This window comes from Musca autumnalis, unplaced genomic scaffold (assembly GCF_047663935.1).
Source record: "Musca autumnalis isolate F117 unplaced genomic scaffold, ASM4766393v1 scaffold_4, whole genome shotgun sequence".
Lineage (NCBI taxonomy): Eukaryota > Metazoa > Arthropoda > Insecta > Diptera > Muscidae > Musca > Musca autumnalis.
In genome coordinates this window covers 39,032,733-39,104,821 of record NW_027411977.1, presented here as the reverse complement: position 1 = coordinate 39,104,821, position 72,089 = coordinate 39,032,733, and the positions used below count along the sequence as shown (strand labels likewise).

Below are 72,089 nucleotides of genomic sequence, written 5' to 3'. Positions count from 1 at the left end.
TTTTATGTAATTTTATGACCACTAAATGGGCCTTCATTTTGAAAAAAAGTTGACTTATATTCAATAATGTATCAATTTTATGTACATTCCGCGAATTCTGTGTAACATTTTGTAGGTATTATGCAATCTACTCGTTGAAGTCACTTCGAGAGAGCTTTTTTGTAACAATTGTGCTCATTAAAATAATTAGCGTTTTTATAATATTTTCTTTCTTAGAAAACGAAATAAAAGCGCCATAACTATTGTCCGCAAAAACCAAAAATTGGCTCGCGACCAGATTCGTACTGCGAATTTTTTTCTTAACCTACATATCAAAAATCGTTGATGTAGCGCGAAAAAAAATTATCCTTTTTTTCTGAAATGGAATATGAAATAATTGACAATATTCGTGATATACAGTCAACCAAAAAAGTCTACATACACCCTATAAATCTCGGGTTTTAAGGGTAAGGAAGCATTTTTATGAAAATCCAAGTACATAGTTCTATTTCGTATCCCTAATAAACAATATATCATATAACAGAAATATATTCCATAATACGAATAACCGTAAATTCTATAAAAATTGAAAAAATAATAGGGAAAAAGTGTACATACACCCAATGAAATATTAAGATTACCGTAAATTTTATGGAATAAGCAATACAAATTTTACATTTTATTGCTTTATCGAATGTCTCTGGTTGTCTATGATATATTTTAGACAAAATATATAAAACATATTTGTGCTTTAATTGACGTTATTTAAGGTCAGACTTCGCGTATAGCTCGTTAAGGCGGACCCTTGCAGAAATCTTTGAGTTTTTCAGTCTGGTACTTTATAAAACCCCAGGAAATACAGTGGGACTAATTATTTTGAGATCCTAGAACGCTTTGAAGTTGTTCTTATGGATAATATACGCTCCCGAGCTTCGCTAAATATGCGAATTCCTGAGTTTTTTATAAATTTTATAGTTTTCACAGCATTCCAAGGGTCAAAGTACAAGCAAGAACCTTGGAATTACCTTATAATACATTTTTGGACCTTAACTCAATCAGAAATGTACAACATTATTATACAAACCCGTTCCTAAAGTTTCCAAATATCAAAATAAAAGCACCACCAAAAAATGCATGCAATTTGTATGAAATTTACACTGTTAACTAGTATGCTCTCGTATTATGATCGTTAGGGTCACTTGAAGCGCTATACATGTCGGATACTTTTACATTGCTTATTCAATGGATGCTCGAGGATTGTACCAGACCTTATTACAAGGTAATTCGAAGGCTTCTGTATGTAATTTTCCCCTTGGAATGCTGTGAAAACTATAAAATTTATGAAAATCTCAGTAATTTGCATATTTAGCGAAGCTCAGGAGCATATATTATCCATAACAACAACTTCAAAACGCTCTAGGATCTCAAAATAATTAGCCCTACTGCATTTCCTGGGGTTTCATAAACTACCAGACTGAAAAACTCAAAGATATCTGCAAGGGTCCGCCTTAACGAGCTATACGCGAAGTCTGACCTTAAATAACGTCAATTAAAGCACAAATATGTTCCTATTTTGTCTAAAATATATCATAGACAACCAGAGACATTCGATAAAGCAATAAAATGTAAAATTTGTATTGCTTATTCCCTAAATTTTACGGTAATCTTAATATTTCATTGGGTGTATGTACACTTTTTCCCTATTATTTTTTTAATTTTTATAGAATTTACCGTTATTCGTATTATGGAATATATTTCTGTTATATGTTATATTGTTTATTAGGGATATTAAATAGAACTGTGTACTTGGATTTTCATAAAAATGCTTCCTTACCTTTAAAACCCCAGATTTATAGGGTGTATGTAGACTTTTTTGGTTGAATGTACCTTTAGATGCGCACCTCTTGATTTTCGGTATTTTGAAGGTTTTAGTATTTAGTTTTGGTATTTAGTCTTCTTTGAGTCTAAAAACTTTCCACCAGAAATGTGTAGGTATAGATCGAAATTATATAACTCCCATAGAACGGTACCTCCCGAATTTCGAATTTTGAAGGTTAGCCACATCGTTTTACCGAAATTGCTGTAATTTTGTATTTAGTCTTCTTCGTAAAAAAAAGGAAACTAATTGTTCCATTTTACTTCCATACAACTCGTGGTCGAGGGTATAAAAAGTTCGGACCGTCCGAACTTAACGCCGTTCTTACTTGTTATAATTGCAGTGGATGAACAACTGAGTGAAGTCTGCTCTTAGAGAAGAAGCATAACATGGAGTCTCTCACAACAGCTCAAAGACTTAGATTATGCGGATGATATCTGTTTCCACTTTCACAGGAAATCCAAGATGCAGTCACAGACATGTGTCATGGGAAATAACTACACCAAGCAATTGAATGTGTCGATAACTTCTGGTATCTAGGAAGCACTTTAACAATGGTTGGACACAAAGGGACGTAATTAATGGGCTATGCTTAAAACTTAACAACCATTCTTAAAATATTCGAAGCATGCTTAACATCGGTACTTATATACGGAAGTAAAATCTGACGTGTATCTAACACCATCACGCAAAAGTTGCAGCTATTTATAAACAAATGCATCAGAATCATATGCAGGATATTCTAGTCCAACACCATAGGTGTCCGATTCTGGCTAAGAATAAATTTCCTCTTACATCTACCTTAGTAAATAATAATCTTAAACATCGAAATCTGTAGCTTTAAAAAATATATTTACAGCCGTACACTTATATTTATGCATTCCAAACTTGCTTCGCTTTTAAAGATAATAATTAAGATGTCTAACATAAAACGGAAGTTTTCCATTAGTGTTAAGATGTATTATCCAACATTGTCATCATCATCGTCATAAGCACTGTGTTTTTGCCACTCCCAATCAAATTGTTTGGTAGCAGAAACAAATCGTGGAAACATATAGAAATAAGTACGTATGTCATAAGTCGGCTTAATTTTTATTCACTATGCCAGTACTTTCATATTTGTTTCTGGTTGTCTAATGGCTACCTTGTTTTTTGGACTTATTATTGTGTAATTTTGTAACAATTTTGTAACTGCGTTTGTTTCTTTTTTTTTTGCTGCGATCTAATCTAGTTGTGAAAAATGTAGACATGGACACACTCCTCTGGTGCAATACAACAACGGGTACTCACACAATCTTGTAAATGTATTACAAATCAAATAGTCCGTCTGTCCATTCGTCCATCTGGGTAAATCATTTTTATGCTATACCTGAAAATCCTAGTGGCTGGGATGACGTTTGTTGTTTGCGACAACTATGAAGTTGACGTTGTGACAATCATCTAGCTAGCATCCAATAAAGTTACGAATACTAATAATATTATGTACTTATGTTAGTGTGTATATAATGAGCCCAAACGTTTTCGTGTGTATTAACTTGCTTCATTTTTACAAACATTTATGACAGCTAAATATGATTTACTGGGACCATAACATCTATGTATGTATGTGTGTACTTAACAGTATACCATAAATGAATAATACATATACCATCAAGTTATGGTTTAAACATTTATTTTAACACTCATGGATATAACATCAAATAAAACAATCTAAAATGTTCTATAAAACGTCAAGCAAAAATAATATCAGTACATAAAGCTAAGCCCTTAACAATCAATATACATATGGGGATATCTGAGTGAAATCGGACAATTTTTCAAAATGAGGTTTTTTATTTCCTGTTTTGGCTGTTCTGCTCATTGAATTTGCTGGATGTTGATCTGTATATCGATGCAGAGTCGGCGGCAAAGGGAACTGATGAAATTGTTTGTTGACAATTGAAACAATAGTCTTCCTTACCGCAACTAATCAATTGCATATCCTCTGTAAAACCTTTTTTTGTTATTCAAATGTATACAATAAAATATGGTCTCGAGCTGAAATAAACACAAAGATGTAAATTTGTCAATACAATTTTTCCTTTATATCAATGAGAAACATTTGTTATTTTACAAAAAAAAAATAAAAAAATTAGCTTTCTTAAAATTTGTTTTGTTGTTTTTTATTTAGGAATTTATCTTAAACATCGTAAAACAGGAGTTATTATTCGATTTTGAAAATGGATTAGCAATATTAAATGGCTAATCTTATCGCTGGCACAAAAAAACTCCATTAAGTAATACCCACTAATGCTGGTACTCTAATTGCTAAACCATTCTTAAAATCGCAATATTAAGATGTTTTTAACATGTTTAAGATAAATCCCTAAATAAAACAACAAAGCAAATGACAATAATTTTAAATAACGTATTATTTTTTGATAAAATAACATATTTTGCACAGTGGCATATAGGAGGAAAAACTTTATTTGCAAATTTTAAAATATTTAGAACAAAAAAAGTAATTATTAGAATACTACTACCAAACTGGACTGTTCGGTCACGGCGATAAACAGTAGGTCACATATGATGGAGCTAATATGAATCGGGGTGCACTCAATGATATGAGGGAAGTTTCTCTTGTCCCTTCCGGAATGTTTGTGGAACAATTATTAAAAATTTCAAAAAATCGGAGATATTGCATCTAAGCCCACTGTGCAAATTTTTTTCTATTTTTCATTAGATAGCTGATAAAAAAATAAAAAAAAACATTTTTTCTATTTGTACCAATATTAAAGAAGTTAGAAGTATTTCTTTCCATATGGTTTTAAAGAATTCGACTTTTTCAAGGCTCGATATTTCTGGAACCTTCTGTCAGAAAATCTAAAAATATACTAAACTGTTTTGCTGATGAACAATATCACCACAGCAAAAAACAAAGAATATCATAAACCTCATTTTGAAAAAGTGTCCGATTTCACTCAGAAATATGTACATATGTACATTAGGCCGGCGCGATTTGTGTGGAAGGAAAAAACCTTAGGAGGCCCTTCGCGTTTCTGATTCTTGGGATTGAACTGAGCAAAAAAGTCTACTGGACCATATGTCTACGATGAAAATCGAGCCTCCCGATTTTTACTTTAAGTTTTTTGTCTACGTTTTTTGACATCTTGGCATATAACTCCGTTGTGGAAAAAATAAGATATGCCCGTTTAAATTTGAAAATATAAGAAACCCAGATTTTCACTCTTTTACCGTTATAAAAAAATAAAACGAAGCGACCCAAACGAACTAAAGGCATTTCGTTCTCCATGGATCCCAACACGTTGGAATTTTGCATCAGAACGCTTGAATATTTTTCCGGCCAACCTTTGTAGCACAGTGTCATTTATCGACATTTTCCGAAAAATTTGCACTTTCTCAAGACCAAAACTGCCTGAAAAAGCGTTCCAATGCTTTTGCGATGTATTGAGACTTTTAATTACTGTCTTGGCTGCAAGACCCTATGGGCCATCTACTCGACACCAGACGACCCTATGGGCCATCTACTCTACAGTACACGACCCTATGGGCCATCTACTCTACAGTAGACGACTCTATGGGCCATCTACTCTACAGTAGACGACCCTATGGTCCATCTTTTCTACAGTAGACGATCTTATGGTCCATCTACTCTACAGGAGACGATCCTATGGGCCATTTACTCTACAGAAGACGATCTTATGGTCCATCTACTCTACAGTAGACGACCCTATGGGCCAACTTCTCTACTGTAGACGACCCTATGGGTCATCTACTTTACAGTATACTACCCAATGGGCCACCTACTCTACAGTACACAACCCAATGGGCCACCTACTCTACAGTAGACGACCCTATGGACCATCTACTCTACAGTAGACCACCCTATGGGCCATCTACTCTACAGTAGACTACCCTATGGGCCATCTACTCTACAGTAGACGACCCTATGGGCCATCTACTCTACAGTAGACGACCCTATGGGCCATCTACTCTACAGTAGACGACCCTACGGGCCATCTACTCGACAGTAGCCGACCCTATGGGCCATCTACTCGACAGTAGACGACCCTACGGGCAATCAACTGTACAGTAGACGACCCTACGGGCAATCAACTGTACAGCAGACGACACTATGGACCATCTACTTTAGAGTAGACAACCCTATGGACCATCTACTTTAGAGTAGACGACCCTATGGGCCATCTACTCTAGAGAAGAAGACCCTATGGGATATCTACTCTAGAGAAGACCACCCTATGGGCCATCTACTCTAGAGAAGACGACCCTATGAGCCATCTAAAGTAGACGACCCTATGAGTCATCTACAGTAGACGACCCATCTACTCTACAGTAGACGACCCTATGGGCCATCTACTCAACAGTAGACGACCCTATGGGCCATCTACTCTACAGTAGACGACCCTATGGGCCATCTACTCTACAGTAGACGACCCTATGGGCCATCTACTCTACAGTAGACGACCCTATGGGCCATCTACTCTATGGGTCATCTACTTTACAGTATACTACCCAATGGGCCACCTACTCTACAGTAGACAACCCAATGGGCCACCTACTCTACAGTAGACGACCCTATGGGCCATCTACTCTACAGTAGACCACCATATGGGCCATCTACTCTACAGTAGTCGACCATATGGGCCATCTACTCTACAGTAGACTACCCTATGGGCCATCTACTCTACAGTAGACGACCCTATGAGCCTACTACTCTACAGGAGACGACCCTATGGGCCAACTACTCTACAGGAGACGACCCTATGGGCCATCTACTCTACAGTAGACGACCGTATGGGCCATCTACTCTACAGTAGACGACCCTATGGGCCATCTACTCTACAGTAGACGACCGTATGGGCCATCTACTCTACAGTAGACGACCCTATGGGCCATCTACTCTACAGTAGACGACCCTATGGGCCATCTACTCTACAGTAGACGACCCTATGGGCCATCTACTCTACAGTAGACGACCCTATGGGCCATCTACTCTACAGTAGACGACCCTATGGGCCATCTACTCTACAGTAGACGACCCTATGGGCCATCTACTCTACAGTAGACGACCCTATGGGCCATCTACTCTACAGTATACGTCCCTATGGGCCATCTTCTCTACAGTAGACGACCCTATGAGCCATCTACTCTACAGTAGACGATATTATGGTCCATCTACTCTACAGTAGACGACCCTATGGGCCAACTTCTCTACTGTAGACGACCCTATGGGTCATCTACTTTACAGTATACTACCCAATGGGCCACCTACTCTACAGTAGACAACCCAATGGGCCACCTACTCTACAGTAGACGACCCTATGGGCCACCTACTCTACAGTAGACGATCTTATGGTCCATCTACTCCACAGGAGACGACCCTATGGGCCATCTACTCTAAAGTAGACGACCCTATGGGCCATCTACTCTACAGTAGACGACCATATGGGCCATATACTCTACAGTAGACGACCCTATGGGCCATCTACTCTACAGTAGACGACCCTATGGGCCATCTACTCTACAGTAGACGATTTTATGGTCCATCTACTCTACAGTATCCGACCCAATGGGCCACCTACTCTACAGTAGACGACCCTATGGGCCATCTACTCTACAGGAGACGACGCTATGGGCCATTTACTCTTCAGTAGACGACCCTATGGGCCATTTACTCTAGAGCAGATGACCGTAGGAGTCATCCATGGACCAGCTGACTACCCTATGGACCATCTACTATACAGTAGACGACCCTATAGGTCATCTACTCTACAGTAGACGACCCTATGAGCCATCTACTCTACAATAGACAACCCTATGGGCCATCTTCTCTACTGTAGACGACCCTATGGGCCATCTACTCTACAGTAGACAACCCTATGGGCCATCTACTCTACAGTAGACAACCCTATGGGCCATCTTCTCTACTGTAGACGACCCTATGGGCCATCTACAGTAGACGACTCTATGGGCCATCTACTCTACAGTAGACGACCTTATGGGCCATCTACTCTACAGTAGACGACCTTATGGGCCATCTACTCTACAGTAGACGATCCTATGGACCATCTACTCTACAGTAAACGACCCTGTGGGCCATCTACTCTACAGTAGACGATCCTATGGGCCATCTACTCTACAGTAGACGACCCTATGGGCCATCTACTCTACAGTAGACGACCTTATGGGCGATCTACTCTACAGTAGACGATCCTATGGGCCATCTACTCTACAGTAAACGACCCTATGGACCATCTACTCTACAGTAGACGATCCTATGGGCCATCTACTCTACAGTAGACGACCCTATGGGCCATCTACTCTTCAGTAGACGACCCTATGTGCCATCTACTCTACAGTGGCCGACCCTATTCAATAACATAGATGAACCTATGGGCCAACTACTCACTCAACAGTAGACGTCTCTATAGACCGTAGGCTATGCGCCCTGAGGCCATTTACCTATTTAGAGATCCCTTTAGAGTATTCAATGGAGTCTTCTGTGTATAGAAGACTTCTGAAGTGTCTGCTAAAGACGTGGATCGATCAAAATGTTCGCTTAAGAGCAGTTAAGGCCAGAACAGAATCAGTCAGTTAGGAAGCTCTGGCATTCCTTTATAATTTGACATTTGGGAAGCAAGCAAAGCAAGCGACGATTGATTCTGTTCTGGCATTTAAAGAGCTGTTTGAGAATCGTTTTTAAATTTTTACCGAAAGTACTCCTGGTTCTGTTTATAGCGATATAATATTTTTCGTGGGAAAGTCTACGTTAAAAACTCAATGAAATTCTGAGTCACGTAACTTCATTTTTTTAAAAAATGTTTTCCCACAGTTTTCCCAATCCACTTTCATAAATCTGTGTGTTTGTTTTAATTTGTCCACTTTAATAAAAAAATCTGCTTTGGTTCTATGCCAACTTCATGATAACATTAAAACTAACAACAAAATGAATTAGCGTCAAAAGAGTTATCAACGAATAAATAAATTGCAAATTTCTGTCAATTGATTTGGAAAATAAATGTCAATAATTGAGATAACATTAAATTGTGGTGAGCGAATTAAAACCGGATAAGTGGATGCAAATAACCAAAGGCCATGAGATATTGGAAATTAGGCGCCAAATAAAAAAATATCAGCCTCATACTTACAATAAACCATACAAGAGTAAAGACAAAACCCAGTATTTGCATAACTATGGTAGTGGAGATCAAGAAGACTAAGAAGAAGTTAAAAAACAAAAAGAATGATAATAAACTTGAACTTGGCCTATAGATTAAAGTTGTACCGGTAACTGGATATTAAGAAGAAAAAAACTTGTCTTACGAAGCCATTGAACCGAAGCGTTGCTATAAATTACAAAATTATACAAAGCCAATAATAATTACAATTATCAATAATTTAAATAATTTTTATTTGTTTTCTTTTTTTTTAAATCACAACAATAATATGATTGATGAATGGATTATAATTTAAAATTTGTGGATGTGATGAAAGGGCGTGAGTTGTGAATTTGATTTAGGCAAAATAAGGGTTGGGCAATTTGGCGGCTGGAATACCATAAGTGGCACCATAGGTTGGGGCAGGGATGGCATATTTGCCGGGAGCAGCAAAGGCAGTTTGGGGATAGGCGTAGTTGAAGGCAGGCAAAGCAGCAGGTGGGGCAGGGAAGGCGTATTTGCCGGCAGTGGCAAATGAGAAAGGAGCTGGAGCTGGAGCGGCAGGGAAAGCATTAACTGGGGCAGCAAATTGTGTGAATTGAGCTGGAGCAGCAAATGATTGACCCACAAAAGGTGTGCCATATGCTACAGGGGCGGCAAAGCCAACCTTGGCGGGGGCAGTCAAAGTGTTGACTGGGGCAACAGCAGGGGCGGGAGCAGCAAATTCAACTTTAGCAGCTTGGGCAGGAGCAGGGGCACTTAAGGTAGCAGTAGCAGGAGCAACGGCTGGGGCTGCCACAGTTGCAGTGGCTGGTGTAGCTGCAGGATAAGCTACAGCATGATTGATGGTGTGGGCATTGTAAGACGAAGCGAAGGTGGTTACACCAGCCTGGGCTGAAGCAGACATGGCCAAAACAGCAAGGATCTGGGTGAGATAAAAACATGTTGACTTTTTTTTGTCTCCCGCAAAAACCTAAAAGTGAAAAATTTACTCACCACAAATTTAGCTGCCATTTTATTGGTTAGTAAAGTGGAAATATTAAGGGTTAGGGGACTTCCAAACAAAAGGAAATGGTTGTGTTCAGTTTTAAATCCAAACAAGGTATGATGACAATTTTACCGAAACCGCAAGTTTTTATAAAAAAAAAGCCAAAAAATGTAGTTTAATGCAAGTAATCGATAAATCCAAATATGTAAGTGTTCAATAAATTCAACGCAATAAAATTGCGTCAAAATACCTAAAGACCCCGTAAATGATAGATGTTACCAAAGAAGCCAATTCACACTGAATTTTATTTTTGTGGCAACGCACTTTGCATATTAATTATTTTTTACTTTTCTTTGACGCTTGACCAGCCCCTCACCACACACCTTAACAAAGTATTTTGTCAACGATATTTTAAAATTGTCTTCAAACATTGTAATACTTTCATTTGTTTACTATTATTGTCTGTCCTATTGCAGCTCCATTGAATTGTCAATAATATTTCTGTCATTCAAGTTGAAGTTATGTTTTTGTTTTTTTATTGCAGAAATAAAATCGAGTTTTCAATAAAACGCACATAACCTGCCTCAACACAATGTGTGTGTGTACCGCAGCGTTTTATTTTCTATGAACTAAATCTAAATTTCATAATATGTACAACATGTACAATAGAGTGGGTAATTTTAATTTAAAATACAGTTGTCGTTGAAATATTCCGCCATAAAAAAGGTTATTTTATACAAAATATAAATGAGAAGAAACTTATAAAAGGAAGGAATGAACTTATAAACTTGAATGGGCCCACAGAGACTCGAGAACATAATGCCAAAGGGATCACATTGTCAGACTCATAGGCAATGTTGTAACTCTTGTCTTAGAGAAAAAAAAATTGTGAGCACATATTTTTTTTTTTGGTCTATAGATACCAAACCGATCAAAATGCATTGGAAGAACCGATTACAAAAGTGTACCTTAGATCTAAAAAAAACTTTCTAGAACATACTACGAACTCTGTAAAAACAGTTCTTAAAGTTCAAATACATGAAAACAATCAACTCCAATAATGGGGCAATGATTAAAAAAACTTTAAGGAACATACAAAATGTTTAGAAACGGTTATTAAAGCCCATAGATACCAACACCGTTAAAAAAATCAAGACTACAAACAAATGAACCGATTTGGTCCAAAATTGTGGCACACATAGTTTAAGTTCGAAGATGAGCTACATCGGACCGCCACAAAAGTTCTAAAGTTTTCGGACAAATTGAGCGCACGATAACCGTTGCAGGGAGTAACCGATATGGTCCAAACTTTGCACATCGTCAAATTTCTACCAGACATAGATGAATTTCCAATGCCCCTATTACTATTGTACAAGTTTTTTGGGGAAAATCTACACTTCCTGAGCAAATAGCCCGATAGGTGAAAAATACCCCTATGGCACCATGTGTAGTGGCTGGATAACGAGAACTTTCGAACTGATCAACCGATTTGGTACAAAACTTGACCTTCATAATATTTTGTCCAAACTTAGTAAAAGTTCGAATACGGGCCATATCGCTCCACTCCTTGGGGTACATCCCTCACTGAAGTTGAACATTTGTGTATAAGTCCAGTTAAAGGCCAGTTCGAGGATCTTTTCTACATTTTTTACCAAAGGTACTACTTGTGGTTCTGTCTACAGCAAAGTCATGTTTTTTGTGGATAGGTACACGCTTCCTGTGATGACGGTCCAAAAGGAATGATGACGAATGACTATTAAAATAAGATCCAATTCAAAAATGGACAACGGGGTTTATTTATTCAGGTTCATGATCGGCACCATTTTTGAGATTAAATCCAAATTCATATTTTTGACGGCAAAAGAAATAATTACGTGATTTTTTTGGGGAAAGGAGTTTGTTTGTGTAGTAGGTGAAAGTTTCAGTTCATACAGGCTCTTTTACTTGTTTTAATTACAAATAACTCAAAATAATAAAATTCCGTAAACAAGTGGAAAACCAGTAAGGAAAGGATCAAAATCGGGCGGGCCGACTATATGATACCCTACAACACTGTGAATAGGTAAAATATATATGGGAGCTAAAACCAAATGTGAACAGATTACGATATAATTTGACACATATATTTCTAGACCAAACACCATCACAAATTCCAAATTTCATCAAAATTAGACACACATAGCGTCTTTGGTGCATCAAATACCTTAAATCGGACGAAAATATATATGGGAGCTATATCCAAATCCGAACCGATTTCGATAAAATTTGGTACACTTATTTCTAGACCAAATTCCGTCACACATGCCATATTTCGTTGAGATAAGACATATATAGCATGTTTCGTGCACCCAATACCAAAAATCGGCCACAAATATATATGGGAGCTATATCCAAATCTTCAACGATTTTGATATAACTTGGCACACTTATTTCTACACTAAATTCCTTCACACATTCCAAATTTCATTGAGATCGGACATATAAAGCGTCTTTCGTGCACCAAATACCAAAAATCGGCCGAAAATTTATAGGGGGGCTATATCCAAATCTGAACCGATTTTGATATAATTTGGCACATATATCTATAGACCTAATTCCGTAACACATTCCAAATTTCATTCAAATTGGACAGATACAGCGTGTTTGGTGCATTAAATAATTCAAATCGGCCGGAAATATATATGGGAGCTATATCCAAATCTGAACCGATTTCGAGATAATTTGGCACATTTATCTATAGACTTAATTTCATCACAGATTCCAAATTTCATCAAAATTGGACAGATACAGTGTGTTTGGTGCATCAAATACCTCAAATCGGCCGAAAATATATATGGGAGCTATATCCAAATCTGAACCGATTTTCACCAAAAGCAATAGCGTTCTTCATTAGGCTAAAAAAATGATCCTCCCCAATTTTCAGCCAAATCGAACAATAAATGCGACCTGTACGTTGCGAACGGACGGACGGACGTGCATAAATCGTCTCAGAAAGTGATTCTATGCATATCCCTGGAAGGAACTATGGGTCTATCTCTTTTCCTTAGGCATGTTACATAAAAAAGCACTAACACATAATACCCTTACTACAGGGTGGTGTAGGGTATAAATATGACAACCTGGGCTCATACATATATTTTTTCGACAGAAAAAAAAGACTGAAAACCTTTAAAATGCCGTTGATATATGTATATACCCATATATATGTATAACCAAATCCCTTGGGAAGGGACCAATGTAAGGGAACTTTATCATAAAAGAAAAAAATTGGCGTGAGAATTGAAAGCCCGTTTGGGGTTTTGCTCTTTGTAACCTGGTTTTGTCGTCGGTTGGGGTAAGCTCAGTCGCAACCAGGGTCTACTTAGGGCCCACTAAACCTTAAATTAGAAGACTGATATTCTCCCTTTCCTGGGGGCAAAAATCTGATTCTTTATTAACAAAATACTAGTTTACAATCTTTACAATCTAGTTTGTGTTTAAATGTGATAAAAATATATTCAATTGTTATAGCTTAGGATTGAACGTTGGTGTGAAGATCGTTCAGGCAGACTGGAGGGGGGTTTTGCAGCTGGGGGGTTAGCGATCAGTCGGCGAGTTCTGCTCTAGACGATTCATTTGTGGTTAGTTTGCTCTAACGGCACGGGAAACTAAGCGGTTGCTGAACGATTTGTAGATAATGGGGATATATTGTGTGTGCAGATATAAGTAATCGGGAACACGATTAGGCGTTCGTGTGTGGACGATCGGGACACGATGTATTTGGTGTTTGGTTGTAGGTGATCAGTGATACAATGAATTCGATGTTCGGCTGTTAATGGTTGGGGACACGTTGCATTCGGCTGTGAAAGATAGGGGATACGATGGATTCGGTGTTTGGCTGTAGATGATCGAGGACACGATGTGTACGGCGTTCAGCATTTCATGCTCTGGAACACGATGTATTCGGTGTTCGGCTGTTGATGCTCGGTAACACGATGCACAGAGGGGTGAGATCTCAAAAAACGGAGATTAATTCAAAAAATTAAATTCGGGTTTTGGTATAACTGTCGTTACATGGTTATAGGGTATGAAATTGTACGTCTTTAACCAAAATGTCAAGATCATATGTTGTTTACTTTTACAGTTACACGTTGTTAAAGTTGAAGATTTTTTTTACAATTTCGAAAGTAACTTAAAAAAAATAAATTTTCTCGTGTTTAAAGTTTAATATCTTTTTTCGACGCATCAAAAGTGGCTATTGTAGAATGGAATCTTCAACTTCAGGTAGTTATCAGAATTTTAGAAAAATATAATTGCAGCAAAAGTGGTTTAGGAACATATTCAAAATTAATTTTAAATGTATCCATATTTTCACTATTTTTGAAAAGTATATAGAGTAATAAAAAAAGTGGCGCGATGTAGCGCGATAATGATAATTTTGTATTTTAGTCATGACTGTTGTCTTTCGAAATCAACTCAAAACTCGTGCCGTTTTTTGCCGTTATTTTTTTATTGAAGAAATGGTGAAAATAGTCTTTCATTAAAAATCTGGGAATTTTGAACTTAATATATTTTGTACTCGTTATTGGAGCTATGTTTGTTGATTTAAATTTTATTTGCTGTTTAGCGCTGTGTTATTTGTTTTTACACTACGTACGACAAACTATTTTGGATCATCAGGGTGACATTGTTCTTTTAAATTTAGTATAATTTCTTTTCCGAAAGTAGTCCCTTTTATGTACATAGAACTACTGAATATAATTTTCACATACTTAGAAATATATTTTGCTGTATACTTATTAGTGCACCACTATTATAAACTGTTTAACAATAATTTGTACGATATCTATTCAAAAATTTGTAAAAATTCTCCTGAAGGAATGGGTAAGATCTTCAAAATATGTCAAATTTGACTGATCCTATGTATGGAGGTTATTCCAAAATGAAAATATATTGGAACGATGTTTCGTAAAAATACTTTTAATCCCTTCAAAATGCACGATTTACACTTTAAGCAACTTTAGTTGCAATATATTCGTAAAATGTTCAAAAAACCCTAAATTTGACAGTACTTCTATATGGGGGCTATACGAAAACATTGACCTATGTATATTGAAAACTATTCCCACAGTGAATTCTTAGGCACTCAGAATTATAAATTCTAATTTGCAGGAAAATATACTAAAAAATGTGGTCAAGACCCTCGAAATACATAAAGTGGGCAGATACCCTTATATGAGAACTACATTTAAAGGCTGATCTAAATTTATAATTCATTGCTAAATATAAGCTTAACCAATAATTGAACATATTAGAAAATGTTAGCCTAATCAAATAAGAAATGTAGACAAAACCGTAAACACACTTTATATTTTTTATGGTACCCATTTATGAGGGCTTCGAAAATACATTTCTAATCCCTTAACATGCACCAAAACATTGTTCCGTTATATTGATTGGGGCGTAAACATTCCAAAAAAATTAACATTAGACCACCCAAATGCTTCCTTGAATTAATCTCCGTTTTTTTGGATCTCACCCCTCTGTGCGATGGTTTAGTTATTAGTTTAGTGTTATGGTCTAGTTTTCACCATGTGCTACTGATTTCTAACTACGGAACAGCTGACCCGAAGGCCAAGTGGAACAGCTGACCCGAAGGCCCAGTTGACAAAATCGGTTTGGAATATGGACTTGGAAGGTACCGTTATATGGGGCTATACCAAAATGTACATATGTACATATCCAAATCGATTGGAAAATGTGCCTGACACCCTCGAAATAGGTGAAAACAGGAGGTACCTTTATATGGCTGCTACGCAGAAACATGGACCTACTCTGTAAAAATTTCTATTAAAAGGTGTTCCTTTCCCTGGGAAACGAAGGTGCTTAATTATAGTCTAATAAATTAGAAAATATAGCCAAGACCTACGAAATAGCTAAAATCAGGCAGTGCCTACATACATATCGACGCCTCCAAACAATAGTATGCTAAGTCGACTTAGCATGTATTCAAGTTCTTTACATTTTTACATTTTACGTCCTTTAACTTAAATTCTGTCAAATTTTGGTAATGATCGGTCAATCCGAACAGAAGTTATAAACAAATGTTTACTCAGAATAGTAGTGAAGGTCAAAGAAAACTGTAAACTATGAGAGCTTCTCCTGCAAAACTCACTTTTCAGACTTAGCATACTATTATTTGGAGGTGTCGATATGAGGCCTACACCAAAAGATGAACCAATATTGATGTTTATTGCATAGAAGGTTTCTACGTATTTAAATCTCAAAATCTGTTGGCAAAATTAATTCGAAAATATGGGTAAAACGTAAAAATACTCAAAATCTGGATATACCCTTATATGGGTTATAGCAAAAAGTGGACCGACAAACAGAGGGGAAATTTGTGTTAAAAGTTGATCAAAAGCCCTAGAAAGCTCATTTATAGTCCGATTGATATACAATTTTGCACAAAGCATATCTTCTGTATAAGGATTAATCTTATAGAAAATAATGAAAATCGGTCCAGATTTGGATGCAGCTTCCATATATATTCCCATCTGATATGAGATAAAAATGCACAAAAATCACTGAAATTTGACACATGCAACCTGAACTAGCCTAAAAAAACATTGAGCCAATTTTCAAACAAATCGGTACAGATGTATATATAGTCCCATATACATATATTTCATTCCAAATTTTATTTTTTGAAACTTACTTAAATTAAATTTTTCTCAATTCACATGAGAAAAGTCGTGAATGTTTCTGAATCATGCAAACATATTTGATAGTTGTTGGTTTAGTCTGATAAATAAGAGCCCCGGTTATAAAGCGGAGCAAAATTTAGTGTGAGTAAACCTTGCAATTCCATATAAAAATATTTCATATTTTAGTTGAGAAAAATTAGATTTTTTCGGAATGGCGCAAATATGCGCAATTTTTTATGATTGAATCTGATATTTGAGACTCAAGCGCATAAAACATTAGAAGAAACTATGGTCGGGAAACGACGGGGAAATAGACTTTTTCACTATTGAAATTGTAGTAATCTTAAAAATTATCATAAACAAATTTCATAAAGAGGATATGTATCACCATTATTAAAGAGCAAAGATTTACAATCAATCTGAAAATTTTAAATGCTAATCTTGTTCTGGGACTGTACAAAAACAATAAATCTTGAAAAATATAAATTTTCGCGGAAATAATGTCATTTTAATGTTCACCTAATTTCTTAGTTTTCGAAAATTTACTTTTTGTTTTCTGTATGCCTGAGTTCAATCGACTGCTGCATTGCATTGGTTAATCTTACAAAGTCGAGGATGGTTATAGCAAATGTAGAAAATAGTCTGGTTGCCGTTTATCAACATTTTTTCATAAAAAAACGATTTTCATATTTTGAGTTTTGAGCAACTTTACGCCTATGTTTCCCCTCTGTGCGACATGACCAATTTTTTATATAATCCAAAGGTCTCTATCAAATTTCAAAGTTTTATCTTTAATTTTGCGATGAATAGTGCTTCATGTTAGGGATTCATTGCCTTTGGTTTAGGTTATATAATGGGCTACAAAAAACATTTGGTCTGAGAACGCAAATTCATTTGGGTTTACACAGTGTTATGGCTTCACATGGTGCTCCTTAACTAATATAAAATAAAGTTTTTTTTGAAAATTATTGCTGATTCTGAAACTCCAATGTTAATTGATGAGAAAAATCAAAAAACAAACAAAAAATCGTAGGAGGGATTTTCGAATAAATAGCGGTCAAAGTTAAAATTTTTAGGGGTTTTACTTGGAAACCGCAATGACACTAAAAAACTGTTGTAGCAGTGAAAAGTCTCTACAAGATTTGCCCTGGGTAGTTTTTGCGGATTCTGAAACAGCAATATTCATAGATAATAAAAATCCAAAAACAAGAAAAAATCGATGGAGAGATTTTTAAAAAAACGCGGTCAATATTCCCATTTTTATACCCTCCACCATAGGATGGGGGTATATTATGTTTGTCACTACGTTTGTAACTACTCGAAATAATCATTGTAGACCCCACAAGGTATATATATTCTTGATCAGCGTGCAATTCTACATCGATATAGCCATGTCCGTCCGTCTGTTCGTCTCTGGAAATCACTCTAGCGTCCGAACGGATTGACGTAGGTTGATGAAATTTTGGGAAAATATGTTATATTTACGTAGGACTTGTAACGTGACCGCTACATTGCAATCCGCCCACCTGATATTACATACAGTATCAATACAAAACTACCTTACAAGTGTATGCATAATCCCAACTTCATGCATAATTACAACTCCATTCATACATTATTTAAACTTCAGCGTATTTCCTGGTTGTCTCGCCTTACAAATAATTCTCATTCACTCCGTAAACCCAGATGGATAAGATGTTTAGTTTTCGTCGCTGAATTTGTCGAGTGCTGGCGTTAAACGAAGTACAAGATAAGACGTGTGGCATTGTCCGCAGTCACTTGAACCGAACCTAGCAACAGCCGTCGGCCCTGCGATTCGTTCGCTCCTGTCGATTTGTTCGCTCCTGGCGATTCGTTCGCCCCTTGCGATTTGTTCGCTCCTGCCGATTCGTTCGCTCCTGTCGATTCGTTCGCTCCTGCGATTCGTTCGCTCCTGTCGATTTGTTCGCTCCTGGCGATTCGTTCGCTCCTTGCGATTTGTTCGCTCCTGCCGATTCGTTCGCTCCTGTCGATTCGTTCGCTCCTGTCGATTTGTTCGCTCCTGGCGATTCGTTCGCTCCTTGCGATTTGTTCGCTCCTGCCGATTCGTTCGCTCCTGTCGATTCGTTCGCTCCTGGCGATTTGTTCGCTCCTGTCGATTCGTTCGCTCCTGCCGATTCGTTCGCTCCTGTCGATTCGTTCGCTCCTGTCGACTCATTCGCTCCTGCCGATTCGTTCGCTCCTTGCGATTTGTTCGCTCCTGTCGATTCGTTCGCTCCTTGCGATTTGTTCGCTCCTGCCGATTCGTTCGCTCCTGTCGATTCGTTCGCTCCTGGCGATTTGTTCGCTCCTGGCGATTCGTTCGCTCCTGTCGATTCGTTCGCTCCTTGCGATTTGTTCGCTCCTGCCGATTCGTTCGCTCCTGTCGATTCGTTCGCTCCTGCGATTCGTTCGCTCCTGTCGATTTGTTCGCTCCTGGCGATTCGTTCGCTCCTTGCGATTTGTTCGCTCCTGCCGATTCGTTCGCTCCTGTCGATTCGTTCGCTCCTGCCGATTCGTTCGCTCCTGTCGATTCGTTCGCTCCTGTCGATTCGTTCACCCCTGCCGATTCGTTCGCTCCTTGCGATTCGTTCGCTCCTGCCGATTCGTTCGCTCCTGTCGATTCGTTCGCTCCGTTACCTAACCATTTCCGACACTTCTCTTTGCAGAGTAGCAGAACCGACCGGCAACAGCCGAGTACGATCAATCACCCGAAAGCCGCTCAGCCGATTGTCGATCCAATACCGAGCCGAGTACTGCCGAGAAGAATATCGCCGACAACTACCAACAAGCCGACAGCATCCGAGCACCCCAGAACCGAGCAAACACACCCGAAGACTACCGAGTCGAACTCAACACCCGAAGACTACCGAACCGAACTCAACACCCGAAGACTACCGAGCCGAACTCAACACCCGAAGACTACCGAGCCGAACTCAACACCCGAACACCAATGAACCGAACTCACCACCCGAAGACTACCGAGCCGAACTCAACACACGAAGACTACCGATCCGACAGCAATCCGAATAACGCCGAGCCGTACGATACGCCAACAACGGGAACTACCGACCCATTGCCAAACCGAGTATTGCCGAGCGAGGGCTGACGATCAGAATATCGCCGATTTCACTATTTCCGAGCCGAGTGTTATCGACCGACTGTCAACTACCAAGCCCATCTTCTATCCGCCGATTACCACCTACTTCATACCGACAGCCCCCATATAAGGCCCCATATAAAGTACGCGCCATTTTAATATATTTTGAATGTATAAGACCCATTTGACCACCGAAATGGTTGTAACTTTATATTTTATGTTTCCAGAGGCTAGAAACATTTCTACCATAAAATGTTTATATAGGTCCACGTGTTGATATAGCCCCCATAATACAATATCTCCCGATTTTCGATATTTTGAACGTTTTAGCCTCATTATCACACCGAGATGGCTGAAATTTGGTATTTAGTCTTCTTTAGGCGTATAAAACTTTCCCCTAGAAATTTGTGGGTATAGGTCCATGCCATCATATAGCCCCCATAGAACGGTACCTTCCGAATTTCGGAAGTTCAATCGTGTCTCATCTTACTTAAGGTTTGTGGGTCCTTGAGTCGACCCTGGCAGCGGCTGAGCTAACCTCAGCCTTCGGTAAAACCACTCGTTATAGAATTTTGGTATTGAAAGCGGGCTATGTAGGTCCACGCTTTCTTATAGCCCCCATACAAAATGACGCGTCGTCGTTTTAAGGAATTTTTAAGATATTTGGCCCATTTAACCGCCGATTGGTTGTAATTTGGTACTTTGTGTCTCCAGAGGCCAACAAATATTCCTACCAAGTTTGGGTTATATAGGTCCACGTTTTGGTATAGCCCCCATATAAGGCCCCATATAAAGTACGCGCCATTTTAATATATTTTGAATGTATAAGACCCATTTGACCACCGAAATGGTTGTAACTTTATATTTTATGTTTCCAGAGGCTAGAAACATTTCTACCATAAAATGTTTATATAGGTCCACGTGTTGATATAGCCCCCATAATACAATATCTCCCGATTTTCGATATTTTGAACGTTTTAGCCTCATTATCACACCGAGATGGCTGAAATTTGGTATTTAGTCTTCTTTAGGCGTATAAAACTTTCCCCTAGAAATTTGTGGGTATAGGTCCATGCCATCATATAGCCCCCATAGAACGGTACCTTCCGAATTTCGGTATTTTGAAGGTTGTGGCCACATTAATCCACCGAAATGGCTGAAATTTGTGGTGGAGGGTATAAAAAGTTAGGCCCGACCGAACTTAACTTACTTGTTTGCTTTATTTTAGGTTTCCAGGATTTTGCTTGGAAACGTAAGCCCTGTCGAAAGGGGACTAAAGAAAATGTTGGAGAAAATTTTCACTGCTACAATATTTTCTGTAGTACCATTACGACAGAACTTGCGGTATCCAAGTAAAACCGTGAAAACATAAAAAACCCCTAAAAATGTGAACTTTGCATATGCAAAATGTATGCATTTTACATATTTTCTTATGCAACAAATATTTCAATAATAGGTACAAAAATGTTTGTATGTACAATTTTTCTCTTTAATATTCTTTTCAGACAAGTCAATAAAATACAGAAATGTATAACCACAGCCTCAACCTTCAAAATACCGAAAATCGGGAGGTATCGTTCTATGGGGGCTATATGAAGGCCTGAACATAAACCGAAAAATTTTAGGTGGAAAGTTGTTTACCCCCAAGGAAGACTTAATACCAAATTTTAGCCATTTTGGCGGGATATTGAGGCCACAACCTTCAAAATACTGGAAATCGGGAGGTACCGTACTAAGGGGGCTGTATGAAGACGTGGACCTATACCGACAAATTTAAGGTGGAAAGTTTTATGCTCCCAAGGAAGATTTAATACCAAATTTACCCATTTCTGAGAGATATTGAGACCACAACCTCGTAAATACCAGAAATCCGGAAGTACTGTGGGCTATATGAAGACGTGGACCTATGCCGACAAGTTTTAGGTGGAAAATTGTTTACCCCCAAGGAAGACTTAAAACAAAATTTCAGCCATTTTGGCGGGATATTGGGGCGACAACCTTCAAAATTTCGAAAATCGGGAGGTACCGTACTAAGGGGGCTGTATGAAGACGTGGAGAGATATTGAGGCCACAACCTTCTAAATACCAGAAATTTCAGGTGAAAAGTTTTATACCTCCAAGGAAGACTTAATACCAAGTTTCAGCCATTTAGGAGGGATATTGAGGCCACAACCTTCAAAATACCAGCAATCCCCAGGTACCGTTCTATGGGGGCTATATGAAGATGTGAACCTATACCGAGAAATTTCAAGTGGAAAGTTTTATACCCCCAACGAAGATTAAGTACCAAATTTCAGTCATTTCGGTGGGATATTGAGGCTACAACTTTCAAAATGCGGAAAATCGGGAGTTACCAAATTTCAGGTGGAAAGTTTTATACTCCCAACGAAAACTTTATACAAAATGTCGGCCATATAAGTGTGATGTTGAGGCCCTCAAAATATCGGAAATCGGAGGTACCGTTCTATGGGGGCTATATGAAGACATGGACCCATGCGGACAGATTTCAGGTGTAAAGTTTCATACCCCTAACGAAGACTTAGTACCACATTTCAGCCATTTCGGTGGGATTTTTAGACCACAGATTCTTGTATATATTTTTTCATTTGGTTTTAGGCAAATATGTAAAAATATGTCAAAATATGCACTATATGCAAAATTTTCTGGGCCTAATTCGTTTTATTTTGTGATAAAACGAGTTTCTGTCTAACCAGATTTTCTCTACGACCATCCAAACCATATATGCGTTTGCATAGGATTCCGCTGTCTAGTCATCACAATTATTCATCTGGCAATGGAATGAATAACATGGTAGTTTGCGGCACCATATTTAAGCATCTGACATTCATAAGGGCTCTCACAAGATAAAAGAACAAGAAACCAAATTGATCGTGTTGTGATAGATGACAGACATTCATCGATTAGGCAACAGATACAGCACAGAAGTTGGACATTTGTAATCTGTGATCACAACAAATAGCAAGGTTCATACGTATGTAAAACTCAGGCTATAGAAAAAATTGTTTTTCAAAACTGCTGGTACCTGATACCAACGAAGAAGGACAAATATACGACAGGCCATGGTGGAGGGTATAATCTAATGAGATAGAGGTGATGGAGTTGTTTCTAATGTTGTTTAGCCTTATTCCAAGTTTTAGTCGATCTTTTAGTTGGTTTAGATAAAACACATATTCCTTTCATGTCACACACTTTTGATGTTTGTGATCCCTTAATATGAATAGGTGGCAAACATGTATCCCATTTCGTGATGTATGAACTTGTCGACAAAAACTTAGGGATATTGGAATTTTTTGGGGCATTTACCATAACGTTTGCGACTTTTTGAATAAAAACAAACAGTTTGCTGACAAATTCGATTTGGAAGACATATTAAATTCGACATAATTTGGACCTAAACATTTACGCTATTCGAGAGTCACCGCGCGCACCCACTAGACAGAAGAACGTCTGGCAAATCGATTGCAAATTGTTTGAAACGTATTGACTGTTATCGTAAGTTATTTTGACTCTCTCTCTCTCTCTGTTTGGTTTTTAATTACATTAAATATATATACACTATTAGTGTATGTATAATATTTACATGTACCAATTTAAATCACTAAAATATAAGAGTGGTATAAATTGTCATAATATCCAACCAGGCTTTTGACAGACATTGGGACACCACTAAGAGTAGCATTAAAATGCATGTACGCATGTGACGGGCATGTTATTTTGAATTTTCAATTATCACATTGGACACTTTAATATATTTGGGCACACACATAAAATCGCCATGGTATTTGGACGGGTGAATTGTATGCGTTTTATTTATTTTCAAATGTTGCGTGCAATCGCCAGTCAGGCTACGCCGGCCGGCAGCTAAAGAAACAACAAACAAAGTAGCCAACTATCCAGGTTGTGCCGTCGACAGCGATTCTCGTTAGCTTCAAAACGTATTTTATTTATTGAATCACCTGGGACAACACAGCACAAATCGTTCAAAATTGTCGTCTACATCTATTTTGGATTTGTAACAAACAATAAAAAGTGCTTCGGTTTGATTTGTTAGTCCAACAAAAAAAGGTTTTTGCACTAACAAAACATGTTTCATTAATATTGCAGCTCCAAGATATTGCATAGTTTTACCCAAAAAAAAGTGATTGTTTGTTTGAAACACATAAAATATATTTGTAATAGAAAAATTTTACAATGGGCCTATAAATTTAGTTGTGTCCACTTTAACGTGTATAATAATGGGATTTTAATGTATCCTCGTGACCTGTTTCACAAATCAGATGAGCTCTCCATAAATGTCTGGAGTTTTAATTTATTGTTATCGATATTAAAGTGATATATGGTTGCCTGTTTTTGTGGGTCATTGTCACTGGGATTATTATTTGTGATGTTTAGTTTTTCAAGTGAAATAAGATTTTACCTAAAATTATAGGAAATGTACAGTACGCAAAGTTCATATTCGTACACCCCTAAAAATTAATAATATTCCATATTTTTTATGGAAATATAAAGCAATTGTTGAGAATTACAGCCTGTTTTGTAAAAAAATATTTTTCAAACGTGTAGTTCGTACTCAAACGAATCCGTTTAAAATTTAGTTTTTATAAAAAACTTAAAAGCATTCGTTTGATTCCGAAAAGCTTTGTATATCAGTGTTTCCATTATGTTAATTTAAAAAAAAAAAATTAATTTTTCTCATTGAAAAATACATGTATAAGTATCTAAAAATTTCTCTGGATAAATTTCCCATCATATAAAGGATCCGCCATATTCTACAGTGGTAAATATTTTCTGAAATGTATGGTAATGTCTTATGCGTAAAATATACGACTCTAGGAGACAGTACGCTTCCAAAAATAAACTTGTCGACAGAAAAAAGCAAGCTTTGTTAGGCATTACACACATATATATTATAAATATTATATTATAAATTATGAATAAACAAAACACATAGAATCGGGAGGCCTAAGCTTCGATGGAGCATAAAAGTGGATGAAGAAATGAAAAGGCGCGGTATACTAAATAGCGAAGCGAAAAACAGAGAGAATTGGAGATCTTTTCTTAGTTCGGTCTATGGAACAAATGTTCTGTAATGGTCCAGCTAAGTAAGTAAGACCTCAAAGTATATTTGCACGAAATCCGATTCAGACAATTTGGAGTCGATTTAACAATGTCCGTCCCTTGGTCTATCTGGCTTGAGCATGCGATAGATCTAGAACGGATTAACCGATTCGGTTCAAAATTTGGTCCTCAAACTTAAATCAGGTTCGAATATGGGCCATATCGGTCCACTTCTTCCGATGCCTCCACCACAAAAGTTCAAAACTGTTCGCTAAAATTGTGCGCACGATAACACTCGAAGGCAGTAACTGATTTCGTCCATACTTTGTACATCGTAATATTTCCATCAGATATTGATGACGTTCGAATATGGACTATATCGGTTCACTTCCACTCCAAATTTTGAAAAGTGCAGTTTAAGACCTGCTCTAATCATTTTGTTGTAAAAATTTTTAAGGGCAAATCCATTAATGGCCTGGAAGCTTTAAACCATTTTCTACGGCCACCATATGTAGTATTTTTCGTACTGTATACTGCATTGTTCCAAACTTTGCATATTGTAATATTGCTGCAAGTCTTAGATAAAATTCGAAGATGGTACTTACCGGAAGGGTCACTCCTTCCGGTACCTCTCCCCACTAAATTTCAGAAAATTTCGTTAATATGGTACGCGGTATCTCATAAACGGTGCAACCCTTTTGGTCCAAACTTTGTCCAAGCTCTATTGAAGCTTAAGAATGGGTCATATCGATCGACTTCCCAGGGTACCCCTTTCACAAAGAGCAGAATTGTTTACCGAACTTGTTGTTGTTGTAACAGTGTTTATTACTACGTTTGTATGTTCGTTCCTGTTCCTATGTTCAATCTGGCTCTGGGTCTATCTCCAGTTCCAGGAAAGTGGCTGCTTCGATGGGATGTAACCACAGATCCACCGGAGTTAGATGAGTAGGTTTGGCTGGGCAGTTGAAAAGGTGTTTTGTGTCGCACGGGCCCATGCCGCATAATTGACAGATGTCTTGCACGGCGCGGTCGATTTCCGCCCAATAAGAATTTAGGCGACTGCACTATCCCGAGCGTAGTTGAGCCAAAACTACTCTAGATTGTCGTGACGCTCCTCAGCTGCGATAGATGGGGGATGTATTTCAAGGACTTTATTCACACTATATTGGTTATGGTCTTAGCATCTGCATCCGTGTGAATTGGGATGACTCTCACGGTAACACCCAAGGAAGTACAGCAACGAAAGCATCTCATTGTGTTGCTTTACTGGAAGAATCTTAGCCTCCTCATGTAGATGGTCCACTGAAGACTTGAAGAGGCACCCTGTTGCTGTTCTCAGGGCGGCATTTCGGCAGGTTTGAATCTTTTTCCAATTCGTATCACTTAGTCCCGGGGACCAAACTGGCGCCGCATAGCTCACCACAGACCCACCTATCGCGTTATATGTGGTCAACAAGGTTTTTTTATCTGCACCCCAAGTGCTGCCGGCTAGGGACTTGAGGACCTTGTTCCTACTTTTTTTGTCGCAGATAGCTGTGGCGTGCGCGCACATTTTGAAAGTAGTGTCGCATGTGACCACTAAAATTTTAGGACAGTTTGTGGTCGGAATTCTGCTACCGTCGACCACGACATTCAATTCTCTTTCAACAGAACAGATTGGCTGTTGATTTTGTGGCGGTAATCTGCATATTCCTCCAATGGAAAAGGTGGTATGATCGGTTAAATAGCTGTTCAGTCTCTCACAGATGTCAGCGGGATAGGTATCTGACGCCAGGATCTTGCTATCATCCGCATACGTTACGATCTCGATGCCGTCTGGGGGGATGGGGGGGGGTGGAATACAGAAGAGGTAGAGGTTAAACAGTTCCGCAGATATCACCCCACCTTGGGAAATTTCCTGTTTCACTCTACGGGACTTGGACTTCTTGTTCCTGAATTCCACGTACGACTGGCGTCCACACATGTGATTCACTATCCAACGTTTCAAGCTTGGCCGGAGGGTTGTCTGCTCAATGTCCTAAAACAGCGTGGAGTGCCTGACTGTATCAAAGGTTTTTAATAAGTCAAGCGTCACCATCACTGTTCTATCGCACGGCCGTCTCTGGTTGAGTCCTTGACAAATATATGTGGTAATGGCGTGTAGCGAAGTTGTCGTGCTGAGCTGCTTACGGAATCCATGCTGATGATCGGCAACTTAGCTATTTCTGATACTGGGGAGGACTAAGGCCTCAAGTGTGTTTTCCTACGGGCGACAAAAGCGAAATCGGCCTGTACGATTCACTTTTGCTGGTATCCTTGCCGGGCTTCCGTAGTGAGACCACCCTGCCCATTTTCCAGACTTCGGGAACAATGAGGGTGGATAGCGACAAGTTGAGAACTTTAGTGAGATTCTCCACTCCCGGCTCATCTAGTTGTTTCAGCATTACCATTGAGATTCCATCAGGGCCCAACGCTTTGGATGATTTAGCGTTCCTGATGACATTGGCAACATCATCCATTGTAAACTGTGGTGGTTCCTCCTCGGCAGGAAGAGATCTGATGCGACATAATACTCTTCTCTTCGCCCTGTCACTCTCGGGGTGCTCGACAAACTGTCGATTGAAATAACTTGCGCACCTCTTTGGGTCAGTCAACGTAACGTCGCCAAAGAGATCTGATGCGACATAATACTCTTCTCTTCGCCCTGTCACTCTCGGGGTGCTCGAAAAACTGTCGATTGAAATAACTTGCGCACCTCTTCGAGTCAGTCAACGTAACGTCGCCAAACGTGACTGAGGTCCTATCATCCCTTCTTCCAGGGTTCGAGAGTGACTTAACCATTGCCCACAATTCACCTATACCGGCTCAAATGTTGCAACTCTTCAGATGATTTAACCACTTGTTCGCTTATGCCTGCCGACCAGCCTGTTAACTTCCAGTGTCAGCTCCCTGACTCTGGGGTCATTGGGGTTGGTTCCACGAAGCTCATCACGCTCATTTGCTAATCCCGTCGCCTCTGCTGGGAAGTTTGGTCTTACTTCGGGCATTCGACCAGCAGGGATATGCCGATCGGCTGCAGCAGTGATGATGTTTTGGAACTTCCTTACCGCTACCCGAACATCAGAAGAAGCGGTGACTGGTGAACTCTCTGAAACCCGGCCAATCAGCTTTCTGATGATTGACGAATGTGCGGCGTTCAGAGTTAATGAAATCGGGTGGTCTGCTAATGGAGACAATTATGGGGAGATGGTCTGATCCAAGGGAAATGACGGGTTGTCAGGTAACATCATTTGTCAGACCAGATGACACGAAATATTGGAAATTTTGCTTGGAAACCACAAGTCTTATCGACATGGGATTAGAGAAAATGTTGTAGCTGTGAAAATTCTCTACAAGATAGGCCTTTATGACTTTTTCCTAGCTTTTACACTTTTTGAGACTGTATCGTCTTCTTATAAAACAATGTCATGCACGGTGCGCCTTAACTAACTTTAAATGAAAACCACTTACACCTCGGAAGGTTTTGCGGATTCTGAATCTACAATTTTCATAGATGAGAAAAATCCGAAAACATGAAAAAGTATTTTTAAATAAAAAATGATTTTTAAATAAACCGCGAATTAAACGTCACATTTTTAGAGTTTTCTAGGTTTTCAGGATTTTGCTTGTAAAAATGTTCTAGCAGTGAAAATTCTCTAAAACCTTTTCATTGGTCCTAGTCGTGGTATTTGCATTGAGATAGCGATGTATCCTTGTCTGTAGTGTTTGCAACATGTGTAAACGTCTATGGTAAATCCATGCCTCTCTGTAAGTATATGATCTGCTAACAGCAGAACATCTGGCTTATGCTGATTACTTTGTAAGGTTCCGGCCAAATCGGATACTCAATTCGTGATTTATGATACCGCAGAGGTTTTAAAAGCTGTTGGTCATTATATCAGGAATTATGGTACTACTTGGATGTAATCAGAACCACAAAGACGAACTTTGGGACAAGGAGAGACTTCAATAATTTTAAACAGTCTTATCCAATTTTATTTGTAATCTCGGCAAGTGCAGCAATATTTATCGAAAAGCTTGCTGGAATTAAGTGCAGAGCAACTTCCGAACTCTTTGATAGTCCCACACACATCCTTTTCACGATTGTAACACTTTCATAATTATAAGTTAAATAATCTTTGGATTTGTTTATTAAATAATATCTAACAAAATATAAATTTAGAAATGTTAAATAAATTATAAATATTACAACAAAAATAATAATAAAATAACAATTCAATTTCTTTGGTATACACAATTTACAAAACACTTTGCATAAGTTACCGCACTTGGACTTGGTCACACACATTTGCCACAGATTTTCATAAAACTGTCCAAGAATGACCTTTTGCATGCTCGTGCTTGGGCATAACTAAAACAAAAGGGAACCTTTTAGAAAAGGGTGTGGTGATGATGAGCCAAGGTCAAGGGAGCGGCATGCAAATGAGCAGCATGATGGTGATGATGGTGTGGAGCAACTATGGCTTTGGCCAAATGGGCATGTCCATGGGCATGAATATGAGGGAAGGCATAACCAACGGAGACATGGGTGGTGGTGGTCTTGGGACCGGGAATGGCACGGTAGCTGGGTAAAGGAGCAGTGAAGGGGATAGCTTCGAGTACAGGGGGTAAGAACTTTGTAATATGGACTGGAGCGGGTAAGACTGGAGCTGGGGCAGGCAAAACATGGGTGTGGACTACTGGAGCTGGAGCGGGAACAAAGTGGGCATGGGCAGCTGGAAGAATGGGTGCGGGAGCGGGTAAAAGTGGAGCTGGGGCGGGTAAAAGAGGAGCTGGAGCTGGTACAAATTGGGCTGGAGCAGCTACTTCATGGAAGTGAGCAGGTGGCAATACTGGTGGTTCTTGGTGGAAGTGAGCAGGTGGCAACACAGGTGGAGATTGATGGAAATGGGTGGGAGCTGCAAACACTTCTTGATGGAAGTGGGCAGGTGGATCCTGGTGGATATGAGGGGGAGCAGCCAAAACCTGTTGATGGAAATGGGCGGGTGGGGCAAAGTCTATGTGATCAGGTACTCCATGAGGAAAACCATAGGGTAGTGATGGTTTAGCCTGAGCCAAGACCACAGCCAAGGCCAACAGCACAAATGTCTGCAAGGGAGGTAACAAATTAAAAATCATTTCTTGAGTGTTTTTCTTGTTTTGTTGCCTTCTTGACAGCTTACCAATTTAGCATGCATCATCCTGTGTGATTTGTTGTAAAAGTATCCCCGTTTAATTAACTGTTCAAATCCCAAGACAACTGTTTGTCTATGCAAATGTTGTGGAACTAATGCATAATTAATTTTCTGTCAACAATTTATACGAAATGACACTAAGCTTGCCCCCCGAGGTGACACATTGTCACATAATCATTACCTCTAAGGTGGCGGTTAATAATTTTTAATATTTTTGCCTTATTTTCTTTTTTTCATAAATTGCTACCTTTACTTTCAGTGGCCATGTTCCCCCTTTTGTTGGTTTGCTTGCAGTTCACAAGCATGTTCATTAATTTGCTGCAGTACTTTGGGCAATTGTTCACCATTTTTGGTAACGTTTGTTTTTTGTTTTGGGTGTGTATTACCAACAAAAAAACAACAACAACATCATTGAGATTACCTTTTGGCTAATGAAGCTTCTTTGCACTTTACACAACTGCCTTAGATTGGCAAACAAGCGTTTAACCATAGCTAACGGCATTCATGTACACCGTAAGTGGCCCGGGATGAGAAGGGAAGCAATTCCATTTCGATTCGATTGGTAAGTGCGTGGCGGCTATAATTTGCTTAAAAGCGACTGTGAAATAAGTCGTGACTGCCTGCCGCTAACGACCACCAACACCATTACCTACCTACCTCCCCATTTGTTTTGTGGTCTTAAAGAGAAAAACTCCATCCACAAGAATTGGTCATAGCCGACCGGCCGCATTAAACGCAGTGTGGCATTTAAGTTGTTTTGGCGGTGCCTTGCATTTATGGACTTTTAGGTTAATAACCCAATTAAATGTTCGACTTTTGTGTGTTTTTGTTTGCCCGTAGAGTCTTTTTAGTTTAATCCACAATCATGAAATTATGTAATTGAGACTTTCTATATATGTAATTATTACATAAACTCTAATACCGCAACACACACATACACACCCAGTACACATCCAATTAGAGATATGTATGTGTGCATTAAATCATAAAATTATTTATTATTGGCTGGCGGCCTTGAAAAATCAAAGTAGGTTCGCCAATAATAATTGTGACGATGATATTAGTACTCGTTAAGAACTTTACGAGCACATTAATTCTTAAACTATTAATTAGGACGCAGAGAAGCAGCTATTTATATAGATTGAAGAGAGAAGGTTTTATGTGTTGAAATAACGAATGAAATAAGCTGTCGGTGGCAGTTTAGCGGGTCCGGGAGAGATTCTGTGAATAAATGTACGAGTGGATGTGATCCCTGGATCAAAGAAGCGATTCTTTGGTACCCCTTAAATACCGTATATGATGTTATGTGCATAAGTTAGTAACCCTCCCATGAAAAACTAGGAAAACTGACTGATGAACCAAATGTTGACAGCACCCAAAATATGTTGGAGACCATGGGAATGTGCCATGGAAAGTGCAATGCATCACAGCAACGGCTTAACGTGACGCACTCTACATTACGCTATGAAACTTGACATGAGCTTGGTCAGACCTTGATGTTAGCTTTGGGCTAAAATGTCTTATTTGCAGTAAAATACTAGAAAGAATTCAAATGAAAACAAGCAAACAAATAATAGTTATGACGACTTTTCCGACAGTTAAATTACACAGTGAACCGAAATTTTGGGGGTGGAAAATTCCTATTGGAGATGAAAGCCCTTGGTGAGTATATACAGAACCCCTAAGGACAGATTCGCCATGAGTCGAACTTTCGCGATATGGCGTGATGAAGTTTTTGCTAGAGACCCTGTAAGCCATCAGGAATTAGCGTTATATTTTTGTTCACTGTTGCTTTAGCTTATTTTTGAGATGACATGTCTTCAGTTAAATCGAATGAGGATTATTTTCGTAGAACACTTTGACCTTCTAACTCGCTTCCTTCAATGTCCTTTTCGTTCTTTATTTTAAGAGCCGCTATAAAAGACGTTTTTCAGCTTCGTAATGTTCTGCAAAAATGTCTGCCAGAAAATTTTAGGTACGGCTCCCATTGACAACAAATCGATTTTGTCGAGTTTTCGTGGTCGTTTTGTGCATTTACCCTGTTTTTGTTCAGAAAAAGAATATATTTTGTTTTTTGTATATTCGTTACAGAACATACAAAAACACAAAACACAGTTTTTTTTCTGATCAAACAGGGGTAAGTGCACAAAACGACCACGAAAACTCGACAAAATCGATTTGTTGTCAATGAGAACCGTACCTAACATTTTCTGGCCGACATTTTTGCAGAATATTTCGAAGCTGAAAAACGTCATCTTGTGGTACTTTTATAGCGGCTCTTTAAATAAAGGACGAAAAGGACATTGAAGGAAGCGAGTTTGGAGGTCGAAGTGCTCTACGAAAAAAAAACCTCATTCGATTTAACTGAAGACATGTCATCTCAAAAATAAGCTAAAGCAACAGTGAACAAAGATATAACGCTAATTCCTGATGGCTTACAGGGTCTTTAGCAAAAATTTCATCACGCCATATCGCGAAAGTTCGACTCACGGCGAATCTGTCCTTCGGGGTTCTGTATATACTCACCAAGGGCTTTCATCTCCAATAGGAATTTTCCACCCCCCAGACTTTGAGCTCCATTTTGTTGCACAGTATTACTTAAAAAAAAAACAAGATGTAAAAAGTCGGTCGTTAAGTCGTTATACAGAGCCGAATTTTGTATACCATCCACCACAAACTATTCTTAACTTACTTACTTAGAGGTAGTTTACACCGGCCATCAATGTCATATGACCCGAAATTAAAACATTTCATATCTACCCACACAGACAATGTGTAACTTCCCAACGAGCCTAATGTCGGATGTCCGACATATTTAAACAATTTCGGAAGCAAACTCGTTCCGATTTCTTTACGATTTTCGGAGGGAATTTCGGGAGTACATTTCCCTTCTAATATACCAATGTTTTTCTTCCAATTTCGGTACGAATTCGAAAGAAAAAATTCACATTCCGAATTTCCCAAGTATTTTCTTCCGATTTCGTTCCGAATCGAAATCGATCCGATTTCGTTCCGAAATTATGTCAACCACTTCATACAACTTTCGTTGAGATATCGTTACGATTTCAGATCCGACATCGGACGTAGCGTCCGAAGTTTGTTTCGATTTCAGTACGATTGCTTTGCTAGGTTCCCAGCAAACGAAATGTCAGATGTCCGACACATCTGAACAACTTCGGAAACAAAATCGTTCAGATTTCGTTACGATTTTTCATAGCGGAATTCGTTCCGATTTCGGAGAGAATGTCGGAAATAAATTTCCCTTCGAATATTACTTACTTACTTACCTAGGCAATTACAGAACATTTGTTCCATAGACCGAACTAATAAAATATCTCCAATTCTTCGTTTTTTGGAATACCGCGCCTTGTTATCTCTTCATCCACTTGTTTGCGCCATCTATTCGTTGGCCTTCCAATTCTGCGTGCACCGTCATGTGGCTCGAATTTTTACGCCTTTTTAGCGGGTTCATCATCGCTCATTCTTATTATATGGCCTAGCCAACGCAATCGCTTTATCTCGATACGTTTAAATATATTGATGTCGTTGTACAGCAGATACTCGTGGTTCGTGGTTCATACGACGTCGATATTCACCGTCAACGCAGATTGGTCCGTAGATCTTTCGAAAAATTTTTCTCTCAAACTCACCAAGCACTGCCTTATCTGCTTTCGCAAGTACCATGGCTTCGGAACCATACATCAGCACGGGTAGTATCAGTGTATTGTAAAGCGTTATTTTTGTTTGACGAGATGTGGCTTTGTTTTTAAACTCCTTACTTAAGCCAAAGTAGCATCTGTTAGCCAATACAATTCTTCTTTTTATTTCACAATTGCTGTCGTTAGTTGTGTTTACGGCGGTGCCGAGGTAGACGAAGTCTTTTACTACCTCAAAATTATAGGAACCAACGTCAACAGTTGGACCGATCTTTATGGACGCATTGCGCGTCGACACCATCAACTTGGTCTTCTCGCCGTTTACCGCAAGACCCACTTTAGCAGATTCTACCTTCGACCTTCATAAAGGTATCGGTTACTTCTTTTACTGATCGCCTCATGATATCTATATCATCAGCATAAGCAAGTAACGTGTAGCTATTGGTGTAGATTGTGCCACTTCTTTTGAAGTTTGCCTCTCGTATAACCTTTTCTAGCAGGATGTTGAAAAGATCACACGAAAGGCTGTCTCCTTGCCTGAAACCTCTTTTGGTACAAAACTCTTCGGAGAGGTTCTCTCCTATTTTCACTGAAGATCTTGTGTCAGTAAGAGTCATTTTACAAAGCCGAATGAGCTTTGCGGGGATACCAAATTCAGACATTGCTTGGAATACCTTTGAACGTAGCGGATTGTCGAAGGCTGCTTTATAATCGACAAAAAGGTGGTAGGTGTCGATCTGCATCTCTTGGGTCTTCTCAAGGATTTGCCGCAGGGTAAATATCTGGTCAATGGTGGACTTGCCAGGTCTAAAGCCACATTGGTATGGTCCAATTATTTCGTTGACCATTGGCTTTAGTCGTTCGCACAATATCCCTGACACTATCTTGTAGGCGATAGGGAGAAGTCTTATGCCCCTATAGTTGGAGCAAAAAGTCTTATCTACTTTCTTATTGACGGGACACAGGATGTTCAGGTTCCAATCGTCAGGTACGCGTTCTTCCTGCCAGATGGAGCTAACTAGCTGATGCATACATCTTACAAGCGTGTCGCCTCCGGTTTTAAAGAGTTCGGCTGGTAGGCCATCAGCTCCTGCTGCCTTATTATTCTTCAGACGGTTTATTGCTGTCTTTACCTCATCTCGACCGGGTGCTATACATTCAATATCATCTTCTGGGATGGGATCTGTGGTATCTTCGTCGACTTCGCTACTATTGGATACCAGCAGATTGGAGAAATGTTCCTTCCATATCCTTAGCACAATGTCTGTATCAGTTACCAGATTATATTGCTGGTGCAAGTTCCAAAGCCATCAGTTTGATGTTTCAGTCTTTGGTAGAACTTTCGGACTTCATTCTGGCTCCTGTACTCCTGTCTTTCCATTTCTCTCTTTTCCGTCGGAAAATACGTTTCTCCTCTCTCCTTTTCTCTTGATACCTCTCCGGTGAGCTACGCGTTGCTACTGATTGTAAAGTAGTCCTACATGTCGCATTTTTCTCTTCGGTAGCAGCACGACACTGCTGGTCATACCATGGATTCCTTGGTGGAGGTGTCTGGTATCCAAGTACTGATTTTGCGGCTGTTTGCATGGAGTGGGCAATGTTTTGCCATTGTCCTGATTAGCTATCGGGACGAGAAGTGCTTTGATTAAGCAGTTGGGCCAGTTGAGTGGAATATGCTGTGGCTATCTGTTGTGGTTGCAGCTAACCGATGTCCAACTTACGTGTTGTGTCTGTTCGCACTTTGTTTGCTACGTTGAGTCTGGTACGTACCTTTGCTGCAACAAGGTAGTGGTCCGAGTCTATGTTTGCACCTGGGAACGATCGTACATCCAACACGCTTGATGCATGTTTTCCATCTATCACAACGTGATCAATTTGATGTCTTGTTCTTTGATCTGGCGACAGCCAGGTGCCCTTATGAATATCGAGATGCTTAAATCAGGCTCTGCTAACTACCATGTTTCTTGCAGCTGCAAAGTCTATCAGCCTCATACCATTGTCAGATGTTTCACTGTGGAGACTGAATTTCCCGACTGTTGGGCCAAAGATATTCTCCTTTCCAATTTTGAATTAAAATTGCCTAGAATGATTTTAATGTCATGGGCAGGGCAACGGTCATATGTTTCTTCTAAGCGGTCGTAAAATATGTCTTTGGTCTGTTCGTCCTTTTCTTCAGTGGGAGCATGAGCGCAAAAAAGTTTTTTCCTTTAATTGTTTTTTCCCTTTAATTGTTCCTGCACGGTGCTATTGAACCAACTTTAAATGGAAGCTCCTTATACCTGGGATGTTTTTGCGGATTCTGAAACTACAATGTTTATAGATGAGAAAAATAAAAAACAAACTAATCGCCGGAGCGCTTTTTAAATACATCGCGGTAAAAGTTCACATTTTTAAAGTTTTTTTTTAGATTTTCACATTTTGCAGGGAAACCGCAAGCCCTATCAAAATGGAACAAAAGAAAATGCGGATTTTAAAACAGCAATGTTCATAGATGAGAAAAATCCAAAAACAAGAAAAAATCGCTATAGGGATTTTTAAATAATTCGCGGTCAAAATTTATATTTTTTAGGTTTATTTTAGGTTTTCGCGATTTTGCTTAGAACTGTAAGTTCTATAGAAAAGTAAAGAAAATGTTGAAGCTGTGAAAATTCTCTAGAGGATTGATCGTAATGATTTATTCCCAGGCTTGAGATATAGAAGTTCTTGAGATATAGAAGTTCGCATTTTTAGCTGTGAAAATTCTCTACAAGATTACCTTTCGTAATTTTTTCCTGGGCTGTACCATTTTTGGGATATATAAGTTTAAGTTGGGAAATTGCAGGCAAAACATTGTTTTATAAGGAGACGGTGCAGTCAGTGTCCCAATTTGAACCTCTATATCTCATTTTCTGTAGTTCCATTTTGATAGAGCTTGCGGTTTCCCAGTAAAATCAAGAAAATCTAAAAATGTGAAGTTTTTACCGCCATTTATTTAAAAAGCGCTCCGGTGATTTTTTGTTTTTGACTTTTCTCATCTAAGAGAATTGTAGTTTCAGAATCTGCAAAAACTTCCCAGGTGTAAGCAACTTTCATTTAAAGCTGGTTCAAGAGCACCGTGCCTGTTGTTCTTTCTAATTTCTTATGGAAATGCGTAAATGCCATTCTTGCTTCAATTTTAAATTATATTATTTAAATATTTATTATGCATAATGAAAAAATAACAAGCAGGTCTAACTATTAAGAAAAAAATCTTAAATGATATGGTAAAGCTTAACCAAAGACTGGGGTTTGGGCAGCGGCGTAGGTAGCGTAAGGAGCAGCAAATGGAGCGGCGTATTGAGCACCATAGGGGGCTACAACACCAGCGGGAGCAGCATAGGTAGCTTGAGCGGCATAGGTGGCTGGGGCAACAAACTTGGCGGGAGCTGCGAAAGCAGTTGGAGTAGCATAAGTAGCTGGACCAGCTACATAACGGCTAGCGAAGGGACCGGAGTAAACGAAAGGAGTGGTGGTGTATGAAGACAAGGTACCATCGTAGTTGTGACGGACATCGACTTGGCTGCTACCACCGGCAGCATAGAGGGGAGCATTAGCATAACCAACGGCAGGAGCGGCAGCAAAGGCGGTGGGAGCCACAACACCGGCACTGGCGTAAGCCAAACAAGCAGCAAAAGCAATGACCTTCAAAATTGAGATTTAAATGTGAAGAGATTTTTTCGAAAAGTACTATTTCAATTTATTTCAACTTACGAATTTGAACATTTGTGTGTGTGTTTAGGAACTGTGTTTGCAATTAAATGTGCAAGAGTGTTATGTGTATATTTGGGTATGATTGTAGCTTTTATAGTAAACCATTTGTTTTACTAAAACTTATCTTGCAGTTACCCTATTGTTTGAGACGTGCTTTGAACTCCAAATCATTATGGTGGGAAAGATGTCACCAAAATGTCTACAAATAAAGTGTAAACACTCTATGAAACCGTAAATTAGTGTGAGATAATAAAATAAAAATATGCCCTCTATTTTTTGGGATGGACTACATAGTGTGTAATTTTTTGAGTCAAGGCTTAACCATATTCTTACACCACAGCGTGATGGAATATAAAAAAAAAGGCTCGCCAGACCAAGGTCGAAATTCTCTTAGTTAAAATTTTGTGGATTTTATACAGGAGTTCATAATTTCACATTTCAATGATATATAAAAGTGGGTGACGTAGGGGATGGAAGATGACAAGGAACGGTCCTGACCGGCTTAACATGGCAAAGCCCAGGCTTTATCTTGGTCCCTCTTTCGTCTCAAGTGGACACTGACCTCCCCGTGGTGTCAACTGGGGAACTGCCTTTAACACCCGTTAAAGGTAGTGAGCTAACATGTGCCGCGCGTTCACCCATAAGATCGTTAAAAACTTGGGTTTGGGCGTCGGGTTAGTAACCCTCCCCTAGAAAAAACAGCCTACTATGAAAAAACGAAAGAAAAGAAAAACAAATCCCTCTAAAGTTCACGAACCCCGCAAACGTTTTAAGGACTACACCTGGAATGTTCGCACTCTTTATAGAGAAGGTGCAGTTTACGCATTGGCAGATGTAATTCCATACAGGAAATGCGATGGAACGGGAAAAGCGTCACAACAACACCTAAAGGTGACGCACTGTATTATAGCTGCCATGACACAAAGCAGTTGGTCGGAGGTTAAAACATCTGGTCTCCAGCTTCACCCCAGTGAATGAAAGACTCGCTGCAATTCGATTAAAAGCAAAATTCTTCCACATCAGCTTTATTTGCGCTCATGCTCCCACTGAAGACAAGGACGAACAGACCAAAGATATATTTTACGAGCGCTTAGAAGAAACTTATGACTGAGAAACATCTGACAATGGTATAAGACTGATAGACTTCGCAGCTGCAGGAAACTTGGTAGTTAGCAGTACCAGATTTAAGCATCTCGATATTCATAAGGGCACCTGGCTGTCGCCAAATCAAAGAACAAGATATCAAATTGATCAAGTTGTGATAGAAGGAAGACATGCATCAAGCGTGTTGGATGTACGATCGTTCTGAGGTGCAAACATAGACTCGGACCACTACCTTGTTGCAGCAAAGGTACGTACCAGATTAAACGTAGCAAACAAATTGCTAACAGACACAACACGGAAGTTGGAATTCGGTAAGCTGATATCACAACAGATAGCCACTGCATATTCCACTCAACTGGCCCAACGGCTTAATCAAAGCACTGCTCGTTCCGATGACATATCAGGACAATGGAAAGAGCATTTTTCCTAACTGTTGATATCCAATAGTAGCGAAGTCGACGAAGATACCACATATCCAATCCCAGAAGATGGTATTGAATGTATACCACCCGGCCAAGATGAGGTAAAGACAGCAATACACCGGCTGAAGAATAATAAGGCAGCAGGAGCTGATGGCCTACCAGCCGAGCTGTTTAAAACCGGAGGCGACACGGTGATAAGGTGTATGCATCAGCTAATTAGCTCCATCTGGCAGGAAGAACTCGTACCCGACGATTGGAACCTAAGCATCATGTGTCCCGTCCATAAGAAAGGAGATAAGACTTTATGCTCCAAATATGGGGCGTAAGTCTTCTCCCTATCGCCTACAAGGTAGTGTCAGGGATATTGTGCGAACGACTAAAGCCCATGGTCAACGGAATAATTGGACCATAACAATGCGGCTTTAGACCTGGCAAGTCCACCATTGATCAGATATTTACCCTGCGGCAAATCCTGGAGAAGACCCAAGAGATGCACATCGATTATAAAGCAGCCTTCGACAGCCCGCTGCGTTCAAAGGTATTCGAAGCCATGTCTGAATTTGGTATCCCCTCAAAGCTCATCCGGCTTTGTAAAATGACTTTAACTGACACGAGATCCTCAGTTAAAATAGGAAAGAACCTCTCCGAAGAGTTTTGTACCAAAAGAGGTTTCAGACAAGGAGACAGCCTTTCGTGTGATCTCTTCAACATCCTGCTGGAAAAGGTTATACGAGAGGCAAACGTCAAATATGTGTTCACTCCTTCGGCTACCTCCCACACAAAATTTCTAATGATCATTTCAAGATCTGCTCTCGAATCACTTTTAATTAATTTTTTGTTAGAAACGAGCTTAATGACCAATGATGCGAATAAAAAAGGAAAGCCGACGATACGAACCCACACACACACTACTTTTATTTTTGTTGAAGCAACTTGTATTCGCTGCCTCAAATTCGACGATAAAAGTTTTTTCAGGGGCAAGTCCATACTTCTTGAGATAACAGTGGCTGAAGAGCACGATAACTTTCGAACTGATCAACCGATTTGGTCCAAAATTTCCGGTACTTCCCTTGAACGGGGCAACCAATTTGGTTTAAACTTTGGATCTCCTAATATGTTATCCAAATTTAATTTAACTTCTAAAATGGCCAACATCGGTCTTCTAGTTAGGGTATCTCCCCCTCAAAAGTTCAACATTTGTGTCTAAGTGCAGCTTAGGGTCTGTTGGAAGATCCTTTGGAAACGTATACATGCTTTTCGTTGTGGTCCCGTTTACAGCTATATTATGTTTTCCGTGGACAAGTCCATGCTTCCCGATTTACTGCAAGTTCAAATGTCCAATAAGGGCCACAAAATTCTGAAAAGACCTTAAATACATTCGATCTGTCCGTAGATGAATGTTTTATTTCACAAGACATATAGGTTCTAATTCTTTCTTTATTGAAAAATATAAATATGGGCCTGAAATCGGTATTAAACCCAACATGTAAATTTCGATGGAAAGCTTAAGTGTGAGAGTTCTCCATGAGACACACCCCCATTATTATAAGTATTCTTTTGTTATAGTTTGGATTTACCGAACAGATTTATAGCGTTCCGGTTAACTTAAAGTTAAAAGTGATGATTGAATTTCAAGAAGGAGCTTCTTGGAATTAACTTTCAATATAAAAATTATTTTTTTAATGCAAGGCTGTTCAAAGTGCGCACTTGGCCTGTCGGTGTATGTCAATTTGCTCACACACACAATTTAAAAAGAGAGCTTTTGTTTTTGTTTTGAATATTTTCAAAATTACCAATCAGTCTCTATTGAGGGCGAAACCTATAGCTATGCGTTTTGCGTGTGCGTTCAAAAATACAAAAACAAAATACATGTATTTGTTGTTGTTTTCAATTTGAAATACATGTATTTTGTTTTTGTATTTTCGAACGCACACGCAACACGCAGAGCTATAGGTTTCGCCCTGAACGTTCAATGAGGAAGGTTCTGTTTTCGATTTTGTCTATGAATTTATATGCGTACACTGAAAAAATGAATGAAGATACTGAAAACGAATTTTTATTTGCCGAAAATTATTACGGCAAATTAGAGTGTTTGGTTTGTCAGTGCACTTTGGCGCAAGAAATTATAACATCAACAGTCATATTTGGTCAAAATAAAATAATTCTTTTACTTTAAATTTTGAAACATAAAATAAAAAAACTTGTACAATATTTCTCATAAAAAATTAAAAAATTAATCTTAAAAAAAAAAAATGATCTTCGCCTAAAAAGGCAAAAAATTTTCAAATAAATAAAATCAGCTGAGCCAGGCTGGGGTTTGAACCCACGTCCTTGAAAAACACAGAAAAAAGTGTTGTCACGGCGTGTTAGCGTTCAGAGCCAAACTCATAACTTTCAAAGGCAGCGCTAAGCGTTTGTCATGAAAGCACAACTAAATGGGAAAATCCTCATTGTTGTTGTAAAATACAAAACAAAAATGCATTTGAAAGAAGAAAAGTTCGAGGACATCGAAGCCGCTCCACATCCGATATGTCTGAAGAGTCTTGACCGAAGACGAAACATGCATGTCACATAGTGGTGGGTGTGTGGGTTCGAATCGTCGGCTTTCCTTTTTCACTTGCATAATAGATCATAAAGCTCGATTAAAAAATTAAAAAAAAACAAAATGTATTTGTATGTGTGTGAGCAGGCCTATTTTAATGCCTCAAAATTGGATTATTTTGCGTTTTCAAATCCATCAGATAGTAAAAGAACACATGTAATAATGGCCCGTAGTGTGTTTTCACTTTATTCGAAAACGACTTTTTCACTTTTCTAGTATTCTAAGGTTTCTATCGGCTTTTTAATAAAGCCACAGGCAATGAAACTCTGTTAACATTACACTGTGTGTAATTTTTTGAGTCATGTTTTATTAACCATATTCTGACTTCACAGTGTGATAGAACACCAAAAATGAGAAGACACGTGTCTCGCCGTTTTGCCCTATCTCATCAACACTCGCGGTTATAGGCCTCCAAAGGTTTGAGGCTTTGATGTAAAAAGGGTAATTGAGTCAGGACTATATCTTCCAAACCGTTAGGAAATTTGAATTTATCTCAGAGGCAAAGTTGTAGCTCTTGTCTTAAAGAACAAACATTGTGAACACATATAACCCATCAAACTTCATCTGCAAGGTCAAAATCGCCAAGGTTAATTTTCTTTTAAAAATTTTCTCAAGTTTTGTTACACAGCTATCAAACCGATCAAATTTGAAGCAAACAACCAACTTCAAAAATCTCAGTAAACATCTTTCTAGAATATACGAACTCTGTAGAAACGGATCTTAATGGTCAAAATAGCAAAACAATTGCGATTTTTATCTTCTTATCTAGGATTATGCTCCATAGATATTAAACAGCTCAAAATTCAAGGATACAATCAACCACAATAACGTAGCAAAGTCATCAATAAACAACTTTCTGGAATATGCGAAATGTCTATGAACGGTTCTTAATAGTAAAGATAGCAAAAATCTTTTGAATATATCCAGTTTTTATACTTTTTTCTCCGACTCTGGTCCAAAGATACGCAACCGCCCAAAATTAAGGATACCGTCAACCACAAAAATGTACCTAAGATTTCAAGAAACAACTTTTTAGAAGAAAAATTCTAGGAAAAATTCTTAGGGCTGAAATTCACGAACAATTACATTTTTTTAACATTCCCCCTGCTCAGGTTTGGAAACAACAAACAAAAAAACTCAAGGAAATTAAAAAGGTTTGTTATTTACGGACCTGAACAGGAAAGAATAATCTAAAATAATGGAATTTTGAGCTTGAAGAATCGTTCCTAGAATCTTCACTTGTTCTAGAAACTTGTTTGTTGAAATCTAATCTAATCTAATCTACATTTTTGTAGTTGACTCTATCCTTAATTTTTGGGCGGTTGCGTATCATTGGACCAGAGTCGGAGAAAAAAGTATAAAAATTGTATATTTTCAAAAGATTTTTGCTATTTTTACCATTAAGAACTGTTCATAGACATTTCGCATATTCCAGAAAATTGTTTATTGAAGCCTTTGCTACAATATTGTGGTTGATTGTTTTCTTGAATTTTGAACGGCTTAATATCTATGGAGCAGAAGTCAAGAAAAGCGGATAAAAATCACAATTGTTTTGCTATTTTGGCCATTAAGATCCGTTTCTACAAAGTTCGAATATTCTAGAAAGATGTTTATTGAGATCTGAGGTACATTTTTGTAGTTGGTTGTTTGCTTCAAATTTGATCGGTTTGATAGCTGTGTAACAAAACTTGAGAAAATTTTTAAAAGAAAATTTACCTTGGCGATTTTGACCTTGCAGATGAAGCTTGATGGATTATATGTGTTCACAATTTTTGTTCTTTAAGACAAGAGCTACAACTTTGCCTCCGAGATAAATTCAAATTTCCTAACGGTTTGGAAGATATAGTCCTGACTAAATGACCCTTTCTACATCAAAGCCTCAAACCTTTGGAGGCCTATAACCGCGAAAGTTGATGAGATAGGGAAAAACGGCGAGACACGTGTCTTCTCATTTTTGGTGTTCTATCACACTGCGGGGTCAGAATATGGTTAATAATTTTCGTGTTGCACAGTGTTATTTGATTTGATTAGTTGGGACAGTTCCGCAGGCCTTGTGCTTAGAAGACTATCCCTTCTTTCGGCCTCAAGAAACGACACGATCTTATATACGCCAATATTAGAAAGTAAATTGTTTTCGGTTATATTAACAATATATATAACGTTTTTATTTAATAAAATAACAATATTTAAATAACTGAAAATTGTCTATTTACAAAAAGCATTGTCATTGGCAAGACTTAAGCTACAACTTGGGCAGGGGCGGCAACAGCTGGGGCAGCATATTGAGCAGCAAAACCAGCAGGGTAAGTGGCATAAGGAGCGGCGAAGGGAGCAGCATAGGGGGTAGCATAGGGAGCTACAACACCAGCGGGACCAACAAACTTAGCTGGAGCGGCATAAGTAGCGGGAGCAGCATAAGCAGCTGGACCAGCTACATAACGGCTAGCGAAGGGACCGGAGTAAGCGAAAGGGGTGGTGGTGTATGAAGACAAGGTACCATCGTAGTTGTGACGGACATCGACTTGGCTGCTACCACCGGCAGCATAGAGAGGAGCATTAGCATAACCAACAGCGGGAGCAGCAGCGAAAGTGGTGGGAGCTACAACACCAGCGCTGGCGTAAGCCAAACAAGCAGCAAAGGCAATGACCTTGAAATGAGGAAATAAAATAAATTTATTTTGGTTTAGGCGTATCTGTCTGACGAGCTATCTGAATGAAGTATTGAACTTACAAATTTGAACATTTTGATAAGGATTTGTTTTAGGGAACTGTTTACAGTTGTATGGATAAATGTGTTATGCCTATTTTAGTAATTGCTGTAAGCTTTTATAATAAAATCTATATTTGGATGTCATGTTTTACCATATCAATTCATTTGAAATGCTCACAAATACTCCAGTACGGACGTGCTGGGAATTCGAAACTGAATACCATTTGCCAAGCCCCCAAAACATTGTTTATGAATGAAGTATGTCTGTGGAGGTGCGTAAACTTGAAAAAACTCAAGTTTGTCAAGAATATATTTATGATAATATAAGCATAACATAGACAATGGTTATGTACTAAAGTCTGAAATACAAAAGACATATTATTCAGACCACATTGAGTAAACCTCTTATAAAATAATTAGAGTCGTTGTGGTTTAATTGTAAACTGGGATTCTTCTTAAAAAAAGCTATCATTTTTCCCTGCCTTCTCAAAAGTCAACTAAAGGGCAAAGAACTTTAAAAATGCATCATAAAAGAAAATGCGTAAAATACGTTTATAGTATTTTTTTTACACCCATAATATTTTTGGCAATTCCGAGCACGTCCACATCGGAGTAGTTGTGTGCATTTGTTTTATATATCATCAAATGACTTGATATGGCAAAGCATAACTTCCAAATTTAGACTGTGTTATAAAAGCTTACAACAGTCGCCAAAAAAGGCATAACACAATTAGCTAATCAACTATAAACAGTAGCACAAAAAATTCTTCATCAAAATGTTCAAATTTGTAAGTTCCACACATGTATACTTTAGATAGCTCGTCACAAATATTACATGCAACCCCAATTATAACTATTTTATTCCCTTTATTTCAAGGTCATTGTCTTTGCTGCTTGTTTGGCTTACGCCAGCGCTGGTGTTGTTGCTCCCACCACTTTCGCTGCTGCTCCCGCTGTTGGTTATGCTAATGCTCCACTTTATGCTGCCGGTGGTAGCAGCCAAGTCGATATCCGTCACAACTATGATGGTACCTTGTCTTCATACACCACCACTCCTTTCGCTTGTTCCGGTCTCTTCGCTAGCCGTTATGTAGCTGGCCCAGCTGCTTATGCTGCCCCAACTGCTTTCGCTGCTCCCGCCAAGGTTGTTGCTCCAGCTACCTATGCTGCTCCCGCTACTTATGCCGCTCCAGCTAAGTTTGTTGGTGCCGCCGGTGTTGTAGCTCCCTATGCTACCCCCTACGCTACTCTCTTCGCCGCTCCCCATGCCACCTACCCTGCTGGGTTCGCCGCTCAATATGCTGCCCCTGCTGTTGCCACCCCTGCCCAAGTTGTAGCTTAAATGTTCGCAAAGACAGTCCTTTTTTTGTACATAGACAATTTTGACTTATTTAAATGTTGTTATTTTATTTAATAAAAATGTTATATAATTCGTAGATTTTCAATTTTAAACGTGCACAATTTCTTTTTTTTTTCACAACGCTTTTCTGGAATTTTTCTTTTCTTTAAGGGGGCTACTAATATCTTTCGAGTAAGCGCTTAATTTTTTAATCGAGTAACGAATGACTTAGTTATAGTGGTTAAAGTGCGGAAAAAACGCGACTATGTAAAAATTGCATATTTTGTGCACCTTAAATAGAATTGCGTCATCAGGGCAAACCATGGAGATCTCATATTGTATGTCAAAATGCGTAGGACGTCTACGGTTACCTTTCAGAGAATATAAGGATGTGAAGAGAGGCGTAACATCCGATATTTTTTCGAGGGTTTTCATAATTACATGATATATTCAAGGGGTGCAATTGTATGCACACCCGCCTTGCACACAGAAGGTAGTGGGTGCGATTCCCCGGCTTGGCAATATAAAATTTTTAACGGTGGCAAAACACCCCTCAGTGATGTTGGCGACAATTCCTGAGTATTTCAGCCATGTAAATGTTCTCTACAAGTGGTGTCTTAGGACACGCCGTTCGGACTCGGCTATAAACTGTAGGTCCCATATCTTTGAGCTAATATGAATCGGGGTGCACTGATTGATATGCGAGAAGTCTCCTTGTCCCATCCGGGATGTTTGTGGAACAATTCTTATTATAATATTATTCTAGACCTGCGTTGAAAAATTTTACGCCTTTGTTGGCATCTTTTTTTACTAGAAAATACGAGGGCAGTTCGGAAACTTCTTAGCCTAGCACTAAAAGCGCGGTATAAACAGAAAAAAGTTAAGTGTTTTGGAAACTTCCATCTTTGTTATGAACACATGTTAAATTTTGTTTCGATATGGCAACTCCGTCATATAGAAACAGATGGAAAAATTAGAAATGCTTAATCGGGACAAGAAATTCATAATGATATGGTGAATGTGTAAGGTGAAAGTGCTCCTTCATATGCAACAGTAAAAAATTGGGTTGCTGAAATTAAACGTGGTCGTACAAGCATTGAAGATGAACCACGTAGTGGACGCGTGAACGTTCCACGCGTTTTGACATACAATATGAGATATCCATGGCTTGTATTTATAGTTTTTCCAAATTGAATGAAACCTTTATTTTTATTGAACGAAATAATCCAGACTATTAAAAAAAACAAGGAAGGAAATATGAGTCGGCTTTGCCGACAGATATATACCCTCAGCCTGTGTGGATTGAAATACTTTTTTTTCCAAAAAAAAACTTATGTATTTAGGGGGGTTTTCAAAATGTTGGGCGTATGAACCGACAAAAGTATAGATAGGATTAAAGCTCAAAAGTTTGTGGATATATCGATAGATAGATACATTTGGTAAAAATATCCAAAGGATCCTCGAACAGATCCTTAACCACACAAAAATGTTGCACATTTGTGTGGGATAGATAGGGCCCAAATTTTAAAATAAACTAAGTTTCGAAAATATTTAGATATCCAAAGTTTGGACCAAATCGGTTGCTACGTCTATGAGATATCGCGCGTACCATTTTAGCGAATATTTGCGAAATTTTGTGGGGTTGGTACTGGAAGGGGTGGACCTATTAGCACCACCTTCGAATTTAATCTAATATTCGAAGAAATATTACAATATCCAAAGTGTGGACGAACGCAGTATTTGGTTAGAGCTCTCCGTCCACTACATATGGTGCCATAAGGGTTTTTTACAACTTTCGGGCTGTTTTCTCAGCAAGTACGGACTTGCTCCTAAACAAACATTTACTGTCGTAATTGAGGCAGCGGTCACTCCCATCAAGAGTTATTGTGCGCACAATTTTTCCGAATATTTTTGAAGTTTTGTGGGGGAGGTACCTGAAGGAGTGGACCGATATGGCTTATCTTCGAACTTAAGCTAAGTTTGCACAAAATGTTACGAAGGCCACATTTTGCACTGAATCGGCAGATCCGTTCGAAAGTTAACTTGCGCTCCAACCACTATACACGGTGTCATAGGGGTTTTTTTGTACCTTTATGCTATTTTCTCAGGAAGTATGGACCTTTCCCAGATGAAACTTGCACCGTCGTCTGGGGGCAGTGAATACAAGTTGCTACAACAAAAATCAAAGCGATTCGATAGCAGGTCCAAAACTGAACTTTTCCGAAATTTTGGTGGGAAATTAAGTCTGGACCAAATCAGTTGCTTTCTTCAAAGGGTTATCGTGCGCACAAATTTTCCGAACATTTCCGAACTTTTGTGGGGACGTACCGGAAGGAGTGGACCGATATAACCCATCATCGAACTTAAACTAAGTTTGAACAAAATATTACGAAAGCCAAATTTTGGACCGAATCGGTTGATCCGTTCGAGAGTTATCGTGCGCTCCAGCCAGACAGACAGCCGGACATGGCTAAATCAACTCCAAATTGTCTGAAACACGTTTCGTCCAAACATACTTGGATTATTGGACAAATGTTCTGTATAGGGTTGATCAATATGTCACACATTAAGGAGGGGAAATACCGTGTTCGAAAATGAATTTTGGGTTCACCTTCTTACAGAAATAACGGGTGATTCTCCCAAGGAGATGTTAAGTCAAATAACTTGTACACACGATTGAACTGCATCTTTGGTATCGAACATTGGTACTAAATTTCGACAAATACATTAACAATTTGTATAACATATTTATTTAATTAAATAACAATATTTAAATAACTGAAAATTGTCTATTTTCAAAAAGAAGAACGATCTCTACGAACATTTAAGCTACTACTTGGGTAGGGGCAGAATATTGAGCGGCAAAACCGGCAGGGTAGGTGGCATAAGGAGCGGCAAAGGGAGAAGCATAGGGGGTAGCATAGGCAGCATAATTAGCGGGAGCAGCATATGCAGCTGGGGCAACAACTTTGTTGGGAGCAGCGAAAGCAGTTGGGGCGGCATAAGCAGCTGGGCCAGCTACATAACGGCTAGCAAAGGGACCGGAGTAAGCGAAAGGAGTGGTGGTGTATGAAGACAAGGTACCATCGTAATTGTGACGGACATCGACTTGGCTGCTACCACCGGCAGCATAGAGAGGAGCATTAGCATAACCAACAGCGGGAGCAGCAGCAAAGGTGGTGGGAGCCACAACACCGGCGCTAGCGTAAGCCAAACAAGCAGCAAAGGCAATGACCTTGAAATAAAGGAAATAAAATAGTTGTAATTGGGTTTGTTTTCAATATTTTTGACGAGCTATCTAAAGCATGAATGTGTGGAACTTACAAATTTGAACATTTTGATGATTGGGATTTTGTGTATAACTGTTTATAGTTGAGTGGGTAACTGTGTTATGTCCATTTTTGTCACTGATAAAAGCTTTTATAGTAAATTGTATACATATTTAGCAAGTACGTTTTACCATATAAAAGGGCAATTGCTCTGAGAAAGACGTGTTAGGAATACGAAATTAACTACTTAATAACTATGCAGTGATTTTCAAGCCCTGTAAAAGAGCGATTACGAGTATTAGTGCATTAATGTTGTGTGTTAGGTAGGTCATGATCATAGACAAACATAAATTAATTCAAAGTGAAATTATTTAGCAAATTTCTTCAGAGCTATGTGGTTGTAGTCCATTTGCATTTGAAATTCTTGTCGAACTTTTATTTCTATGGACATACAACAGAAATATTTTTACCCAAAAATAACAGTGGTCAACACGACTTTTGTTTCATTCGATTTCTATACAGTCTCTAATTCAAATTGGCGAATTGCTTTCAAATCCGGAAATAGTTTTTTCTCCATCAGCTCTTGTTTTTGTGATATGTATATGTATATGATGTACCGACAAAAATCGGTAAAATTCAAATGCATATCATTTCGGTAATTAACGATATTATTCTGCAAGTTTGCGACCAATAAAAAGTAGTCGTAAAGTTCTACCGATAATGTTTTAACGTTTCATTCATAATATTGCGTTTTAATGTTACCGATGTTTGTCGGTAACTCAAAAAATTTGTTAGAGAATCGCCCTACAGGGCCCTATTATATGATTTTTACCCAGATTTTCGTTATCCAAAAATACTTGTTGGTGTTTTTTTATTCCCTACACCACAATGTGGAAAGGGTATTATAAGTTTGTTTTGGTAAAAATTCATGTAACACCGCGAAATATTCGTCGGAGACCTGCAATGTGGTATACCAATCTTCATATCTCGACGAGATAAAGCGATTTTGGGATGTGTGTCTGTCCGTCTGTCCATTATAAATTGTAAACACGCTCCAGGCCGCAATTATGGACCGATCGTCACGAAATTTTGTATGGAGGTCGGGTTCAGGCCAGAATAGATCCCTATTCTTATTGGTGACGATCGAGAAATATGTAGCGGGTGAAATGGACCAAAAACAAAATTTTTATCCGATTTTGTAGCGGCTCTGTATGTCGCCTCGAAATTTTAAATAATGTAAGATTATATGACAAAGAAGAAGTTTGCAATTTGAGATGGTGATCGGATGATGTTTAGAGGGTTAAATGGACCACAACTTTTGTGTGAAATTTGTAAAAATTTTTAATATACCGGAATATCTTTTTTCCTTGACCACACATAAATAGTATTTGGAAGGACAACTCTTGCCCTTTCAATTAGTGCCAATTATGTTGATTTATGTGGTCAGATAACAGAGTTACAGCCTAATATATCCAGTGTTTTGCTTGTAATGTAATCAAAAGCATACTAGAGGTCGCAATTATAGATCAATAGTCACGAAGAAGATGCCTACAATTTTTGATGATGATCTGATATTATTTGGCGGGTTCAATGGACCATTACTTTGTATGCTATCCCTAGAGGCCATATACCGGCAAAGTCGCCTATATATGAAACATTAACTACCCATCTTTCCTCTGATGAAAATTGCAATAATATGTGTGCTTGGTAACGGAACTACTACCTAAGATATAATGAGTTTTGTGAAGAGAACCACATCTTCCTCCCATGCTACAAATTGTCTCTATCATGACAGACAAATTCGCAGTTCTTACAAATATGTTATGCAACACCTATTTTTTGTAAAATTTGCATATTTTTGGCTTCTAATTAAATTCCAATCGAAAATTATGCATATGCAAATATTATTTTTGCATAGGGAAAATTTCTGTATATCACATATTTTCGTATGCTACATATATTTCAATAATATCTTCTAAAATGTTTATATGTACATTTTTCTGTTTGAAATTCAATTCAGACAAGTCAACAAAATAGAGAACTCTGTAACCACAGCCACAATCTTCAAAATGTCGAAAATGGGGAGCTTTCGTTGTATGGGAGCTATATGAACGCCTAGACCTATACCGACAAATTTCAGATGGAAAGTTTAATACCCCCAATGAAGACTTAATACTAAATTTTAGCCAATTCGGAGGGATATTGAGACCATAACCTTCAAAGTACAGAAAATAGGTAGGTTCTGGTTATGGGAGCTATATGAAGACGTTTTTACCTCCAACGAAGTTTTTTACCTCCAACGAAGACTGAATACAAAATGTCAGCCATTTCAGTTTGATAATGAGGCCACAACCTTCAAAATACCGGATATCGAGAGGTACGGTTCTATGGGAGCTATATGAAGACCTGGACCTATACCGATAAATTTCAGGTCGAAAATTGTGATGAACGAATACTTAATACAAACTTTCAGCCAATTCGATGGGATATTAAGGACACAAAGTCTTGCATATGGTTTAGCAAATATGTCAAAATATGCAAAAAATTAGGTCCAGACTAAATGTCCGTTCTAAAATTACTTATTGGTGCCACCATGGTACAATTGTATGCACACCCGCCTTGCACGCTGAAGGTCGGGCGTTCGATTCCCGGCCAGCAAACATCAAATTTCCAACGATGGCAAAATGCCCCTCAGTAAAGTTGGCGACATTTTATGAGTATTTCCACCATGTACAACTTCTCTACAGATGGTGTTTTAAGACATGCCTTTCGGACTCGGCGATAAACAGTAGGCCCCACACTATAGCTGTAATATGAATCGTGGTGCACGCCCCGTCCCTTCTGTGATTATTTGTATTATTATTATATTGTTATTTAAACTTAATGTGATAAGGTTGCAGACTTCAAAAATTTATTTCTTACAATGAGTTTATTTGTCCAAAAGAAACTTTGATTTGCTGAAAGCTAACTCGCAGGGTAGTGGTGTAGGGTATCGTATGGTCGGCCCTGTCCGACTATAGCCTTTGCTTACTTGTTTTAACATTTCTTTTTTAAGGAGATGTCGTGCGTTCGGTCTAAAGAGTTTTTGCTATATTCATCGTGAATATATCTTAGAAAATATTGAAGACCTATACCAGACTTTATAAAAATTGCGTATTTTGTGTACTTTAAAGTAGATTTAGTTCATAAGGGCAAGACATGGATATTTCATATTGTATGACAAAATTCGTGGGACATGATAAGTTAAAAGTTTTTTATATAATTTGCTAAATTCCGAAATTCAAGTATATGGCCAAATCTTTTCCTTTTTTGTTGTGATCATTTACGAAATAGCCCGTAATTTCTGTTCCTAGTGTAAATCTTTATAAATAACAATTAAGAATGTATCAGTAGGCTTTGCCGACAGCCTAGGTGAATTTGAAACTTTAATCTACGGTCAGATTGAATGTATTTAGGTTCTCTTCAGTATTTTGTGGCCATTTTTGCTTTAAATTTCAAAAGGGGAGGAACCCCTACAAAAGTTCAACATTTGTGTCTAACTGCAGTTTAAGGTCTGTTCCATTCTGGAATTTAAACTAAATTTGGACAATACGTTTACTATCTAATCCCATAAAAACTAAAAATTGTTGGCAAAAAATTGGGGTTTTGGCCAGGAAAATGGATTCCTGAACCACTGTGTGTCGGAGGCAACGATTGCTGAAACTTTTTAAGAACTGTATGACTGAACTGTACTGTATGGTCTGAGGTACATTATCCTGTCAAGTGATATTACTTGTACGCACGATTGAACAGCATCTTCGGTATCTAACATTATTAGTGTCTATTCAGGTGTCCATGAAATCATTTAATTTAGTACTAAATTCCGAATAAAACAAGTAAAAAAGTATCAGTCGGCTTTGCCGACAGAGATATACCCTCAGCCTGTGAAAATTGAAACACTTTTTTCACAAAAAACTTATGTATTTAGGGGGTTTTAAAATTTTAGTCGCATGAACCGACAAAAATGTTGATTAGGATTAAAGTTCAAAAATTTTGCGGAAAAGGTACTTAAAGGAATGGACCCATTGGGGTGCCATAGGGGGTTTTTACACCCTTCGGGCTGTTTTCTCAAGAAGTATGGACTTGCCCCTGAAACAACTTTTACCATGGTAATTGAGGCAGCGAATGTAAGTTGCTTTTAAAAAATCAAAGTGATTTAATATCAGGTCTTAAAGTGAACCTATCCAAATTTTTGTGTGTTAGGTACCTGATCTATATTTGGTAGATATTATGAGAATGTGTAAAGTATGGACCAAATCGGTCACTCCCATCAAGAGTTATCGTGCGCACAATTTTTCCGAATATTTTTCAACTTTTGTGGGGTAGGTACCTGAAGGAGTGGACCGATATGGCTTATCTACAAACTTAAAGTAAGTTTGGAAACAATATTACGAAGGCCAAATTTTGGCCGGAATCGGCATATCCGTTCGAGAATTATCTTGCGCTTCTATCCATAATCATGGGGTGTCATAGGGTTTGTTTTTCAACTTTCAGGTTCTTTTTTCAGGAAGTATGGACTTGCCCGTGAGGAAACTTGTACCCTCGTATAGGGGACAGTGAATACAAGATGCTACAACCATGCTAAAAGATGCAAATTATGGACCAAATCGGTTGCTCCCTGCAAGAGTTATCGTACGCACAAATATTCCAAACATTTTCCAACTTTTGTGGGGGAGATACCGGAAGGAGTGGACCGATATAATCCATCTTTGAACTTGAACTAAGCTTGGGCAAAATATTACGAAAGCCAAATTTTGGACCGAATCGGAAGATCCGTTCGAGAGTTATCTTGCGCTCCAACCACTACCCACGGTGTCATAGGGTTTTTTGTAACTTTCAGGCTATTTTCTCAAGAAGTATGGACTTGCCCCTAATGAAACTTACAGCGTCGTATAGAGGACGGCGAATACAACTTGCGTAAACAAAAATCAAAGCGATTCGAGACCAGGTCCTAAACTGAACTTATCCGAAATTTTGTGTGGGAGGTACCCGAAGGAGTGGACCGCTTGAGTGCATATTGGAACCTCATCTAAGTTTGGTAGAAATTACACGATGTGCAAAGTATGGACCAAATCGGTTATTCCCTACAAGAGTTATCGTGCGCACAATTTTTGCGACAATTTTTGAACATTTGTGGGGGAGGTACCTGAAGGAGTGGAGCTATATGGCCCATCTTCGAACTTAAATCGAATCTGGACAAAATATTTCGATACTAAAAATTTTAACTGAATCGATTGATCCGTTCGAGAGTTATCGTGCGCACCAGCCAGCCAGAGAGACAGACGGACGGACATTGCTAGATCTACTCAAAATTGTCTGAAACGGATATCGTACAAACATACTTGGGGTCTAAAACCATTATTTCGATGAGGCACATTTTTGGTCGTATCAAAGTGTAAATAACCTCTTCAGCATAAATGCTGAAGGTATAAAAAATAAATAATGCGTGTGTTTACATTAACAACTTGTGTAACATGTCTATTTAATTAAATAACAATATTTAAATAACTGAAAATTATCTATTTACAAAAAAAAGAACGATCTCTGCAAACATTTAAGCTGCAACAGCTGGGGCAGCATATTGAGCGGCGAAACCAGCAGGGTAGGTGGCATAGGGAGCGGCGAAGGGAGCAGCATAGTGGGTAGCATAGGGAGCTACAACACCAGCGGGACCAACAAACTTAGCTGGAGCGGCATAAGTAGCGGGAGCAGCATAGGCAGCTGGTGCAACTACCTTGGCGGGAGCAGCGAAAGCAGTTGGGGCAGCATAAGCAGCTGGACCAGCTACATAACGGCTAGCGAAGGGACCGGAATAAGCGAAAGGAGTGGTGGTGTATGAAGACAAGGTACCATCATAGTTGTGACGGATATCGACTTGGCTGCTACCACCGGCAGCATAAAGTGGAGCATTAGCATAACCAACAGCGGGAGCAGCAGCGAAAGTGGTGGGAGCCACAACACCAGCGCTGGCGTAAGCCAAACAAGCAGCAAAGACAATGACCTTGAAAAGAGCAAATAAAATAATTTTATTTGGCTTTATTTGAATTACATCTCATTAGCTGACAAATGCAGTGAACTTACAAATTTGAACATTTTGATAATGGGGGTTTTGTGTATAACTGCTTATTGTTGAGTGGGTAACTGTGTTATGTCCATTTTTGTCACAGATTAAAGCTTTTATAATAAAACGTATACATATTTGGCTAGTATGTTTTACCGTATGAAGAGGCAATTGCTCTAATAAAGACGTGTTAAGAATATAAAATTGATTACTCCATAAGTACGCAGTGATTTTCAAGCCATGTAAAAGAGCGATTATTAGTGCATTAATATTATGATCAAAGACTAACATAAGTAAATTCAATGTAAAATTATTAAGCAAATTTCTTCAGGGCTGTGTGGTAGGTTGCAGTGCATTTGCATATTAAATGCTTGTCGAACTCTAATTTCTATGTTAATTTCTATGGATATATGCAATAACGACCTTACAACAGAAATCTTTTTTATCCAAAAATTACACTTGTCAACACCACTTTTGTTTCATTCGATTTTATTACAGTTTCTAACTCAAAATGGAGAATTACTTTCAAATCCGAAAAGAAATTTACCCAGATTTTCGTAATCCTTGGTCACCAAAAATATTTTGGGTGTTTTTTTCATTAAACACTACTTTGTTAAGGAGAGGACATGTGCTCGATGTAAACAACTTTTGTTATTTTCATATATCTTGGACTTTTTCCACAAAAAAAAAAAAAAACGTATGTATATATTGGGGTTTCCAAAATGTTGGGCGTATGAACCGACAAAAATATGGATTGAATTAAAACTCAAAAATTTCCGGGACATATCGCTAGATAGGGCTTTTGTAACATACTTGCCTACGAAAAACATAATATCGCTGTAAACAGGGCCACTAGAGAATCTTCGGTAAAAATTTCCAAAGAATCCTCGAACAGACCCTTAACCACACAAAAATGTTGAACATTTGTGTGGGTGGTACCCCAAGGATTGGACTGATAGGGCCCACATTTAAATATAAACTAAGTTTGTACAAAATATTTAGAGACCCAAAGTTTGGACCAAATCGGTTGGGGAGGTACCGAAAGGAGTGGACCTAAAAGCACCGCCTTCGAATTTCATCTAATATTCGAAGAACTATTACGATATCAAATGTGTGGACGAACGGAGTATTCGGTTCGAGCTCTCCAGCAACTACATATGGTGGTATAGGGGTTTTTACACGTTTCTGGCTGTTCTCTAAAGAAGTATGAACTTGCGGCTGAAGAAACTTTTACTGTCGTAATCGAGGCAGCGAATGCAAGTTGCTCAGCATTTATGCTAACGAAGGTATACACACTTTTATACGGGCAAAATGTGCCTCATCGAAATAATGGTTTTAGACCCCAAGTATGTTTGGACGAAATGTGTTTCAGACAATTTTGAGTTGATTTAGCAATGTCCGTCCGTCCGTATGTCTGTCTGTAGCGCACGATAACTCTCGAACGAATCAACAGATTCGGTCCAAAATTTGGCTTTCGTAATATTTGGTCCTAATTTAGTTTAAGTTCCAAGATGGGTACCTCCCACACAAAAGTTCGGAATTGTTCGGATAAATTGTGCGCACGACAACTCCTTAAGGAAGAAACCAATTTGGTCCATACTTTGCACATCGTGAAATTTCTACCAGACTTAGACGATGTTCCAATATGGACTCAATCGGTATACTCCTTGGTGTACCTTCCACACAAAATTTCGGAAAAGTTAAGTTTAGAACCTGCTCTCGAATCGATGTTATAGCAACTTGTATTCACTGCCCCCCATACGACGGTATAAGTTTTATCAGGGGCAAGTCTATACTTCCTGAGAAAATAACCTGAAAATTACAAAAAGTCCCTATCACACCGAGTGTAGTGGATGGAGCGCAAGATAATTCTCGAACGGACCTGCAGATTCGGTCCAAAATGTGGCCTTCGTAATATTTTGTGCAAACTTAGTTTAAGTTCGAAGATAAGCCATAGCGGTCAACATCTTCAGGTACCTCCCCCACAAGAGTTAGAAAATGTTCGGAAAAATTGTGCGCGCGAAAACTCTTGATGGGAGTGACCGATTTGGTCCATACTTTACACATCCTGTTATATCTACCAGATATAGATCAGGTTCGTATATGGACTATATTTGTCCACTTCTTCGGGTACCTCCCACAGAAAATTTTGGATAAATTAACTTTAAGACCCGCTCTCACTTATTTTTTGATGCAACTTGCATTCGCTGCCACAATTACGACAGTAAAAGTTTTTTTCAGGGGCAAGTCCATACTTCTTATGGCTGCATATGTAGTGGCTGTAGAACTCTAACCGAATACTGCGTTCGTCCACACTTTGGATATCGTACGATTTCTTCGAATATTAGATGAAATTCGGTGGTGCTCATAGGTCCACTCTTTCCGGTACCTCCCCCACAAAAGTTCGAAAATATTCGCTAAAATGGTTCTAGCGACTTCTCATAGACGTAGCAACCGATTTGGTCCAAACTTTTGTCGAAGCTTAGTTTATGTTCAAATTTGGGCCCTATCTGTCCAATCCTTGTGGTACCACCCACACAAATGTTCAGCACACAAAAATGCTTAAGGGTCTGTTCGAGGATCCTTTGGACATTTTTACCGAAGGTTTTCCTAGTGTCCCTGTTTACAGCGATATTATGTTTTTCGTAGGCTTGTGTGATAAAAAAGCTCTATATGTCGATATCCCCGCAATTGTTTGAGCTTTAATCCTATCCATACTTTTGTCGGTTCATTGGCCCAAAATTTTGAACACACGATTGAACAGCATCTTAGGTATAGCTAGTGTCTATTAGGGGGTACATGAATTCATTTCATTAGATAAGAAATTCGGACTAAGAAAGTAAATAATGCGTGTGTGTTTACATTAACAATTTATGTAACATGTTTATTTAATTATATAACAATATTTAAATAACTGAAATTTATCTATTTACAAAAAGAAGAACGATCTCTGAAAACATTTAAGCTACAACTTTGGCAGGGGCGGCAACAGCTGGGGCAGCATATTGAGCGGCGAAACCAGCAGGGTAGGTCGCATAGGGTGCGGCGAAGGGAGCAGCATAGGGGGTAGCATATGGAGCTACAACACCGGCGGGACCAACAAACTTAGCTGGAGCGGCATAAGTAGCGGGAGCAGCGAAAGCAGTTGGGGCAGCATAAGCAGCTGGGCCAGCTACATAACGGCTAGCGAAGGGACCGGAGTAAGCGAAAGGAGTGGTGGTGTATGAAGACAAGGTACCATCGTAGTTGTGACGGACATCGATTTGGCTGCTACCACCGGCAGCATAAAGAGGAGCATTAGCATAACCTACGGCAGGAGCAGCAGCAAAGGCGGTTGGAGCCACAACACCGGCACTGGCGTAAGCCAAGCAAGCAGCAAAGACAGCGACCTTCAAAATAAAAAAAACAATTGTTTTATTAAGTAATACAAACGATTGACGAAATGTGTTTTGTGATAAACTTACAAATTTGAACATATTGAATAGTGTTTTTGGGGATGTTTGCAGTCGTGGGTGTAACTGTGTTATGTCTATTTAGGGCCATGATTTAAGCTTTTATAGTAAACTATGTTTTGTGATTACCATTTGTGGTTAGACAATTGAACACAAAGTACCACGTACGATACGTGACAAGCAATGTAAATAGAAAGTGAACCATTTTTTCTCCATTAATTCAATGGGAACTATGTATACTGTTATGTATAGTGTGTTAAGGAAGGTTCATCTAATGAAGTTGTTGTCATTTGTTTAATGCACTCTTTTTATAATTTGGATCATTCAATGACCTCTAAATGCATAAAATGCAATGAAAAAATGTAAATAAAATGAAGTGGATAAATGTAACAGCACTCATGAATAATTCGATTTAATTTGAAATGTAGTTCAATGTCCCAATAAAAATCTATTGAAGAAATTTCGGCTACCGATATTAGTAAAATACATTATATTTTGTAATTGGAAACGACATTGTGATATATGTTATATGGTAATATTCAAAAATGTTTTACAATCGTTGAAGTTGAGGTTCACCATTTAATAAGTCGCGAACTGTCAATATATTTTATACAATAGGAATATGTTTATATTAATTGAAGTGTTTTAGCCGGGCTCGCATAAAATGAACCATATCAAATAATTTATGTGGAAGCTGTGTTGGTGGTAATATTAAAAAATGGGTAAAAATGTGTTGAAGTTTACAAGTTTTTTGTGTTCTTTCCTGATTTCTGGTCAATCCACGGAAAATTCAGACCTGAGCTCAAAGAAAGAATTGAAGAATACCCCTTGGGCAACATGGTTCTAATGTATGACTTTTCGATATATACACTGCATCCCCCTAAAATCGATGCTGACATTTTGAAGTTTTGAAATCTGAGTTTTTTGAATTTTTCTTATAATTGGAGGGCGCAACCAGATAATTACTCAAACTGTTTATTGGATTGTAGAACTCGTGATTCCACGTCGTTTGATGTATATCTCATGAGTGTGCTTCATACAGCTCCCTAGGAATAGGAGCCCAAAGTCGACATTTTGATGCGTAAATTTTCTTTAAAAACCTATTTTTTGGCTTCAAAAGTTACAACTGTGACTCAGGTACACTTGAACCCAGCGTGATTTTAGTTTTTTTACGCGCCGGATCTAATGAACCCTTCCGCTTTCAAATCCATCCACTCAAACGGCGGTTATAGATACCTAGAAAGTAGGTAATTCTGCAAAATTATATTTTGATGATTCCGCGCATTGAACCGCGATTTTCTTTGGTTATTTTTACATAAATGGAATCCTTTATACGCGATTATATTATTTTCCAAAACCGTGTGGCATAAATTACCGAGATTCTGGAGTAATATTCGTATTTTGTATAAAATAGAATTTGGTAGCACATCCGCGGTTCTTGACGAATTTGTTTAAAATTTGTTATAATGACGTATTTTTTATAGGCGGTCACTGAAATCGGATGCGCCTTATAATCTTATGTACATCGCGCAATTTTTCCCCACATAAAGGTTTTTTGAACAGTAAGATGCAGCTGACGGCACACTTTTGCCGCTGAATGAAAAGTGGAAAAATCGCTACATATTGATAGAGATGTACTCGCTGTATCTGAAAAGCTCATGCGCCTTAACTGATTTTAACGAATTCGCGAATTATACGTTTTTTAACTTTTATGTTTTTTTTTTTTGGTTGTAATTTCAATATTACTTTCTATTTTATAATCCTTTTGTTTATCAAAGTAAGCAAATACACTTTCGGGTTTGTCATCGCATTTTCCCTGAAGAAGTTTCAGCGAAGTCCGGCAGTCCTTGCTTCGATATTTAGCGAAATAGTAGAATAACTCCCAAAAATGTTTTTTCTATTTTTCATATTAAACAAAAAAATATATTTTTGAAATAATTTCCAACAATAAGTTTTCGTCTTTTGTTGTTGCTGTAATATGTCAGTAATAAATCCTATCGTTAAAATTTTGGTCTTATATTTTTCTACGCGTTGTCTAGAATCTGTATGTATTTTTAATTTATTTTTTCGAGTTTTATTTGGACTCTAAATTAGAATAAATTAAATTTACTCCAAGATTTTTTCATTATTTCTTGATTTTCCGCGAAAATAGAAATACATTTAGTAAATATTTACGGATAGATATTAAATGCAGTTAACGCTTTATATATACATTTTCTTATTACAGCAAAAATTGAATTTTTAAATATTTGTTCTTTATAAGGGAATAAAACCCCCCATAACTTTGGAGCGCAGCATCCAATTTTGTGAACGCGAATAGATTTGAAACCACGATTTTTTTCTTAATCTATGTTCCAATAATTGCGGATGTGCTCGCAAAAAATTTTTTAACATTTCTTCCAATGGAATTGCAAAAGAAATTTGAAATTTACCATATATACTTATTATAATATATATAATTGTTCCACAAACATCCCATAAGGGACAATGGAGACTTCTCTCATATCAATGAGTGCACCCCGATTCATTTTAGCTCAATGATATGGGACCTACAGTTTATTGCCGAGTCCGAACGGCGTGTCTAAGGCACCACTTTTGTAGAGAAGTTTTACATGGCTGAAATACTCAGAAATGTCGCCAACATTACTGAAGGGTATTTTGCCACCGTTGAAAAGTGTTTTGATGTTGCCTGGACGGGGAATCGAACCCACGACCTTATGTGTGCAAGGCGGGTGTGCATACCATTGCACCACTGTGGCACGCTATATATACTTATATAATAAATATAATTCGCGGACGCAAAAAAACTCAAAGAGAGGTGCAAAAAATGACACCCAATTTTTTCCAAAATTTGATTTTGTGTGTTTATTAATTAATTAATTATTAATATTATTCACGGTGCTCTTGAAATAATTTTAAATGGAAGGTGCTTACACCTCGGAAGTTTTTGCGGATTCTGAAACTACAATGTTTATAGATGAGAAAAATCAAAAAACAAAAAAAATCGCCGGAGCGCTTTTTAAATAAATCGCGATTTAAGTTGACATTTTTAGGGGTTGTTTAGGGTTTTGCGATTTTGCTTAGAAACCGCAAGTTCTATCAAAATGGGACTAAAGCAAATGTTGTAGCTATGAAAATTCTCTACAAGGTTGACCTTTATTGTATGCTCGTCGGTTTTACCGTTTTTGAGATATAGAAGTTCAAATTGGGACAATTCAAATTCAATTCAATTCTGTATCGCCCCCTTATAAAACAATGTCATGACTGCAAATTCCCAACTTAAACTTGTATATCTATAAAAATGTTACAACTTAGAATAAGTTACTTAAGCCAGTCTTGTAGAGAATTTTCACAGCTTTAAGATTTTTTCAGGTCCCACATCGATAAGACTTACCGTATTCAAGCAAAATCGCGAAACACTAACATCAAAACCTAAATATGTAAACTGAGCTTCTTTATCTCAAAAATGGTACAGGCTAGGAACAAATGATAAACGTCAATCCTCTAGAGAATTTTCACAGCTATAACATTTTCTTTAGCTCCATTTCGATTGGACTTGCGGTTTCCAAGCAAAATCGTGAAAATCTAAAAAACACCTAAAAATGTGAATTTTGACCGCGATTTATTTACGATCCCTACAGCGATTTTTTCTTGTTTTTGGATTTTTCTCATCTATGAACACAGCTGTTTCAGAGTTCACAAAAAACTTTCCCTGTGTAAAAGGTTTTCATCAAAAGTTAGTTAAGGCGCACCCTTCATGATATTGTTTTATAAGGGGGCGATACCGTTAGTGCATTGTCCCAATTTGAACTTCTATATCTCAAAAATGGTAAACACTACGAAAATACCGTAAAAGTCGATCTTGTAGTGAATTTTCATAGCTACAACATTTTCTTTAGTCTCATTTTGATAGGACTTGCGGTTTCTAAGCAAAATCGTGAAAACCTAAACAACCCCTAAAAATGTCAACTTAAATCGCGATTTATTTGAAAAGCGCTCCGGCGATTTTTTTTTTGTTTTTCGATTTTTCTCATCTACGAACATTGTAGTTTCAGAATCCGTAAAAACTTCCAAAGTGTAAGCACCTTCCATTTAAAATTGTTTCAAGAGCACCGTGTATTATATTTTTTTTATTTATTATATTATAGATATACATATATGAAATTAGTCGTATTATGCACAATAATCACAAGAACATGCGGCTGTATACAATTAAATGGTTAAAGATTGACTTTTCATGTAATGCTATAGCATTTACGTCATCCTACGTCACCATGAAAATGAATGCTATAGCATTCACGTCCGCGAACGTGTTAAAAACTATGAAGAAAAGTAAAAAGTACCAGTCGGCTTTGCCCACAGAGTTATACCCTCAGCACGTGGGAATTGAAACACTTTTTTCCCGAAAAAACTTATGTTTTAGGGAGTTTTCAGATTTTTTTGGCATATGAACTTGCCAACAAAAATATGGATTTGTATTAAGGGTTAAAAGTTTTAAGTGTGAGACACCTAAAGTTAAATGTACCAACATAGTCCATTTTGCAATTGGGTCTTATTTTGGGAGTCATTCCTTATATAATTTAATTTATAATTTATGGCTTTTGCATTAGGAAATATGGACTTGCCAACGGAAAACATAATATCGCTGTAAACAGGGACACTGGTAGTACTTTCGGTAAAAAATTCCGAAGGATCCTCGAACATAACCCTACCGCACTTAAACAAACATTTTGAACATTTGTGTGGGTGGTACCCCAAGAAGTGGACCGATAGGGATCACTTTTTAACATAAACTAAGTTTGGACAAAATATTTTGAGAGCCTACGTTTAGACAAAATGGCTCCGTTTATGAGATAATGCGCGTACAGTTTTAGCGAATATTTTGGAACTTTTGTGGGGGAGTTTAAGTTCGAAGATCGGTTATATCGGGCCACTCCTTCCGGTACCTCCCCCACAAAAGTTCGAAAATGTTCGGAAAAATTGTGCGCACGATAACTCTGGAAGGGAGTGACTGATTTGATCCATACTTTATACATCCTAATTATCTACCGGATATAGATAAGGTTCGAATATTGGCTATATTTGTTTAGTCCTTCGGGTACCCCCCACACAAAATTTCGGAAAAGTTCATTTTAAGACCTGCTATCGAATCATCAAAAACCCTAGGCACCATATGTAGTAGGTGGAGAGCACGATAACATTCGAACTAATGAACCGATTTGATCCAAAACTTGACTTTCGCCATATTTTGTCTAAACTTAGTTTCAGTTCGAAGATGGGTAATACCAGTCCACAACTTCCGGTATGGTCCAAACTTTGGATCTCCTAATATTTTGTCCAAATTTAATTTAACTTCAGTCCCCTCCTTAAGGTACCTCCTCCACAAAAGTTCACAATTTTTGTCTAATTCGAAGATCCTTTGGAAATGTATACCGATGCTGTTCGTTGTAGTCCTGTTTACAGCAATATTATGTTTTCCGAAGACAAGTCCATGCTTCCTGGCATTATGGTCCAAAAGTTATACGATGACCCACTGAAGTGACCAGTCGGCGCGATATCTATCGAAAAAATATGACTCCCAAAATAAGATCCACCTCCATAATGGACTATGTCGGTCCATTCCTTCAAGTATCTCTTCCGTAACACTTTGAACTTTAATCCTAATCCACATTTTTGTCGGCAAGTTCAAATGTCCAAAAAGGGCCACGAAATTCTGAAAATACCCTAAGCAGATTCGATCTGACAATAGATGAACGTTTCAATTCACATAGTCTGAGGGTTTATCTCTGTCGGCAAAGTCGACTGATACTTTTTTACTTGTTTTGTACTACATTCCAGTGAATATTTTTTTCAAAAGAAGCACTAAGAAAAATTTCACAGTTTTGGAGATATGGTGCGAAATGTATACAAATTGTGGGATTGTTAGATATATTATAAAATTTGAGGCAATGACTGTAGCTTTTCGAGTTCATTGTTTCTCCAAATACTTTATCCTTATATACAAATTTGCTTCAGATGTCAGAAGAAGATTCCCATTGGTTTCAAAGATATAGCCCCGATTTGTTTTAAAAGGTAAATATTTAAAAAAAAATTAGATATGGCCCTAAAATCCAACCTGGATCTGACACAACAAAACCTGACGAAGATTTTTGTGGGTTTGGGTAGCACACTAATTATATAATTCCAACTTCATTGCTACACTTAACAGCAAATTTAGTATCATTTTGTACTTTTCGTAGCTTTTTAACCACCTCACTCACACCTCCTCAATAACTCAGCCCTCAGCGAACACCATACATGATTTCAGAATTTGTATGCATTTCAAAAATTCCTTATCTAAACAGGTATTAGGGTGTTTAGGATACGTTTCTGGATCCGTTTACCAAATTTAGTACCACTTGGTACACATAAGTACGAGTTTCCAAAACTAATGGTACCATTTAATACTTTTGGTACACATAAGCACTACTTTTCGAAATCTCTTTCTTATCTCCATTCTACACACCCAACTAATTCCAGATCCGTTTACCTAACTCTAAAATCTACCAAACTTAGTACACAAAGGTACGAATTTCCAAAACTACCTCAAACTCTAAACATTATTCCAAATGTCAGGATTCCAACTCTCAATTGTACCAAATTTAGTGCCACGTAGTACCTTTTCGCACACATAAGTACGAGTTTCGAAAAATTACCTTAATCCTACACTCCAACAGTAATCTAAATTACAAATTTCCGAATTTCGTCCCTATCCGTTTACACCAATTCGAAATTGTACCAAATTGAGTACCATCTACTACACATAAGTACGTATTTCCAAACAACCTCCATATCTCATTGCTATACTGCAATAGCAACCTTAATTCCAGGATTCATTCAGGATTCCAGTTTTATCCTTTCACCCAAATTCAAAGTGTACCAAATTTAGTACACATAAAGTATGTATTTCGAAAACAACATACCTATATATCTATCCTGTACTTCAAGCACAATTTTAGCTCCAAATTTCATAAATCCAGCGCTATCCGTTTACCAAAAACTACCTCAATCCTAGACCCCAACAGTAACCTAAATTCTTAATTTCAGGATATATCTGTTCCCCAAAGCCAAATTGTACCAAATTTAGTACTTTTCAAATACATTACTACGAATTTCCAAAACTACCTCAATCGCTAGTGAGAGACTTCTGCTTTAAAATCCAAATATTTTATAGAAGTCAGAAATAAGAAAATTTGTGTTTGGGAAACAGTCTACATTAGCCTTGCTCCTTTTCGTGATGTTACAGGCTGAGGTTCAGGTTTGCCTTTGCGTTTCATGACAGGTCGCCGAGAAATAAATACGGTTTAGAAATCTCAATATATAAAATAACCCGACTATAAACAAACATTATTCCACAACATCCCATACGGGACAAGTCTCCCTTATCCCTCATATCAATGAGTGCACCGCGATTCATATTTAGCTTAATGATATGGGACCTACTGTTTATCGCCGAGTCCGAATGGCGTGTCTTAAGACACCACTTATGGAGAAGTTTTTCAAGGATGAAATACTCAGGAAATGTCGCCAACATTACTGAGGGATATTTTGCCACCGTTGAAAAATGTTTAATGTTGCCTGGCCGGGGAATCGAACCCCCGACCTTCTGCGTGCAAGGCGGGCGTGCATACCATTGCACCACGGTGGCACCCGACTATATGATCCTATAATTAAAATTACATGTGACCCTACAATTATTTCTAATGCAAATGTAAATTTTTATATTTATATTTTATATTTTTATATTTAATTTAAATTTATTAAACAACAAATAAAAACATTTTAATAAATAAAAAATACTTTTTAAAACAATTATTTAGTTCACACTAGCAGTCTTAAGCTACGACTTGAGTGGGGGCAGCATAGGAAGCAGCAACGGGAGCGGCACCGTAAGTGGTGTAAGGGGCAGAGTATTGGGTAGCGAAGGGAGCTGCGGCATATTGGGCAGCGAAGGGAGTAGCATAGGGGGCAGCATATCCAGCTGGAGCAACAACCTTGCCTGGGGCAGCGAAAGCTGTGGGAGCAGCATAAGTAGCTGGGCCAGCTACATAACGGCTAGAGAAGGGGCCGGAGTAAGCGAAAGGAGTTGTGGTGTATGAAGACAAGGTACCATCGTAGTTGTGACGAACATCGACTTGGCTGCTACCACCAGCAGCATAAAGGGGAGCATTGGCATAACCGACAGCAGGAGCGGCAGCGAAAGCAGTGGGGGCTACAACACCGGCGCTGGCATAGGCCAAGCAAGCAGCAAAGACAGCGACCTTCAAGAAAAGGACAACAATATAAAAGTTAATAAAATTTAACTCATCTTGGGCACTTCATTCAAATTATTAGACTTACGAATTTGAACATTTTGAAATGGATTTTATTTTGAGACTTAAGACTCTGTGTTTTGATGGAAGCGTAGTTTAGGTATGTCTACTTATGATAACGGTAAATGCTTATATAGTAAAATCACTTCACTTGCATTTTTGTTTGAAATCAATAAAGACGTTGCCGAACAATGGCAAAGACAAATGACCAAATTTGAAACGTGCTTTGAGAATCAAATTATTTTAAATCCGCTAAACGCAACTATGGGAAGAAGTAACACCTTTATGATGCAAGTTTAGGAAATAACTTTTTAGCAAGCCTAAAAAATTTCAAATTATTTTAATATTCTGTAAATGATTGCCTAGCAATGGGTGGCACGAGACAATTTAATTTCACCCCCAACCTCTGTAAATATTCACAGCATGTCCGGTGAATTAAATCACGCATCGATTAATTTAATGAAATGATTTATTATTGTTATTATTTTAACTTAATTAGAAAGTTATCATATTTGTATAATTTATGCTAATTTTTAATGTCGTAAACAATAAAAAATATTGAAATGCTCACCCTCACCATGGTAATTTGTTTGAGGCCAAAGGTGAATTGCCACGTAATCGATTGTACCACATTTGCACGCATTTTTGTAAGATTCGATTTTAACCTCAAAGGTAGTGAGCTAACGTAAAAAACCTCCTATGCAAAGAACATCCTAGTGAAAAACAAAGAAAAACAAACCCCTCTAAAGTTGATGACCAAACGCTTTAAGGGCCATGATTCACGAATTTCTACTAGAATTGTTCGGACCCTTTATAAAGAAAGGAGAAGTTTACGGTCTGGCAGATGTACTTGCAAAGTTGATGTACTTTGATTGTTGACTGTCACTTCACTCAGAGACCATTATGTTCATCCTTAAAAATAGATAACAAGTAAAAAGTCTTTAAGGTCAGTCGAGCCAATTTTTTTGCCCTCCACCATAAAATATTCTTAACGAAAATGGAATAATTTGATTAATTTCCTGTCCATAATTTTAGGTTTAAAAAATTTAAAAATGTCTTCAATTAGGTGACACCTTTACATGGGTGCTATATCAATGCGTGACCTCGGTTTACAATTTTTAGTAGAAAAATTTTGTGACCACTGGGAACCTCAACTGTCAAATTATAGATACTTCTGTCAACAATATATATTGAACATTTTTAGTGAAAAACTTTTGTGACCACTGGGAATCTCAAATGTCAAATTACGAGAAGTTCCGTCAAACAATATAGTTAAACTCTCAAAATAACCAGAACAAGTAAGAACGGCGTTAAGTTCGGCCGGGCCGAACTTGTTTTACCCTCCACCACAAGTTGTATTGATTTAAAATGGAATAATTAGTTTCCTTTTGAGTATGAAGAAGACTTAATTATTAAATTTCAGCAATTTCGGTAAAACAATGTGAGGCACCATTCTATGGGGGCTATTTCAAAACGTCGATCTATACAGACAAATTTCTGACGAAAATTTTTAAGGCTCAAAGAAGACTAAATACCAAATTTCCTATATTTCGGTAAGAAAATATGGCTAAAACTTACAAAATACCGAAAATCAAGAAGTACGCTTCTATGGGGATATAGGAAGACGTGGACCTGTACTGATAATACTCTTCTGGAATATTTTTTAACTCTTGGAAGACGAAATAACGAATTTCAGCCATTTCGATTGGTTATTGACGTCACAATCTTCAGTATTACGAAAATCGGGAGGTACCGTTCAATGGGGGCTATATCGAAACGTGGACCTATACCGACGAATTTTAGTCAGAAATGGGGCAATTTGAAAGCGTGGACCTGTACAGACATATTTCTGGCGAACAGTTTTATATCACATTGAAGACTAAATACCAAATTTCCGCCATTTTGGTGGAATATTGTAGACACAACCTTCAAAATACAAAAATCGGGAGGTACCTTTCCATGGGAGCTATATGAAGGCATGGACCTATACCGACAAATTTAAAGGGCAAGTTTGAGTACCCCCAACGAAGTCTAAATACAAAATTTCGGTGGAATATTGAGGCCACAACGTTCAAAATACCAAAAATCGGGCATGGACCGATACCGACAAAGTTCTGGGGGAAAGTTTTATACCACCAACGTAGACTAAGTACCAAAGGTACCGTTCTATGGGGGCCATATGAAGGTTTGGACCGATACCGACAAAATTCTGGGGGAAAGTTTTATACGCCTAAAGAAGACTACGTACCAAATTTCAACCATTTTGGTAGGATAATGAAGCTAAAACCTTCAAAATACCGAAAATCGGGAGGTACCGTTCTATGGGGGCTATATGAAGGTTCGGACCGATACCGACAAAATTCTGGGAGAATGTTTTATACCCCTAAAGAAGACTACGTACTAAATTTCAGCCATTTTGGTAGGATAATGAAGCTAAAACCCTAAAAATACCGAAAATCGGGAGGTACCGTTCTATGGGGGCTATATGAAGGTGTGGACCGATACCGACAAAATTCTGGGGGAAAGTTTTATACCCCTAAAGAAGACTACGTACCAAATTTCAGCCATTTTGGTAGGATAATGAAGCTAAAACCTTAAAAATACCGAAAATCGGGAGGTACCGTTCTATGGGGGCTATATGAAGGTGTGGACCGATACCGACAAAATTCTGGGGGAAAGTTTTATACCCCTAAAGAAGACTACGTACCAAATTTCAGCCATTTTGGTAGGATAATGAAGCTAAAACCTTAAAAATACCGAAAATCGGGAGGTACCGTTCTATGGGGGCTATATCAAAACGTAGACCGATATATCCCATTTTCAATACCAACCTGCAAGTAATAAAAACTTCTGTACCAAATTTTGACTCTCTATCTTTAAAATTGCGAGCTGTATCTTGATTTCAACAGACAGACAGACGGACGGACGGACGGACGGACAGACGGACATGGTCAAATCGACATAGAATTTTATGCTGATCAATAATATATATACTTTATAGGGTCTCCGACGAATATTTCGATGTGTTACAAACGGAATGACAAATTTAATTATACCCTCCATATGGTGGAGGGTATAAAAAGGGTGGTTTTGTTATATGGGGGCTATACCAGAACCTATGTTGACGATTTTTATTGGAGAAGTTTGTCGACCACTGGGAATATCAACTGTCAAATAACAGCTAGTTAGCTTACAAATTGTAGCTAAAATCCTCAAAAAAACCTATAATTCGGAGGTACCGTTATAAGGGGCCTATACCAGAACATGGACCTATTACACCTAGTACGGTAGCTTAAATCCTCAAAATACCGAAAATCCGGAGATACAGTTATATAGGGGTGTTTATTATTATGTTTGTATGTTCGTTCTTCTGTTCAATCTGGCTATGGGTCTATCTTCAGTCCCAGTCAAGTGTCTGCATCGATGGGATGTAACCACAGATGAGTAGGTTTGGCGGGGCAGTTGAAAAGGTGTTTTGTGTCGTGCGGGCCCATGCCGCATACTGGGCAGATGTCTTGCACGGCGCTGTCGATTTCCGCCCAATAAGAATTTAGGCGACTGCAATATCCCGAGCGTAGTTGAGCCAAAACTTCTCTGGTTTGTCCTCAGCTGCGATAGATGGGGGATGTACTCCGAGGACTTTATTCACACTATATTTGCTTTTGGCCTTAGCTACTGCGTCCTTGTGAATACATACTTTTTAAATCTGCTTGATATGCCTGTTGATCTAGAGGTTCTCTCCTATATTATTGGACTTCACTCCCTAGAGCAGGAATATCCTTCCTGATATGCCTGAATGTGTCGGGCCTTGCTAGAAGATGGTGATTGGGGTGGCTCTCACGGTAACAAACAAGCAAGTACTGCAACGAAAGCATCTCATTATGTTGCTTTACTGGAAGGATCATTGCCTCCTCATGTAGATAAATCTTTGAATTCGTATCACATAATCCCGGGGAACAAACTGGCGCCGCATAGCTTACCACAGACCAACCTATCGCGCTATATGTGGTCAACATGGTTTCTTTATCTGCAGCCCAAGTGTTGCCGGCTAGGGACTTGAGGACCTTGTTCCTACTTTTTAGTTTGTCGCAGAAAGTTGTGGCGTGCGCGCACGACTTGAAATTAGTGTCGAATGTGACCTCTAACATTTTGGGGCAGTTTGTGGTCGGAATTCTGCTACCGTCGACCACGACATTAAATTCTCTTCCAAACTGCGCTGTCCATATGGTGAAGACAGTGGCTGTAGATTTTGTGGCGGAAATCTGCATACTCCTCGAGTGGAAAAATGTGGTAAGATCGGTTAAATAGGAGCTCAGTGTCTCACAGATGCCATCAGGGAAGGTACCTGACGCCAGGATCGTGCAATCATCCGCATACGTTACGATCTCGATGCCGTCTGGAGGGGGCAGAATACTGGAGAGGTAGAGGTTAAACCGTTCCGGGGATATCACCCCACCTTGCGGAACTCCCTGTTTCACTCTACGTGGATTTCTTGTGCCTGAATTCCACTTACGACTGGCGTACACACATATAGTTGACTATCCAACGTTTCAAACTAGGCCGGAGGGTTGTTTGCTCAATGTCCTCAAACAGTGTGGAGTGCCTGACTGTATTAAAGGTTTTTGATAAGTCAAGCGCCTCCATCACTGTTCTATCACATGGCGGTCTCTGGTTGAGACCTTGACAAGTATATGTGGAGATGGCGTGCAGCGCTGTTGTCTTGCTGTGCTGTTTACGGAATCCATGCTGATGATCTGCAACTTGATAGCTATTCCTGACACTGGGGAGGACTAAGGCCTCAAGGGTCTTTGCTACGGGCGACAAAAGCGAAATCGGCATGTACGAATCACTTTTGCTGGCATCCTTGCCTGGCTTCTGTACAAAACAAAGAGGATGGCTAGCGACAAGTTGAGAACTTTAGTGAGGTAGTCCACTCCCCGCTCATCCGCATTACTATGGAAATTCCATCAGGGCCCAACGCTTTGGATGATTTAGGGTTCCTGATGGCATTCGCAACATCATCCATTGTAAACTGTGGTGGTTCATCCTTGGCAGAAAGAGATCTGATGCGACTTAATACTCTCCTCTTCGCCCACTCACTCTCGGAGTGCTCGACAAACTGTCGATTAAAATAACTTGCGCACCTCTTCGGGTCAGTCAACGTAACGTCGCCAAACGTGACTGAGGTCATATCTTCCATCCTCCCAGGTTTCGAAAGTGACTTAACCGTTGCCCACA

General features: G+C 38.5%; 5 protein-coding genes across 5 annotated transcripts; all 5 read right to left on the bottom strand.

Moving 5' to 3' along the window:
* Window positions 1–29,314: 29,314 nt before the first annotated feature.
* On the bottom strand, window positions 29,315–30,186 carry LOC141402913 (uncharacterized). Its single transcript, XM_073985039.1, has 2 exons — window positions 30,106–30,186; window positions 29,315–30,031 (listed from the first exon to the last, which is right to left on the bottom strand). Exons 1-2 carry the CDS (start codon window positions 30,121–30,123, stop codon window positions 29,315–29,317), a joined length of 735 nt encoding a protein of 244 aa, XP_073841140.1. The 5' UTR covers window positions 30,124–30,186.
* Window positions 30,187–37,022: 6,836 nt separating this feature from the next.
* On the bottom strand, window positions 37,023–37,673 carry LOC141402912 (uncharacterized). The gene is made up of 2 exons (XM_073985038.1): window positions 37,638–37,673; window positions 37,023–37,433 (listed from the first exon to the last, which is right to left on the bottom strand). Exons 1-2 carry the CDS (start codon window positions 37,671–37,673, stop codon window positions 37,023–37,025), a joined length of 447 nt encoding a protein of 148 aa, XP_073841139.1.
* Window positions 37,674–43,867: 6,194 nt separating this feature from the next.
* LOC141402911 (uncharacterized) lies at window positions 43,868–44,373 on the bottom strand. Its single transcript, XM_073985037.1, has 2 exons — window positions 44,362–44,373; window positions 43,868–44,278 (listed from the first exon to the last, which is right to left on the bottom strand). Exons 1-2 carry the CDS (start codon window positions 44,371–44,373, stop codon window positions 43,868–43,870), a joined length of 423 nt encoding a protein of 140 aa, XP_073841138.1.
* A 4,130-nt stretch (window positions 44,374–48,503) lies between these two features.
* On the bottom strand, window positions 48,504–55,080 carry LOC141402910 (uncharacterized). Its single transcript, XM_073985035.1, has 3 exons — window positions 55,069–55,080; window positions 54,554–55,021; window positions 48,504–48,914 (listed from the first exon to the last, which is right to left on the bottom strand). Exons 1-3 carry the CDS (start codon window positions 55,078–55,080, stop codon window positions 48,504–48,506), a joined length of 891 nt encoding a protein of 296 aa, XP_073841136.1.
* Window positions 55,081–58,008: 2,928 nt separating this feature from the next.
* LOC141402909 (uncharacterized) lies at window positions 58,009–58,524 on the bottom strand. The gene is made up of 2 exons (XM_073985034.1): window positions 58,513–58,524; window positions 58,009–58,437 (listed from the first exon to the last, which is right to left on the bottom strand). The coding sequence occupies exons 1-2, from the start codon at window positions 58,522–58,524 to the stop codon at window positions 58,009–58,011; spliced, it is 441 nt and encodes a 146-aa protein (XP_073841135.1).
* Between the last annotated feature and the right edge of the window lie 13,565 nt (window positions 58,525–72,089).

Coding starts and splice junctions, on each gene's coding strand:
- LOC141402912 (XM_073985038.1), bottom strand. CDS start 37,673: ATGATTTGGAGTTCAAAGCACGTCTCAAACAATAGG. Junction 37,434..37,637: donor AGCACGTCTCAAACAATAGG/GTAACTGCAAGA, acceptor TCAATTTTGAAG/GTCATTGCTTTTGCTGCTTG.
- LOC141402910 (XM_073985035.1), bottom strand. Junction 48,915..54,553: donor CTCAATATGCTGCCCCAGCT/GTTGCAGCTTAA, acceptor CTTTATTTCAAG/GTCATTGCCTTTGCTGCTTG.